This window comes from Helianthus annuus, chromosome 4, assembly GCF_002127325.2.
Source record: "Helianthus annuus cultivar XRQ/B chromosome 4, HanXRQr2.0-SUNRISE, whole genome shotgun sequence".
Lineage (NCBI taxonomy): Eukaryota > Viridiplantae > Streptophyta > Magnoliopsida > Asterales > Asteraceae > Helianthus > Helianthus annuus.
In genome coordinates this window covers 175,821,477-175,893,565 of record NC_035436.2, presented here as the reverse complement: position 1 = coordinate 175,893,565, position 72,089 = coordinate 175,821,477, and the positions used below count along the sequence as shown (strand labels likewise).

At 38.2% G+C, this 72,089-nt stretch overlaps 3 protein-coding genes across 4 annotated transcripts in view; 2 read left to right on the top strand and 1 right to left on the bottom strand.

The window, feature by feature from the left end:
- Nucleotides 1–1,031, top strand: part of LOC110933926 (probable indole-3-pyruvate monooxygenase YUCCA10) — a 1,433-nt gene extending 402 nt beyond the window's left edge. Inside the window, exons 1-4 of the mRNA XM_022177125.2 lie at nt 1–213; nt 328–561; nt 645–767; nt 855–1,031. The exon at nt 1–213 is cut by the window's left edge and continues 402 nt beyond it. Coding sequence (XP_022032817.1) covers nt 1–213; nt 328–561; nt 645–767; nt 855–1,031 — 747 coding nt within the window. The remainder of the gene's footprint in view (nt 214–327; nt 562–644; nt 768–854) is intronic.
- Nucleotides 1,032–32,497: 31,466 nt separating this feature from the next.
- LOC110933925 lies at nt 32,498–34,016 on the top strand. The gene is made up of 2 exons (XM_022177124.2): nt 32,498–32,985; nt 33,286–34,016. Exons 1-2 carry the CDS (start codon nt 32,499–32,501, stop codon nt 34,014–34,016), a joined length of 1,218 nt encoding a protein of 405 aa, XP_022032816.1. The 5' UTR covers nt 32,498.
- Nucleotides 34,017–36,131: 2,115 nt separating this feature from the next.
- On the bottom strand, nt 36,132–40,139 carry LOC110937333 (RNA-binding protein BRN1). 2 transcript variants are annotated; one of them, XM_022179736.2, is made up of 9 exons: nt 39,863–40,139; nt 39,589–39,671; nt 38,606–38,657; nt 38,376–38,501; nt 38,194–38,273; nt 37,907–38,089; nt 37,528–37,786; nt 36,627–36,770; nt 36,132–36,548 (listed from the first exon to the last, which is right to left on the bottom strand). In XM_022179736.2, the coding sequence occupies exons 1-9, from the start codon at nt 40,029–40,031 to the stop codon at nt 36,421–36,423; spliced, it is 1,224 nt and encodes a 407-aa protein (XP_022035428.1). In that variant the 5' UTR covers nt 40,032–40,139; the 3' UTR covers nt 36,132–36,420. The 2 variants fall into 2 exon arrangements, with proteins under 2 accessions (XP_022035428.1, XP_022035427.1); XM_022179735.2 differs by having other exon boundaries at nt 37,528–37,834; nt 39,863–40,138.
- Between the last annotated feature and the right edge of the window lie 31,950 nt (nt 40,140–72,089).

The window sequence follows — 72,089 nt, the reverse complement described above, 5'->3', positions numbered from 1 at the left end:
GTGGCAACCGGTGAAAACAGTGAAGGCTTTATTCCTAATGTTTATGGTTTAGATACCTTCAAAGGTTTGGTCATCCATTCCATTGAGTATGAAAATGGAAAGAAATTTGGAGACAAGGATGTGCTTGTTGTTGGTGCTGGAAATTCTGGCATGGAAATTGCATACGATTTATGCAATTGGGGTGCACAAACCACGGTCGTTGTTCGTAGCCCGGTAAGCAATAAGCGTTCCCCCGCGTGTTATTTGAATTTGAAAAAGTGGTGTATTAAATTTTGAAAAAATGTATTTGGTATATTTTAACATTCTGATTTTTTGTTGTTGTGACAGACACATGTGCTTACCAAGGATTTAGTGCAACTCGGGATGTATTTATTAAAATATATTCCGTGCACTTTTGTGGATAAGATGGTTTTAATGTTGAGTAAGTTGTTGTATGGAGATCTTGGTAGCTATGGAATACAAAGGCCACTTAAAGGACCATTCTTGCTTAAAAAAGAAACCGGGAGATCACCTGTTATTGATGTTGGGACAATTTCAAAGATTAGAACAGGAGACATTGAGGTAAACACCGTTATAATGTTTTGATATCAAATGACTTCTAAAGAACAATCACTGATTGCATAATTTTCTTTGTGTCTCTTAAGGTTATGCCTGCTATTAAAGATATACAAGGTGATAGAATTAATTTTACAAATGATCAAGAGAGGCAGTTTGATGCCATTGTCTTTGCTACTGGTTTTAAAAGCACCGTGCAAAAATGGCTCAAGGTAATTCAAGTTGCTACATTTTTGTTTCATAGATTAACCTCTAGTGTTCTTTAATTGTATGTTTTTTTGTCTACTTCTTCAATCCAGGATGATGGAGGTTTGTTTAACGAGAAAGGAATGCCAAAATACAAAAGTCCTAATCATTGGAAAGGAGAAAACGGCCTCTATTGTGTTGGATTTGCTAGTGCTGGATTATTTGGCATCTCTAATGATGCCAAGAATATCGCTAATGATATCTCCCGTATTATGGATAATGGGAACTAAGCTAGTATCAAGAAAAAAATGTAACAGTTTAGAGACTTTATTTATGTTCTAAATGCTTATTTCCTTTTATTTATGAATTAATATCATTTGATGTTTTTCCTTTTTATACTTTATTGATAGTAAAGTTTTTCCATACTTACATACAAGTACTGTATTTTGAATTTTTTTATCTAACTCAATGATCAATTATATTAACTAAGAAAACATTACCAATATCATATACAAATCATACTCACTTTAGTAATCTATTATTAGGGTTTAGGGATAGTTTTACATATACAAACATAGACACCTTCTTTTAACGTTCATAAAGGTATTACATATCTATTTACTAGGTTATATCCCATGTATTATGTATTATACAGATTTTATAGTGAAAATTGTTTGCTTGCATAACACAATAAAACAAGTTGGTATACTTGATAATCATATCACAAACTTACAATCTTTTGCTCAAAGTAATCAATACCCAACCTGTGTCTAAAGTGCTTAACAACTCCCATCATAATCATCAATTACTTAGAAAACTTCATAATTATTTTCACATTGTTAGCTAAATAAATAATGAATAATTCTCCTCATATACATCAAAGAATTTGCTGCATATTTGCGTAAAAATTATGCAAAAATATCATTATCACTATAAATCGAATATAAAAGAAAATTCACAAAAAAAAGCTTGTTTTTTGTAAGGTTTAATTTAAAAATATCATTATTTATGAATTAAAGATATATTTGAAGTAAGGGTGGATATTAAGATAATAAGTTTAAAATAAATGATGTTTCTATTCTTAATATTAAGCTAATTTAAAAATAATAGAAAATCAATTTTGATTCAAGAAGATTTTTTAGAAAGTTATGGTGTTGACACGTGAAATTATTTGGATTGTTTGTTAAAAGCGAGATAATTTAATATTGGGAATATATTATTCATATTTAATTAAGTAGAAATTACTATTTTTATTACTTCATCATGAATTAATAGCCTTCTTTAGTATATATATAGGGGATGGTTCAAATGAAAACCACTTTTATTGTGAAAACTCGAAAACTAACTAAAAAAAGCCTAAAAAACACACAAAAAAAATTTTCAATTTTTTTTATAAAAATCGCTAGTTTTTATATATAAAAAACTTTCTTTCAAAAAAAAAATTTGTGTAGTATTAAAAAACCTGCGAAATTTTGGTTTGCAAAAAAAAAAATAAAATAAAATTGTATGTTTTTTTGGCTTTTTTAATTAGTTTTCGAGTTTTCACAATAACTAGTGGTTTTCATTTGAACCTTCCCCTATATATATATATATATATATATATATATATATATATATATATATATATATATAGTGGAGGGTTCAAATGAGAAGAATTTTTTTGTAAGAAGGAAAAAAAAGAAGTTTCAACCAATAAGAATGCTTCATTTTACTTCATTTAATATTTGTATTTAATTTTAACTAGAATTGAGACCCGCCGCAATGCGGCAGGGATTCTTTAGTTATAAATAAGTAAATCTAGGACCCGTACGTTATGTTAAACTTGTCAAACGGGAAAAAAATAGACGATGTCCATCCACAACCGCACGTTGCGTCGTGTTAACTCGTAAAATTTAGAACGAAACGTAAAAACGTTAAATCAAAGACGCACGTTGCGATGTGTTAAGTCACAAAATTTAGAACCAAACATAAAGCGAAAAAATTGCGAAAAACGAAAACTATAAAGGACCAATGTTGAAAGTAAAAAAAGTTGTTAGGATAGATTGCCAAAGATAAAAAGTTTTGGGTTAAAAGTAAAAAAAAAAATAGTTTTGGGTTAAAAGTAAAAAAAATAGTTTTGGGTTAAAAGTAATTTGTGAAATACTTTTGGGTGAAATTTTGGAAAACCCCCAAAGCCAAGCTTACGACATCCATATGCATAACCATTTTTTCTTTGAAAACCCCCCAAAGCACACCACGCGTTGCGGCGGGGCGTAAAACGATGTCAAATAGTACTAACGTCACACAACCGTTATCGACCACCAACACTGACTCAACCTAGGATTTGCGTGTTGCGACGAACCTGTCAAACATGAAAAAATAGAGATAAAAACGTTGAACCACACATGTACGCTGCGCCGTGTTAACTTGCAAAATTTGAAATAAAACATAAAAAAAAAAGTTGAACCACACTCGTATGTTGCGTCGTATTAACTCGGAAAATTTAGAACTATACATAAAACGAAAATCTGCCAAAGATGAAAAGTATAAGTGAGAAAAGTTGTGGAGTTAAATTGCAAATAATAAAAAGTTTTGGGTTAAAGTTAAAAAAAATATCATGTAGGGTTAAAAGTGAAAAAGGTAGAAACCTTTGGATTAAAAATAAAAAATCAAGTTTTTTTTTTGAAAGACACCCAAAACCAAAAGTACAAGTCATCCAAGCACAAAGTAGTTGCTAATTTATATAGGTTTTAATATAAGGGTATATTGGTAAACGTAAATAAATCATTAATTTGTATTCTTCCCCTTTAATAACTAGCTAAATTAAATTTGTAACTCTTTTTCAAAATATATACTTTTTCCAAATTAAAAAAACAATTTAATTTAAAGTGTAGAATAAATTACTAGTTATGTAGGATAAATTACGAGTTATGTAGGATATATTTCGAGGTGTGTAGGATAAATTTCGACTGTGTAGGATAAAATTCTATAATGTGTAGGGTATATGTAGGAAAATTTTGATATGTGTAGGTTTTGTAGACTATATGTAGGATAATTAATGATCAGTTGACTAATTAATTAAAGAGAGAAAAATTAATGATATGATAATAAATGAAATAACATTTTACTAATATGCCCTTTCTTCTTTTCTTCTCAAATGAAGCTTCCCTTATATATATATATATATATATATATATATATATATATATATATATATATATATATATATATATATATATATATATATAGGGGAGGTTCATTTGAGAAGAATCTTCTTACAAGAAGAAAAAATAAATTAATCTAGACCATATATTTTTTTATCAATGGTTGTGAATCAAGATATCATTTTTGTCAACTTTTAATTAATGCTTTAATTACTAAGGGTAATGTAGACATTTTGATGTAGAATACTAATAAATATTTTAAAGAGTTACTCAATTCTTATTAATGCAACCATAAATTTCTCCTTCACCATCAATAATGTATTGGCTCCTACACAAATTTTATTAGAAGTTACAAAATTATTTAAAAATTTTGTGTCCTACACATATTTTATTATGAGTCGCAAAATTATTTAAAAGTGTTTGAGTCCTACACATTCTATATCCTACACCAAAATATTGTTTTAATGGTGTAGGAAACATTGAAAATGTAAGATCATGTGCATGATTATTTTTATTGTGTAAGGTGCACAACTATTTTATAAGATGGGCTCATTAAATGATTAGAGTTCATTAATTTGAATAACAAAAATAAATAATAGACTCATTAAATGATTTGTTTAAATTACCTTTGTATCATTTTTTTCTTTTTATTCTTAATTTTTAACTCTTCTCATTTGAACTCTCCACTATATATATATATATATATATATATATATATATATATATAGAGAGAGAGAGAGAGTAGGAGTTGTGTAGAAAGTCTATTTTTTTCTAGAAAGTCTAGGAAGCAATAATAATTGGACATGTTTCAAGGATGTATTTTAACTAGAAGGACAAACATGTAATTTCACATTTTAATTTTATATTTGGTAATTATCTGTGTCGCAACCCCCGTTCCCTATCCCGGGAGCGGGCGGCCGCGAGCCAGTTTTGGTGGTATCTTGTTATTGTCTAATTTGGCAGCGGAAATTTTCATCAGGACCGTAGTTAGGAAATATTTTATCAGAGTAAAATACCACATTTTATATAAATAACACATTGGGATAAAACCCAAGTTTTCATTACAAACTTAATTTATAGGAATAAATCCCATTTTATTTAAATAAAACGCCTTCTTTTATTTAGGTAACCTTTATAGCCACTATTCCAAGCCTTTAGTGCTGTCCAGCTGGCTTCTAATTGGCTTTCACATTGTGTTACCTGAAACGCGTTTTAAAAACATTTGTCAGTGGAAAATACTGGTGAGTGAATCCCAGTTTAAATCAAGAAACTTTAATTTATTTTAAACAGTATTGAGAGCGATTAGAATGTTTATATCTACACAATTACTCATTCAGTACTTGCCTCGACCGGATCTGTGGCTATGGTCATATCACACATTGGCTAACCCGTTGTCCAATTGTGAAGATTATCAAGTAATGTATACAAAACCCCATAATACCGGCAGTAATTGAAGAATTACAAAGACTCAATCACTGTTAAATTGCATTGTAAAACATTTAAGGTTTTGTAAAAACTGTTTACAAAAAGGAGATTACTCACATTGCTGTCTTAGGGTTTTCAGTAAGGATTTCCTGGGAATAATCTATAAATTACACAAATGCACGTGTGTTAGTATAATAACCCATTTTAACATTAGTAATACCCTCCCCGAGATGGCATTCCAACGACTACGTCGGGCAGAACCACGACAGCCGTTACGGAACCCTAGATCAATCGGGCAGAGTATCTAATACGTCTCTAGGGCGTATAATACTTACATCTTAGTAGAACCTCGCTATTTAGGGGGTATAATACCCGAGTATAATAAGCCTACTATCAAAAATTTGAGATTTGAGAATGATTGTGAGCGAATTCGACTGAGATCCGATGCGTTCTATTTATAGGGGCTGAAATCGACTTTCACGCGGCCCGCGTAAAGGTAAGCTCAGGCTTACGCGTCCCGCGTCAAACCTCGGTCAAGGAGTAGCTTGGCTGGGTCATCACATAGGTCTGTCGGGTGTTGGGCCACGTGGCCGCACCAGGCTTTGCCACATTCTGGGCTTCTCGCGGCCCGCGTTAAGTAATCGAATATCTTACGCGGCCCGCCTGAACTTAATGAAATCAACGAAATCAGGTCTAACCTTGATATCGCCTGCGTAAGGTTGGGGTGGGGTCCTACGCGGCCGGCCTCAACTTAATATTTCTTGTTTTTAAGTATTTTTAATTGTTATTTTGTATTTCGAGCTCGGTTTTCACATACGGGGTATATTTAAAGACATATATGAATATTTTAAATATTTTTAGGGTGTCGGAAAAATTACGGGGGTGTCGGTTTTCTTGAGGATTGTTACATCCTCCCCACCTTGTTTTAGAGCTCGTCCTCGAGATCTACTGGAACAAGTGCGGATATTTCTTTTACATTTCTGATTCAAGCTCCCATGTGTACTCAGGTCCTCTTTTGGAGTCCCACTTCATGTTGGTGCACTACATCTGTCGACTTCGTCTTGTATCGAGTCTTACATTGTATTGTAGAGATTAGGGCGCGTGTTAAGAGAAACTAGGAAATTATATGTGTTTAGTGAGCAGGTTTCGCTCATAGTGACATTTGCTAAAGGTTTCGCTTATTTGGACAAGTTAGGGTTCGCTCATGTGGTTATGATGGGGTTTCGCTTATGTGTCAAGTACATAAGAGCGAAACCTCAGCAACTATAAATAGGTGTTCGTTCGAGCGAAACCATATCGATTGCCTTGTATTCCACGCCGAAGTGCTGCCGGTGTGAAGATCGAGCTGTAAACGTTGTCAAATCAATAAAATCAGTAGATTAAGTGAAGAATCAGCTATTTCTACCTCCGTTTCTTGTTATTCCGCACCTGAAACGAAGTTGAACACCTCTGAACGACTCAATCGGGTCAGAACACGATCCTACAATTGGTATCAGAGCTCAGAAGGAGGAGTTCTGCAGAGATTAGCTGGATTTCATTATCATTTCTTACTTCTACACCTTCTTTCATCAGTTCAGAAAGTTTTACCCGTCGAAATTCGCTCAAAATTTCACAGATCATAGAAAATTGGACATTAACAAACCCTGGAAAGTTTCGGACCTAAATACGGACTAAAAATGAATCAAATTACCTTCGGACTAGGTTTCGCTTATTCGGACATTAGGAAGGGGTTTCGCTGATTTGTACACTTGGTTTCGCTCTTGTGTCACAAATTGAGGGGTTTCGCTCTTAGTGCACATTAGGTTTCGCTCCTGAGACTCATTGTTTGAGGTTTCGCTCATCTGAACTTAGAGGTTTCGCTCATAAGGATCTCTAGGGTTTCGCTTTTAGTGAACATTAGGTTTCGCTCCAGAGACTCATTGTTTGAGGTTTCGCTCATCTGAACTTAGAGGTTTCGCTCATAAGGATCTCTAGGGTTTCGCTTTTAGTGCACATTTGGGATTTCGCTTTTAGGTCATCAGGGGTTTCGCTTTTGTGTCATCCAGAAATTCTGATTTCGCTTATTTGTCACTTATCTTGAAAAACGTGCTAAGTCATCATGGATACCGAGTTCTATAATGCGTTTGCAACACCGTCTGGTCCATCTGCTATTGTTCAAGCTATGAGTATAGAAAATGAAACAGGAACCACCCAAAAGCCCCTTAAATTGATGAATATCGAAGAATATTATGGGTGGAAAGACAGATTCAAGAACTGGGTTCAGGCAAATCATCTTAGGTCTTGGGAATGCATACTGAAGAAATATGTGCTGCCTCGAACAGATTTACAGGTTCTTAAAGAGTTATCTGAATTCACGGATCAAGAACGGGTTATGTACAAAGCTGAAAAAATGATGATCAGTCTGTTGCAACAAGCTATCAAAGAAGACATATTCATATTGCTTCAGCACGACAAAACTGCAAAATCAATCTAGGATGCGCTTAAAGTCAAGTTTGAGGGTAGTGAGAATATGATAAAGAGCAAGAAGGCGTTGCTCAAGAAAGAGTATGATCTGTTCAGTAGCTTACCGGGTGAGGATACAAAGAAGCTGATCGAACGTTACTGCCACCTAGTGCGATCAATGTCGATGTTGAGTATTACCAAAGATCGTGAAGAGTGGGTAGACAAGTTAGCCGATGCGTTACCGCAGAAAGAGTGGGGAACGTATTTGATGATTCTGAAGAATACCGGTGTTTATGATGAGCTAACGATTTCTCAGTTTATCGAAAAGATCGAGAGTCAGGATCTGGAACAGCAGAAGATTGCTAGGATGAACAGTCCGAGTGGTCAACAGGACGTGAAGATGTACTACAAGGGTACCATTCCAGTTCCAGAAGCTGAGTGAAGTCCGAAAATTCAAACTGCATTCAGTGCTGGGGATTCAATGGAAAAGTCTGATCAAGGTTCAAACAAAATCAGCAGTGGATTCTCATCATTTCCAAGTGTCAATCCTAAAGAGTCAAATTCAAGCTTTCAGTCTCAAGGCACAAAGATAGGAAATGGTTACGTGATTCAGTGCAACATCGCTCTAAATCTTCCTGAAGGTCAAAGTTTTTCTGAGGAAACTGCAAAAGACCACATGGCTCTACTTGGTTCAGTATTGTTATCATATGAAGGTCTTGTAGCTGGTCGGATCGGAAATCCTATGCTCACCAAAGAGGATTATGATCAAATAGACGCTGAAGAAATGGAATTGATGGATATCAAATGGTGTCTAGCGAGTGTTCTTAGGCGTGCTGAAAAGTTCAAGACAATTACCGGGAGAAATGACTTTCTCGATGCTCATGTATCTACTTTAGGTTTTGATAAATCTAAAGTTACTTGTTTTCGATGCAGGGAGAAAGGCCATTTCAAACGAGAGTGCAAGAATAGGGAGGCTAGTGGTGCTCAGAATCCGTTCGGAAAAGATGACTACTACCGGAAAGCCATTTATCAGCAGGTTGGTCAATCACAAGATTCACAGACGGCTCATGGTAGAAAGATTGAGGATTCTAAAAGAGCATGTTTAGTAGACTTCAATTGGAGCAACTACATATCTCCTGAGAGCAAAGCCTGTTTAGTTGATCAAGATGATGAGAGACTACCTGAAGGCTTCAGCTGGGATATGTTTGTTGATGAAAAGGGAGAGTACAAAGCTTTTATCGCTAAGATTGTCAGAGAACCAGACATGTTTGCCACCTGGATGAAGTCTATTGGAGAGAAGGTGAAAAGTGTGGAGGAACAGTCTGTTGCATCTGATGAAAGCTTAGAAAGTGCTGATGAAGGTTTACAAAGTTCAGATGAGAGTGTTCAGAATGATGTTACTTCAGAAAAAGAAGTTGTATTTGATCAAACACCGTCTGATTCTGGTGTATCAGATGCTGATTCTGAAAAATTTGTACAGTTTGATCAATCACCAGTTGATAGCAGCAGTGACGATGAGGAAGAAAAACATATCAATATTGCTAAAACTCATCTTTCCCCTGAAAGTTTTCATTTCTATTTTGTAGATCGCATGGAAAAGTTGAAGGCAAAAAGAGCTGCAAAAGAGCACATGGAAATGAAGACTGAAAGTGTTGCTGAGGAGAATGATAAGACTGAGCAGGTGAGTGAAGAAAAGATGTCTGAAGAAGAAAAGGTGATTGAGACAGAAAAGGTGGTAGAAGTGGTGAAGACAATTGAGATTGAGAAGATTGTTGAAGTTGTAAAGCCTTGCGAGAAGTGTTTGGAAGCTTGCAAGGGATGTGCAGTAAAAGACGAGATAATAGCTGAGTATGAGAAGAAGAAGGAGTAGTTACTGTTCAATCTCAACTATGTGAAAGAATCTTATGATGTCTTGAACAAAACAGTAATTGGTCTCCAAAAGACAAATTCAGAAAGAGAACAAGCACTAACGATGATGAATGCAATCATGATGACAAAGCAGAAAGCTATTAACTTCTACATCGAAGAAAGTGCTAAGTGGAAGCAAGAGTTGGAGACCGAAAAGATTGAGAATGAGAGAATTAGACGTTTATTGCAAAGTTATTCTAGTTCGAATTATCTCATTGATCGTATTTACCCAACTGTTGCAGGAATGGAAGCTTTTCAAGACGAGAAGCCGAAGAAAAAGAAAAACAGTGGGAAGAAACCGACTGTTAGCTATAACAAGTGTCCGCCTCCGATTTGGGAAGGGTATTCTCCTAGAAAACCAAACGAGGAGCAACTTGCAAAAGCAGTCAATATAAAGCAAAAAACCGACACAACTGATGAATTACCAGAAAACATTGACGTAACGTTTACCTTGTCTGACACTGATCATGAGTCTGAGTTAATCAAAAAGGTGGTCGATCAGGTGTTGGATACTGATGAGGATGAGTCAAAGTCTGAGTCTGGAGGGTCAAATTCGTCAGTCAATAGTCCAAAATCGTCGGTCAAATGGTCTTACAGTAAAGAGTTTTTATTATCAAAAGCAAATTTGGATGATGAAACATTTGAAGTCGCATACACTTTAAATGATTCTAACAAATTATACTCTGACAAAGAGTTTCCAATAAGAAGTGTTCGTTTTGATATGATCAAAAAGGTTTTCAAAATGACAGAAATTAATATTTCTGAAATAAAAGATTTAAATCTTACTGGAAAACCTAAAAAGTACACTTCAAGAGTTCAACAACGTCTAAACAAGAAAAAGGGTTACAATTCTGGTTCGGGTTTTCAAAAGAAACCAAACCAAAATCGTAGTTACAAAAAGAAAGGACTTGGTTTTATTCCACCAGAAAATCATAAAAATGTGAAAAATTCTAAAACAAAAACAGAATTTGTTTCAGGTGGAAGTGCTGAGGAGGAACAGAAGAAACCGTTCTGGAGACAGTCAAATCAAGAGTTTCTTGCTAAAAAGAGAGAATGGAACTGAAGTGTGGCAACCAAAAGAAACTCGTACCTGTTACAGATGCAATGAAGTTGGTCATATTGCATGGAACTGTCAGAAAAACGCCAAAACAAAACAGGGAGTTTCTCATAAATTGAAAGAAAAGGTTGTTAATGTTGAACCACCAACCGACGGACTTAAAATTTTTGAAAATTCAACTTATGAGGTTGGTGAGTGTTCGAAAAAGAATTTTTACAAAAAGAAAGAGAAGGACAACCAAGTGTGGGTTGTTAAACAGGTTAATGTGAATGTCGGCGATGAATTTTGTTCCACAAAGCCAGAAGAGCCACAGGTTGAGGGAAAAATTTCAATGAATGATGATGAGTTTCCATCAATAAAATTTGAAGAGGTTAAAAAGAAAGTTGGTAAAATTGAAATCTCGAATCAGTTTTACAAAGAGAAAAAGAATTTGATGTTGAGAAAACATTCAACGGAAGTGTTAAAAAATATTTGGGAAAATGTTGAATGGGAAAGCAAAGGGGGTTAAAGATTTTTATGCAACTAAAAAGGCAACATACAACCCTACTACACAAGAATTGAAAGCCATCAAGTCTGAGAAGACTTTGATGGAAGTTTGTTTTCCTTGAAAGTTTTAGGACTACGCCGGAGATCCCAAGTTTATATCGTGGATCAGGAATCGGCATCATTCATGTTTTTTGATGAATTTGTATGTAAGTTTGTTGAAAATGTTTGAAATGTTACAGGATGAAGGACTACGCCGGAGCTTCCAGGTTGGTAAGTGCGAAGCAGGAATCGGCATCCTGATTGGTAAAATGTAGACGTAACATTCCTACAGTTGGTAATTGTTCAGATATACCTTCAAGTTGTATTGTTTGTGATTTTACAAGTGGTTATTCTTTACAATTGGTACAGAGGTTGCTTGAATGCAAAATGGTAAATCAGGGACATTAGTTTGTACTTGATTTACTAACATGATAATGACTGACAAAATGATGAACCATATCCCCGTAACCTTCAAATGGTTAACACAAATTCATTTTCCGGAAAAATCATTTTGATTAAAACAAACTTAAGTGTTTGAAATCTAAATGAGAAAATGGTTTGTGAAAGGGGGAGTTCTGATTGTTTATGCCTTAGTGGATGGCGAATTGGTGCAATCCGATGTCAGTTGTTAAATTTTTATACAGTTTGTTTTGTATTCAAGTGGGTCAAGAGCTTAGTTTGTTTTTCAAATTTTTCTCTAATGTGTTTGCATTTTAGGGGGAGTAAGAAAATTTAGGAAAATCCAAAAACATTAGAAAATTTGAAAAATACAAAAACATGATAAAATCTAAAAATTGAGGTTTTGTTGTGAAAAAAGGAAACGATAGTACATCAGTGGACTGTCACAACATGCTAAATATTTGTAAAGATAAAATGTAATAAACAATCTCACTGAGGATATGCCAGTAGGTTTTTACACATTTAGTAAATTGTGACGAGATATAAACATAAAAATTTCAAACTTGCTTGTTCTGTGGGTTTACAACGACTTGAATATATAGGTAACCCCTGAAATCTTGTTTGAAATGTCCCTTATTCTGAGATACGAGGTCTTTATGCTCAGTGATATCTGGGGTACTATCCCGGGACTTCTGCTGTATGGAAGTACTGACCTAGTCCCCGGATAATGCTTTCCGCAAATGCTTGAAACATAGCATCGCCCTCAGCAAGCTGATGAAACAATAAAATTGATAGTCGTTGCTGTTGTAATCAAAAGATCCTCTAAAGGGGACACACCAAAAGTCGAAGCCGTCATCTCTTTGTGTATACGGAAGTATCGACCTGAGCTCTCACGGCCCTCGCATCTAACCCCTGAACAGATATCATCTGTGGTATACTCACCTGTAAGACTGAATATTGGGATCTGGATACGGGAGTATATTCAAGTAGTGGGACACGCGAATAAGTTCAAGAGCTTAAAACATTAATATCGTATCTCGAAACAGTTGAAATTTGTGTGAAAATTTAAGTGGACAAACATACTGACAATCTAGGTGAATTGTTTAAAGCTTAAAATGTAATCAGCTTAATGGTGTTAGTGACATGTCTCATAAACTGATATGATCCTCTTACGCAAACTCACAAAAATATTGTTTGTACATATTTCAATTCTGCATTCTGTTGTTTCTACAATCGGTGTCAGTTTTTGTCTTTACAAGTTGTGTCATTTACTTTCTTTCAGAAAATCCAAAAAGATTTTGTGTGTGTGTTAGGATAAACTTTTGAAAAAGTCAAAAAGATTTTCGAAACTGATGTTGGAAAGCTGATTTTCAAAATTCCGAGTGCTAAACATGATGACATTGTTGTGAGGGGCAGTGTGTCTTAATTGTCAAAATATGTTTTAAAATCAACAAGTGGTTCATCATGTGTTTATGATCTGAGGAAGAGTGATTGTTGGTGTATGTTTTGAGAGGGAGTCATTTGTTTATTTCAGAGAGTTGGTGCATTCGTTTATACTTAAATTGTTAAACTTAGAAAATTTACTTCTGGGTTAAGATTGTGCAGGAATAGCCAAGTTTCGATTCTGGAAGTTGAAGACTCTGCAGATAGAGCTTGAGCCAGGTTTCGATCTTGGAACATGAAGAACCAGACAATGATCCTGATGCAGATGTTGCTGAAGAACAAAGAAATTCCAGCAAATCGAGAGGGGGAGTCTGAAGATATTCAAGCAGATATTGTTAAAAGAGGAGTCTGTTGATGAAGATAGAGAGAGAGAAAAGCCCAGAGACTGATCAAGACTGAAGATGTGAAGACACAGCATTGTCGTGACTCGATAGTCGACTCGTCAACATCTGAGGGGGAGTCTGTTGGTGCACTACATCTGTCGACTTCGTCTTGTATCGAGTCTTACATTGTATTGTAGAGATTAGGGCGCGTGTTACGAGAAAATAGGAAATTATATGTGTTTAGTGAGCAGGTTTCGCTCATAGTGACATTTGCTAGAGGTTTCGCTTATTTGGACAAGTTAGGGTTCGCTCATGTGGTTATGATGGGGTTTCGCTTATGTGTCAAGTACATAAGAGCAAAACCTCAGCAACTATAAATAGGTGTTCATTCGAGCGAAACCATATCGATTGCCTTGTATTCCACGCCGAAGTGCTGCCGGTGTGAAGATCGAGTTGTAAACGTTGTCAAGTCAATAAAATCAATAGATTAAGTGAAGAATCAGCTATTTCTACCTCCGTTTCTTGTTATTCCGCACCTGAAACGAAGTTGAACACCTCTGAACGACTCAATCGGGTCAGAACACGATCCTACACTTCACTTTGACCAGAACTAATCTCTTATGCTTGAGATTCTTAAATTTTCTATCTTCAATCTGTAGAGGCCTCTCTACAAACTTGAGTTGTTCATTTACCTCTATATCCGTAAGAGGTACTACAAGTGATTCATAAGCTAAGCACTTTTTGAGATTAGATACATGAAATACATCATGTATACCTGCCATTTCCTCTAGCAGTTGTAGCTGATAGGTTACAGGTCCTATTTTTCTAATAATCTCAAAAGGTCCAACATACCTGGGACTTAGCTTTCCTCGTTTGATGAATCTTACCACTCCTTTCCAAGGAGAGATTTTTAACAATACCTTGTCACCTACCTGGAATTCTAATGGCTTACGTCTGTTATCAGCGTAACTCTTTTGTCGATCACGTGCTGCTTTCAGTCGTTCCTTGACTTGAATGATCTTATCGGTTGTTTCCTGCACTATCTCAGGTCCAGATAGTTGCTTTTCTCCAATTTCTGCCCAACAGACTGGGGTTCTGCACTTCTGTCCATAAAGTGCTTCGAATGGTGCAGCATTGATACTTGTGTGATAACTATTATTATAAGAAAATTCTATTAAAGGTAAGTGATCATCCCAATTACCTCCGAAATCAATTACACAAGCTCTAAGCATGTCTTCCATTGTCTGAATTGTTCTTTCGCTTTGTCCGTCCGTTTGAGGATGGTAAACTGTGCTTAGATTCAACTTGGTTCTCATTGCTTTTTGGAAACTTGCCCAAAAATGAGAGGTAAAACGGCTATCCCTATCAGAAACAATTGATAAAGGTATTCCATGTAATGAAACAATTTCATTTACATATAATTTGGCTAAATGTTCCATACTGAAAGTTTCCTTCATTGGTAAGAAATGAGCTGACTTGGTTAGCCTATCTACAATCACCCAGATTATATCATTACCTTTTCTTGTTTTGGGTAACTTGGTAACAAAATCCATTGTTATTAATTCCCATTTCCAAACTGGCATTTCAAACTGTTGTAACAGACCTGAGGGTTTCTGGTTTTCAGCTTTGACTTGAGAACAAGTTAAACATTTAGAAACATATGCTACTATATCCTTTTTCATTCCTATCCACCAGAAATTTTTCCTTAAATCCTGGTACATTTTATCACTTCCTGGATGCATCGTATATTTAGACTTATGGGCTTCTTCTAATATGCGATGGCGTAAGTTTCCTAATTTAGGTATCCACATTCTCTTTTCATGGAATCTCCAAATTCCATCTGTTCCTTGTTCTAATTCTTTAATCATTCCTTTTAAATTTTCAGTATCATCCTTGATTACTGATTCTTGTGCTTTTCTAATCTGATCGTTTAAATCTACTTGTAGATTTAATTTGAGAGAACGTACCCTTTTTGGCTTTTCGTGATACTTTCGACTAAAGCATCTGCTACTACATTAGCTTTTCCTTCATGATATTGAATATCACAATCGTAATCACTAAGCAATTCCATCCAACGTCTTTGTCTCATATTCAACTCCTTTTGCCCGAAAACATACCTTAAACTCTTATGATCTGTGAATATGGTAAACTTACTACCATAAAGGTAATGTCTCCAAATCTTAAGGGCAAAAAATATGGCTCCTAGTTCTAAATCATGGGATGAATAATTCTCTTCGTGATTCTTAAGTTGTCTAGATGCATAAGCTATCACCTTTTGACGTTGCATTAACACACATCCATAACCTAACTTAGAAGCGTCACAATAGACTACAAAGTCTTCAGTTCCTTCTGGTAACGCTAGTATGGGTGCATGGGTTAATCTTTGCTTAAGGATTCTAAAGGCTTCTTCTTGTTTTGGTCCCCATTCAAACTTAATGGATTTACAGGTTAACTTGGTTAAGGGAATGGCTATTCAAGAAAAATCTCAAATAAATCTTCTATAATAACCGGCTAATCCTAAGAAACTTCTTACTTCGGTTGGCGACTCGGGGGGTTTTCCTTTGGGTAATTGCCTCGATTTTAATTGGATCCACATGAATTCCTTCATGATCGACTAAGTGTCCAAGAAATTGTACCTGTTCTAACCAAAACTCGCACTTGGAAAACTTAGCGTAAAGCTTTTCCTTTCTCAATAGACTTAAAAGTAAGTGCAAATGCTTTGCATGCTCTTCTTTACTTTTAGAGTAAATTAGAATATCATCTATGAAGACAATTATGAATTTATCCAAAGATGGCTTACATATTCGGTTCATCATGTCCATAAATGCGGCTGGGGCATTGGTTAAACCAAATGGCATGACAGTAAATTCATAATGACCATACCTTGTTCTGAATGCAGTTTTTGGAATGTCCTCTTCCTGTACCTTTAATTGATGATATCCTGATCTTAAATCGATCTTAGAGAAAAATCGAGCTCCTTGCAGTTGATCGAACAGATCATCGATTCTTGGTAGTGGATACCGATTCTTAATCGTGACCTTGTTCAATTCACGGTAGTCAATGCACATACGCATTGACCCGTCCTTCTTTTTGACAAACAGTATTGGTGATCCCCATGGCGATGAGCTTGGCTGTATAAATCCTTTCTCCAACAATTCGTCTAACTGTTTCTTTAGCTCCTGCATTTCAGCGGGTGCCAAATGGTAAGGTGCTTTGGCAATCGGTGCTGCTCCTGGTAGCAGGTGGATTCTGAATTCAACTTCCCTGTCTGACGGTAGTCCTGGCAGTTCTTCTGGAAAAACATCTGAAAACTGGGACACTACTAGAATGTCTTTTAGTTCTTTTCCTTTAGTGTTAGTGATTATAGAAATCAAATACACTATAGATCCTTTTCTTATATAACTTGCAGTTTTCATCACAGAGATGAATTTTGTGGATCTAGATGGCTTATCTCCTTTAATTGTGATCTTTTCACCCCTTGGTGAATTTACTTGAATTGACTTTTGATCACATAAAATATTAGCTTTATTGGTTGTTAACCAATCCATTCCTAACACGACATCAAATCCTGCCAGATTCATTGGGTAAAGTTTTGCAATAAATTTTTGATTAAAAATTTCTATTCTTGCTCCCTGCAAGATTTCAGAAATCCTAACGGTTTCTCCATTTGTTGTCTCTACTAGACATTCTTGTGGTAGTTTAGTTAATGATTGATTTAGAAGTTTGCAAAACGAAGTATTAATAAAACTTTGGTTTGCACCAGAGTCAAATAATACTTTAGCAAAAATATCATTAACTAAAAACGTACCAGCTATGACGTCCGGGATCATCTTGGCTTCATCTGCAGTCAGAACAAATGCTCTAGCATTTTTAGGATTCTTGTTGTTTGCAGCTGGAGCCAATTTCAGACAATTTGTCCTGATGTGTCCTTGTTCTCCACAATTGTAGCATATCCTGTTGTTGGCTTTCTTCCTGCAGTCTTCTTCCTTGTGACCTGATATTTTGCAGAAATTGCAATATATGGAGCATCTTCCAGAATGCTTCCTTTTGCAATACTTGCAATAAGTTGCAGATGTAGATCCTATATTTTTCCTACAGTTGAAATTTCCAGAACGGGATTCTTGGGTAAGCTTTTGGGTTAGGTTCCTCCTCTGGTCTTCTTCTCTAGTACGCACCAGTTCATCAGCCAAGGTATTAGCTAGTTCTACAGCTTCTTCTATGGTTTGGGGTCTAGCTGCCTTAACTACATGCCTAATTTCTCCAATTAATCCCCAGATGTAACGGGAGATTAATACCGGTTCAGGTTATGCAAGGGTTGGTACTATTCTAGCATATTCAAAGAATGTGGTAGTATATTCCTTACTATCTACCCCGGTCATTCTAAGGTTCAGAAACTTATTGGCTATCTGCTCCTTTTCATTGGGAGGGCAGAACTTCCTTTCTACCATATTTTTAAATTCCTCTCATTCCATGTTATAAACCTTATCACTTCCCCTTGACTGGAGGATAGTGTTCCACCATTCTAGGGCTGAGTTCTTAAACAGATTAGAAGCAAACATTATCTTATCCTCTTCAGCACACTTGCTTATTTTCAGAACAGCCTCAGTTTTCTCTATCCAGCGTAAAGCTGCAATGGGTCCTTCATTGCCCGAGAATTCTATTGGTTTGCAGGACCAGAATTCTTTGTAAGAACAACCATATGGCATGGTTCTTCTTCTTTTTGGGAATGGGCACCTGAAGTACGGGTCCATTGTTCACGTTGCGTTCTGGTTCAATTGGTCGCTTACTGCTATGCATACTTTTATTATTCGCATCTTAAACTGTTTGAATAATAAATGGCATTGCATCTATGATTCCTTGTGCCACTATGTGTTAAACGGCACTATTATCCATTTGGTTCCCATTGTTATTGTTGTTTGGATTCTCATTATTCAGATTATTGTTATTCGAGTGGTTGTCGTTCTGAATGTTATCATTCTGGTTTTCTTGATTCACTTCGTTGTCCATCTAAATTTTAAACATTTACCAAATATTAGTATCACCAATAATATTTGAATATAGCCAATCACATGTCACACACTTTTTGGTCAAAAGCGTCGATCATTGCGACTTACTCTATTCATATAGTATGCGTCTATTACACACCAGTACTGAAAAAAATTACAATACCGTCTGAAATTTAAAACTATACTACTAGTAATAGGCATCCGTAGTTTAGTTTTTTTTTTTTTAAACACATACACACATTTATTATTATATTATATTATTATTATTATTTCTACCGTTTCCACCATCACATTCATGAATATGGATTCATCCAAAAATCCATATTGCGTTCATCGTATTTCCATACGAGACGCTCTCCCACCTGTCGCATTCTCTCACTGCTTTCTAAAATTTCCTCACCGAATGTCCTAAGTTCTTGTACGTCTTCTACACTCATTGGGGGTGCAGGTTCTAGGACTGGGTTCGGAATCTGGGGTGCGGGTTCCTGGTATGGAGGTATAGGGGCCTGGTATGGGTAAGGATTTTCTAAGATCTCCCTAATGTATGCATCGTTATTAAAATAGGGATCTAGAGTATCTAACCCTGGGTAGGCTCCTAGGTTGGGCATTAGCACATCTTCGTGAATCGAGTAGTGTTGCACATAGTCCATAACATCATCCCACCAGGGGTCGTAATTTGGATCTAGTGGATTTGGTGCAAGTACCCTAGGTATCTCCTCCGGGTTGAAATCATGCATTTCTACTTGATTTCCAAGGTTTTCAATTTCCATGGGTTGATCAGGAATTTGAGGTTGTGGTTGGGGTGCTAGCATTTGCTCTAGGTTTGGGTCAGCTGCAGTGGTTGCTAAAATATTGATATTAGCTATACCCCTATTAAGATATCCTGGGCATATGCATCGGTTTCTCTCTTTGCTGCGGCTAGTGCTCTCTGGTCTTGTAACTTTTTCATACGCTTCCTACGCTCGTGTGCTCTACTACTGAACCATCCCCTCTTTTTCTGAGGAAATGGCTCTTCAGATTGAGCCTTAAATACGAATATTCCTTCTTCTGTATCAGCAGAGTAACCCGAGAGGGCAGGCTGAGAAGAGGAACCTTCGCTGCTAGGCGAACCAGACAATTGACGATACGCGTCAGATGGTCCTTAGTCGCTCATACTGTAAACTAACAAATAGTTAGATAACACATAACAAGAAAACACAATTATACACGTATTTCTGTTATTTATTTCCTAACACTTTGAATTTTGATGTCAGCGGAACACTTCTGTGGCTGAATCAGTGGCATAGCTCTGATACCACCTTCTGTCGCAACCCCCGTTCCCTATCCCGGGAGCGGGCGGCCGCGAGCCAGTTTCGGTGGTATCTTGTTATTGTCTAATTTGGCAGCGGAAATTTTCATCAGGACCGTAGTTAGGAAATATTTTATCAGAGTAAAATACCACATTTTATATAAATAACACATTGGGATAAAACCCAAGTTTTCATTACAAACTTAATTTATAGGAATAAATCCCATTTTATTTAAATAAAAAGCCTTCTTTTATTTAGGTAACCTTTATAGCCACTATTCCAAGCCTTTAGTGCTGTCCAGCTGGCTTCTAATTGGCTTTCACATTGTGTTACCTGAAACGCGTTTTAAAAACACTTGTCAGTGGAAAATACTGGTGAGTGAATCCCAGTTTAAATCAGGAAACTTTAATTTATTTTAAACAGTATTGAGAGTGATTACAATGTTTATATCTACACAATTACTCATTCAGTACTTGCCACTCGACCGGATCTGTGGCTATGGTCATATCACACATTGGCTAACCCGTTGTCCAATTGTGAAGATTATCAAGTAATGTATACAAAACCCCATAATACCGGCAGTAATTGAAGAATTACAAAGACTCAATCACTGTTAAATTGCATTGTAAAACATTTAAGGTTTTGTAAAAACTATTTACAAAAAGGAGATTACTCACATTGTTGTCTTAGGGTTTTTCAGTAAGGATTTCCTGGGAATAATCTATAAATTACACAAATGCACGTGTGTTAGTATAATAACTCATTTTAACATTAGTAATACCCTCCTCGAGACGGCATTCCAACGACTACGTCGGGCAGAACCACGACAACTGTTACGGAACCCTGGATCAATCGGGCAGAGTATCTAATACGTCTCCAGGGCGTATAATACTTACATCGTAGCAGAACCTCGCTATTTAGGGGGTATAATACCCGAGTATAATAAGCCTACTATCAGAAATTTGAGATTTGAGAATGATTGTGAGCGAATTCGACTGAGATCCGATGCGTTCTATTTATAGGGGCTGAAATCGACTTTCACGCGGCCTGTGTAAAGGTAAGTTCAGGCTTACGCGGCCCGCGTCAAACCTCGGTCAACGCGTAGCTTGGCTGGGTCATCACATAGGTCTGCCGGGTGTTGGGCCACGTGGCCGCACCGGGCTTTCCACATTCTGGGCTTCTCGCGGCCCACGTTAAGTAATCGAATATCTTACGCGGCCCGCCTGAACTTAATGAAATCAACGAAATCAGGTCTAACCTTGATACCACCCGCGTAAGGTTGGGGTGGGGTCCTACGCGGCCCGCCTAAACTTAATATTTCTTGTTTTTAATTGTTATTTTGTATTTCGAGCTTGGTTTTCACATACGGGGTTTATTTAAAGACATATATGAATATTTTAAATATTTTTAGGGTGTCTGAAAAATTACGGGGGTGTCAGTTTTCTTGAGGATTGTTACAATCTGCAGTAACTAATATTGCATGATCTTGTATGTAACCGATTATGTGCATGATTTTCGGGATTATGGTTGTTTTTGAATCCAAATCTCTTCCAAATATCACGAACTCAAAACACATATCTATATATAATAATTTCGATCCTTTTATTCTTCACCAGCATCATTCATATTCAATTATTTTTCAGAGTGAAAAATCATGGCTTCAAACACACTTGTTGATGGTAGAGATGGTAATTTCAGTTTTTTTTCTTTACTTTTGTAGTATTTTGTGTTGATTATTATCATTTATCTGCAAAACCGTCAGATTGTTCTTGGTGCTGTGTTTTAACAGCCAGAGAGGTTGAGGTTTTTGTGTTTAGTGATTCTTTAAGGTGACTCATGGTTTGTAATCTAAAGATCAATTTTTTTAAGATATTTCATGGTGTGTTTTAAATTCCACATTTGTCATTTATATGCCAAACCATCAGCTTGTTCTTGCTGTTGTGTTTTAACTCTTTCTGAGGAACCATCAGCCTGATATATGTAATGTGTTTTAACAGTTATTGAGGTTGAAGTCAATTTTTTTTATAGTTTCCTTTGAATGATGTGTTTTAAAAGTAATGTGTTTTAACAGTAATGTGTTTTAACAGATATTGAGGTTGAAGTCAATGTTTTTTTATAGTTTCATTGAATGGTGTGTTTTAACTTGCATTATGTTGTTTTTTCCCATGGTTATTAGTTTCTTAGCATTCAGGTTAGATTTTTTTGTTTTGGTGTGTTATATAAGTTCATTAGTTGGTTGCATGGTCAGTTGTGTTTTACAAATGTGTTTTATGCTCATTTTTTGTCATGTTTTGTAGATGCACCCAATTACCGATTACGTGGTGTTGAACAAGTTTCTCCAAACTCGAGAACAAAGAGATATATTCCAGATTCACCCTCTTCGTTGACGCCAGCAGAGGGCATGTTATTTGACACAGTTGATGTTGCGTATAACTTTTACAAAGCTTATGCAGAAGCTGGAGGTTGGACTGTTAGGAAGGGCACACAGCACGAGAACCATGGTATTGTTATAAACAAGTTTTTTTTTGTTCAAAGGAGGGTCAAAAAGAGTTTCGACCAGTCGATACTTTAGCCGAACAGCCGTCTGATAGGTGGGTACGTAGGGTACCATCCAAAAGGACCGGATGCCAAGCTGCGATCAGAATAAAGCTTACCGATGCCAAGAAGTATTTACTGTATCATTTCACAGAGGCGCACAACCATGATTTTGTGCACGAAGAAGATTTACATCTTCTCAAGGAAAACAAGGGTATTAATCGTGCGCACGAAGAGATGATAAACAAGATGTCAAATCTCAACATTGGTCCTGTTCGTGCATTTAACATTATGAAGGAAGTGTATGGTGGGTTCGACAAAGTCGGTGCGACCAAAGTCGATTTCAAAAATTTCAAGAAAGAATTAAATCTGTTTATCGGAGAGTTTGATGCTGAAATGTTTGTCAAGCGATTAATGAGGAAAAAGGAGTTTTTACCGAACTTCTCTTGCGCATATGAAACGACAGACGAAGGTGTGTTGAAGTGCATTTTTTGGGCCGACGAGGATATAAAGAGGAATTATTATATGTTTGGAGACGTTATATCATTTGATGCTACCTACAAGCGGAACAAGTAATGACGAGATTAATTTTTTATATATTCATTGTGTTTTAAACCCTACTGTGTTATAAATTCATTATCATCTTTTGTCATCGTTGATTATTTGTTTGCAGGTATAACATGATGTTTGTCCCTTTCACTGGGATTGATAATCACAATAGGAACGTAACACTTGGTGCTGCAATTTTCGGTTCTGAAACGGTAGAGACATATAGCTGTTTACTTAAGGCGATCAAGAACGCATATGGGTACGCACCTCTTGTAATCGACACTGACCAAGACCCTGCGATGAAAAGGGCTATAGCGGATGTTTGGCCCGAGTCGAGGCATCGGTTATGTATGTGGCACATCATGGATAAACTCACTACAAAGGTCTGTTTTTTCTATGACAGGGTTTTCTTTTTTTACATGTGTATTTTTTACTGTGTTTTAATTTTTGTTTTTTAACATACATGCTAAAATATTCCTTTAGGTCGGGGCTGCCATGTGTTCAAATACAGATTTCAGGAAAAGATTGTCTACAGTTGTTTGGACTGATTCTCTATTGCCCGAAGCGTTTGAGACTGAATGGGCAGCTATTTTAAATGATTTCGGTTTAACCGACCATGAATGGCTGACGTATATATACGGGCTATGTGAATCATGGATTCCAGCTTACTATCACGAAGAAGAAATGTCTGGTCTTATGCGGACATCATCTAGGTCCGAAAGCGAGAATCACTTTTTTGGCAAGATTAGCAATCCAAAGTGCACGTTGGTTGAATTTCTTAGCCACTTCGACACAGCTATTGAAGCGTAAAGAAACGAGCATCGAAAAAACGATCATGACACTCGATACACCAACCCTGGAGAGTGGAGTGGTTTTGTTCTCGAGAAGCAAGCAGTTCAGATATATACCAGAACTATATTTTTTGATGTTCAACTCGAGATTCAACATGCTATTCATCGTTGTACTAGTGTCATAGATCACGTTGGTGATTTCATTAAGTTTTTTATAAAGGATCTCGATCAGCCATGTTCTTCGTTCTTCGAGGTGATAATGTGTTTTAGGTTATGTATACATTATTTTTGTTTTTTTTAATTATCCATCTTTTATATGAACTGTGTTTTATGGATATTCAATGTTACAGGTTATGATACGCGAGGAGGATGTTACTGTTAAGTGTAACTGCAATAGGTTTGAGCAGTTTGGATTGTTGTGAAGTCACATTTTTTGTGTGTTACGGATTCTTGATGTAAGGGAGTTTCCGAAACAATATATATTGAGGCGTTGGACGCGTGAAACTGTTCCAAATAGTTCCCCCGTGTCTATTCTTACGGATGGTGGAGATCCAGATCATAGTGAGGAGGTTAACCGTTGTGTTCATGAGATTTGTCACGCAACTGAGTATGTTGTGAACAAGTTGATTTCAAAATTTGATCAGTTGTGTAATTTTCGTGATCATATCAAGCAGTTTATGTCAGTCGCTGATGAAGCTCAGATAAATGCACCTCCCAAGACACGACGTAATCGATTTGCTGAATTGCTGGGAGTTGCTCCAGAGAGCACGGCCACTATCCGTGTTCCAGTTGGTACCAGGTTCAAGGGTTGTGGTTCTCATAAACGCCTCAAATCTCAAAAGGAGCGAGCCATAAGTCAGTCTGGAAGTAAACGTCGTCAATATTCATTATGTAAAAAATATGGTCATAACAGAGTAACGTGTTGGAAATACACCGTGGCTGTGCCTGAGGCAGGTGCGTCGCGGAATGCTGAAAGTAATGATGCTACAATTGGTGAAGGAGGTGCTGCTACAGTTGTTGAAGGTGATGGTCCTGGATCAAACGATGCTGATCATGTGTTTTACACATCTGGAAACGATGCAGATATGGATGATGAAGACATAGCAGAGTAGGATCTTTTTTATCAAAATTTTAAGTCTTTTGCTGAACTATTTATTTTTCTGTTTTATTTTTCTCGTGTGTTTGTTTTGGATTTTTTTTTTGTTGATTTTAAGACTTGTTGGGTTGGACATTTATGTTCTTGTTGCTTTGTGTTTTAGTATTAACTTTGTTTTTTAAATAGCCTCTGGTGTTTTATATGACGCTTGATTTGTTCGTGGTTTTGGTATACAATTTAATTTGTAAAGCTATTAAAATGTGTTTTAACTTTGTTTAAGTATAGAGACTTGATGAAAAAGAAAGGCTGGTTTCCAGATCACAGTATTTTCATAATATATATAGGCTGTGTTTGAAGAGTTCATACATTAATACAAACTGTATGTCTTATGTAGATCCAAACAAAGTAACATTATCGACATAAATTCACATTGTTAAAGAGTTTCAAACTGTTATAGTTGACATTTTTATCGACAGGAAACAAAAAAAAAACACTGAACACACTGAACATATTCTAATATATAAAATTCCAAAATATAACACCACCAACAAAATGTTAAAACTGTTTTTGTAAAACATCACATATTACTTCAACAAACCACCGCCAACGAAGTGTTTTAAGTTGAAAACATCCCATTTTAAGTTACTTCTCCAATCTTTCATTGATTGCGTCGAAGGCTTTTGCTTCTAGCCTCTTTTTTTCATCGACCAGCAACTTTTTATATTTAGCAACTTCAGCTTCAACAAAACCTTTGTACTCGTTTGCGTCACTTAGGAGCATCTTCGTAATGTACTTATGCCTGAGATCATCAATTTCTTTGTGCTGCTTGTATGTAATCTCACCCGCATCAGTGCACTCATTTGAGAATCCGCATTCCCAACCTTTTCCAGCTACGCCCTTTTATGTTTCCATATGGCGCATCAGGAAAACGCCACAATCGATTACATTATGTTTTGTACGCCATGGCATCTCCAATCGTAGCGGCTCAACTTTACCGATCGCCCCTCGCCCCGCCCGCTGGATGCCCATTTTTTTCCAAATACACTGATAAAGCATCACGCTGCATGATAAACAATTTAATCAGAGATGTGTTTTAAACTAAATTCATGTAAATGCACAGATTGTGGCATAGGTTTGTTTACGTATACCCGTTATTAACAAGGGGAATAATTTAAAATTCTGATGAAGTGTGTTTTAAGTTCATACTATTGTTATTATGTAGTGGCACATTACACTGTGTTTTAAAGTATTATAGTGCTAATAACGTATCATTTAGTGTCAATTGTGTTTTAACATCAAACTTTAAAATTTTGATGAAGTGTGTTTTAAGTTAATAATATTTGTTATTATGTAGTGTCACATTACCCTGTGTTTTAAAGTATTAATAGTGCTGATAACGTCTTATTCAGTATCAGTTGTGTTTTAACATCAAACTTTATACATATAGAACTTTATGCACTATCTCAAACTTTTTGCAGGTTGTTAATTGTGTTTTAACAAATATGTAATCAATTGGCATGCATTTGTATAACAAAGGACGTTTGTAGTTTATATATAGAGGGGCGTACCAATTTTTCCGACCGTTTGTTGTATTTGTCTTGCATCGACACATCCTTAGCGCTGTTGTCCAAAACCTCTACCTTCATGTCCCTTAAATTAAAACATACGCAATAGAAATGATCGTCGTGTAAGACTGGTACAAAGATGAGCGACTTGTTAGGTATCTTTTTCACATCAGTAGAAATTAAGACTGGTTCCATGTTTTCTGCGAATGATTTTGACCTCGATTTTGCACTTTTTTGTAGTCGTCTTCATTCTGCATTTTAAAGTGATTATGTTAAACAATATTACAAAAGTAGTAAACTTATATTACAAGGTCATTATGATCAGCCTTACCAACATATTTACTGAAAAGAACAGGCGTGCGATGCTCCCCTTTTGCTTGAATTTTTCTTCACAATTCAACAAATCCGCCCATGCGCTTATTACCAATATGTGCAATTCCATTCCCGGCATTAATGATTCTAGCGGAGATCTCATAACCGGCACTCCTCTCTTAGTTCTAAACACAACATCCCTAATGTATATAAACAAGTTTTAAACAATGTGTTATAATAATTTCAGACGAATCACTTTCAAACATTGTGTCTTAACATATTTTGTAGAAACATTCGTATTATAAATGACATTTTTATAACATACCACATTGAACCCCAGGCTGAAAACATGTATGAGCTGACTGAGACCTCAGCATTTTCAAGCTTTGCCCTAATCTCTACTGCTTGCTTCACGTATGGAGACATTAGAGCATCGGTCAACTCTGTTTGTCTTTGCGGTCTTACTTCCCGCTTTCCAAGGTCCAACTCGTGTATAAGCTGCCCACGTCTAATCGAATATTCATATTCCTCCTGTGTTTTTTGGGAGATCGGTGTGACGACGAGTGCGGGCTGCTCCATTACGGCAAGCTGAGTCGTCGGTGTGCTTGTCTTGTCAACCGTCTTACATATCTCTTCTACCAATGAAGGTATCCACTGCGACAACTGTGACATATCCACATTCTCCTTATTTGCCTCTTTTTCTGGTGTTTTATCCGTAGGAGTTTGTGGTTGTCCAGTTGTCATACATGTAGATCCAACCTTTTTCAGCTTCTCAGTCCACAATGTGTGTTTCTCTTTTATTTTCTTACTTTCGGGGTACAATTGGGAACCTTCCGTAAAAATGTCGTTTATCCATTTCACACAGTCGTCAAATTGATTGAAGAACACTTCCAACATTCCCACATGCACCTGATTTACATCAACCACACTTTACACATTATCATTGTGTTATTTCCCATTCTGCAATGTGTTTTATCAGTCTCACACTTCATAAGGATGTGTATCAAAGGTTCATTGTTTTATTACCCAATCTGCAATGTGTTTTACCAGTCTGAAAATGTGTTTTTGGCATTCTGATTGTGTTATAAGGTGTTGCATGTGCCACATTTCAAAAAAATGTGTTTTAAGTAATTTCTTATTTGTATTTAAATGTTTTCACTTATACATTATATTTGTGTTTAATAGAATAAATTGAAAAACTATAAGAGTACCTCGTCGCTTTGGGTCGCTTGTGGTGTCGATCCATATTGAGATACCATAGGTGACTTAATCCCCGGCTGACTTTGTTGTGTTTACCCCCACTCGCCGGTTTCAATGCAGTATTTCTCTATATCGGATGTATCCGCAACAGGCACTGTTTCTGGGCCAACATCTACGTTCATGCATTTTTCAAACTCTGCATTGAAACCCGCATTAACGGGAATTTCTTCGACAACAGGCGCAGTTTTCGAGCCACCTTCAACATCAGATTTCTTCTCCCCAACCTGATCGGTTTTCGCCCGTTCTTTTTCAATTTGATTTTTTTTTTCGGTACCTCTGAGACCGTAGGTTTACCATGCGTTTTACTGGCCTGCTTCACAACAGACTTTTTGTTTTTAACCGGATCAGATTTGCTAATGTGTTTTACATTCTTGGATACATCTTTCTTATATGCTTTCACTTCTTTTGCTTGAACTTCTTCATCAGACTTTTTTGCAAACGGATAGCTTTGTTCCGGATGCAAGTCATATGCCTCCACTAACATTTGATCAAACCTGACCGAGTCCAACTTTATGTTGACTCCGTCGATATCGTCCTCAGTGCTATCTTCGATGAGATGAGCTGCTCTTGGCTCATCTTCCTCGTATTTCTTTTGGTCACGTATCAACACTGCCTATAAATAGGAAGAACAAACTGATGTCAGATGTGTTTTAAGGGTTTTATATACATCATATTGTGTTTTAACAGTTCTAATGCTATTTAACAACACCTTGAATGTGTGTTGATGGTTTTTCCTATGCCACATTACATCACATTGTGTTTTTTACAACATGTTGTGATTATATTGGAGCTGAACAAAAACTTTGCAAGTTGAAACTATCTTAATGTGTTTTACTAGCAAACAGATGTGTTTTAATGCACAATCATAGTGTGTGATTAGAAAATTATATATGCATTCAGAACATATCACTAGCAAAGGCATTGGTCCAAGAAGGGGTTCCTTTGGTGTCCATGTTTCCACCGTTCGATCCAGACACCTGATCATGTACTCACACCAGTTAAAACTTCTGATATCCTTCCCTCGATGCAAGGTTGATAGAAACTTCATATTAATTGATGAATTCGTAGTTGTCTCTCCTAGCAGTGTGTTGTAGAACAACAAAAAGTTTAACACAAAGATTCTCCCGCTCGCTTTTTGGCCCTGCATGTATGTTTTGAATTGACAGGCGTCAAACGTGCAGGAGCGGTTTCGAATTGTCCTTTCCATTCCGCCACAACCTCGTGGAAATCTTCCCTTGCTCTCTCAACCTCCTTTATTTCTTCATTCCCTCTTGGCACGCCGAACACATCGTTCACCAATTCCTCCGTTATTTGAATGTGGTGGCTACCGCAATTCAAGACCCGTGTTTTAGTGTCGTAGTTATTTACCAACCACCAACCCAGAGTTGAGGGAATCGGACCCATTTTAAACCCAAGTATTGACCCGAAACCTATGTTTCTGACAGCTTCCCGTTGATTTTCGTTCAAAGATTCCATCAACTCCCTCATGTGCTTAAGAGCTAATCGCAAGGTTAGTTTCCCATCTGAAAGTGGTATGTAATTTTTTACCGTTGTTGACATCTTGCGTGTTTTTGAGTCTTTGCTTGACCTAGCAACTGTGGGTCGTTGTGGTTTTTCAACAACTTGTGGGCTAGCACCCGACCTCGTTTTTCTCCAAGGTGGGTTGTCAAAATCATCATCTGAATCTTCTATTGTGGTACCTGACAAAACACCAACACATGAAGCCGATCAGTAAGTCAGTCTTTTTAGTAATTAAAATTAGTTCATAATTTCAATTTACCATGTGCCACTTCTTTAGGCTTATTGACTGTTGGTATAACCGCAGCCTTTTTTTGTTTCGATTGAATTCTAGCCTTTTTGTCCTTCCGCTTCTTACCGGTTTCGCTACCGTTCTTGCTCGCGTCGGCTGAAAGAAAACTCATAAAAGTTGATGTTAGTATTATGCATTGTGTTTTACCACAACAAACATATGGTTTGACGTTTGTTCATCTAACTTACATATGGGCATTTCACGATTTTCGAGGGGTTCCAACTGTAAATCGACATTTTTATCCATTACGTTCGAAAACAAATTTGCAATGTCAGACAGAAGGGTGCCAGCAGGTGGTTGTTGTGCGCAGTCTACTTTGTTGTCTACCGTTTTTTTGTAGTTTTGTTAACAGGTTCAACTGTTAGTAACAAAAAAAAACACAACTGGTCAGACAGCTAACTATACAAGTAACCCCCCACACTTTCCGCCACAACTAACCGCACCTTGTAAAGGTAATGCTTCTTCTGTGCCTGATTCATCCAGCATAATTGGTTTTTCAGGTTTGTTTACGGGTTTTTTTGAAAGCCATTTTCCTTTTATTCTCTCACTCTTTCTCCGTTTTACTGAAAACAGTTGTTTAGGCTTTATAAAACACAATTCCCAATCCCATATTTCCCCTTATAAATCACAGTTCATTAGGCTTTCCAAAGTTAACACATCAAGCATAATTGTAAAACACACAGGTACCAGTTCATGAAACATAGTAAATCACATTTATGAGAAAACCCAGTAGCAATCAAAGTTTTTAAAACACAGTCCACAAACCCAACTTACTCATCTATAAAACCTAGACAAACTGACCTTAAAACCCATCTGCCGGAAAACACATTTGAGGGAAAACCCATTAACAAACAGAGTTTTTATAACACAATCCACAACCCCAAATTTCTACTCTATAAAACCTACATAACCTGACCATAAAACACATTTGTGGGAAAACCCATTAACAAAAAAAGTTTTTAAAACACAATCGACACACCCAAATTACTACTCTATAAAACATCCACAAACAGACCATAAAGCACATTACCAAATACAACCAATAAAAACACAGTCATCGACAATACACGGTAATCCTACAAACATTTGTTATTCAAAACACGCACCTACGGTTCCGGCGACTTCAACTTTCCTTTCGGCGACTTTAAATCTGCTTCCATCCATCTTGTTTAAAGTCTCCTGTTTTTTGAATCTCTTCCCTGCAAACATGAAATACTTCAACGTAGAACACGAATGAACCCTAATCGCCTCGTAAAACACGGAACACAATGACCTCTAGATCTTACGTATATAGAACTTGGAAAATCTCTTATCTTCATCCATGATTTTAGGTATATTTGGTATGATTTTAGGGGGTTTTCGTTGTGGGTTTAGAGAGAGAAAGAGAGAGGGGGGGAAATTCGCGTGTAATAAGGAGATGTGATATCCTGACAGTTAATTTTGATTGATTTAAAACACTGTTATTGACGAAATTGCCCCTACTCATTTAAAACAATCTATTAAATATAGTTAAATATTACAAGATTGCCATTGATTTAATCTCCACCCTTAAACACACCAATCGGATGGACCAGATCGCTTCCTAGACTTTCTAGGAAAAACACACTTTCCGCAGGAACCCTACTCTATATATGTATACACATACATACACATATGAATACTAATTCTTGATGAATGGTGGCATAAAAATATAAAATAAATAAACAATTATTAAAGAGTAGTGTCTTAATTTGTTTTTAGTTTCATTTGAGTGTTAAATTCTTGAAAATATATTAAACCAAATATTTTTATTTTAGTTCAGTAATAATCAAGTTATATATTTTGGGTTCAGTTATAAATAAGTTTTATATTTAATTGATTTTTTTCTTTATCGTGACGAATCAAATCGATACCATACGAGCATCAGAAGTATTGGTATTTGTTTTTATGCTTTTCTCGATGTTTCTTTCGGTTTCGTGACGAACCGATTCGATTCCGACCCAATAATATTAGTACTGGTAAAACTGTTACCAGTTGTATTCACTTATGTCTTCGTTTTTGTTTCTTACGATTTCTATATCGAGTACCCGTATAATACCAGTTTTCTAATGAATCGAACCGATATCCACCGAAAACCCGCCGGAAAGCGCGAGGAAAACAACTAGTAATCATTAACTTGAGAATCAGTTTTTCAAGTACGTGCGAAGACAACTTACCACAACATAGAGGTGCACAAAATCGGTTTTTTAGCCTAAACCAGGTTGGATTGAAACCGGGTTAAGTCAAAGAAAGTCAATCCAGTTTTGGTGAAACCGGTTCGTGTTCCAACCCGATATTGAGGAGTGAAGGATCTCATGTTTGACTGGTTTGGAACTAGGTTTTAACCGATTTGGGTTTGGTTTGAGTTGTTTCAAGCCGGTTTGAAGTATATGGTTACAAACCGAAACCCTATGATTCAATCCGAGTTAAAAATAAGGCTCGGTTTGGTTTCTTAATTGTTTTTCAACCTTACGGAAAAAAAAAGAAGAACAAATATAATCCAAAGAAGCGAAAGAAGAATAAATATAATCCAAATAAGCGAAAATTTCCTGGAAAGCATTGCTGATAAGGTTGAACGTAGTGGGGCGGTATAGCCTCTTATAGCGCCATTATCGCGCCGGACACACCACCCCCCTGGCGCTATGGCCCAAAATTTTTTTGAAGCGCTATACTCATCGCGGCGTGAAGAAGATGCAATTTGAATTTTTGACCGTTTACCAACGGTCATTTTAATAAAAAAAAAATTCATTTTATTTTTAAACCTTTCCTTTAAATCATTCTCCTCTCTTGTTTTTTTACCACACACACTCAAACATTCTCATATCTTCCATATTTTTTTAGAATTCTTGATATTTTATACAATGAATCCATTCAACCGGAGCTTCATTCCTCCCCGATCTAGTGCGGACCCAAACCAAAGTGGTAATCCTACTCGCCCCGTGGCGCCGGTTCCCACTAGACCCAACCCTTTCGGCTCCGGTTTTCTCGATTACAATCAACAAAGTCCCGGGTTCATGAATCTTTTGAACCAACCGCTATCATGGGACCCTAATCTCTACGGGTGGAACCCAAATCAAAACACGGATGGGATGGGGTCGTCTCAAGCGTTTGGGTCGGATCAAGCTTTCGGCTCCCCACTACACGAACCCGATGTTGTTCCGGAGACGCAACCCGAGGTACCGGATACGCAACCGGAGACGCAAAAAGGAAAAGGAAAAGCAAAACGGGCACATAAAAAGAAAGTGGAAACCAACACCCGAGCGAAAAAAAATGTGATAACGTGGGAGCCCGAAGAGGAGTATGCGTTAACCCGCGCTTTCATCGATGTTTCGGAGGACCCGGTCATATGTATGTTTATTTTTTTTTCTGTTTTTAAATTTATTTTCTGTTTTTTTTATTTTCGGTATTTTGTTTTTTATTTTCTGTTTTGTTTTTTTATTTTCTGTTTTGTGTTTTTTTTCCGTTTTATATTTTATTTTCTGTTTTATATTTTATTTTCTGTTTTGTTTTGTTTTTTATTATTTTCTGTTTTTTATTTTTTTTCTGTTTTTTATTATTTTCTGTTTTTTTATTTTTTTCTGTTTTTTATTATTTTCAGTTTTTATTTTTTAAATTTTGAACTAACATTTTATATTGTTTTGTTTGTAGCAAACAATCAAAGTAAAACCGTATTTTGGAACCGCATACGAGAACTCTTTTTCGAGCTCATGGGTAGAGGAGAGGAATACCGCCTACCGGACTCTATATTGGGGAAGTGGACCGATATAAACAAGAAGTGCACAAACTTTCAAACCGTGTACCAACGCTTGTATTCCGGATGGAAAAGTGGAAGTAGCGATGAAGACATTACGCAAGAGGCATTGGTCGAGTATACGAACGCTAATGGCCATTTCCCGTACATGAAGTGTTGGCAAATCCTTCGCCATAGCCCCAAATGGGCCGTCGTAACTACTCCAAGTGGTCGTTCGGGAAATACACGGCCATCAAAGAGGTCCAAAACAAACGAGTCGGGTGAACCCGAAACGCCAACCTCCGACGCTCGAAACATCGGCTTGAACGAGGATATTCCGGATGACGAGCCGGCGGAGGAGCTACCAAGACCGCCCGGAAGAAAAAGTCGGGCGAAAAAACCCGAGTCGTCGTCGATGTCTATGGGAACGGATATGAGTAACGCATTTTCGGAGATAAACAAGCGGCTTCAAGACATACACGAACTCGGTAACAAACGTTTGGAGGAGAACCGCGAAGTTACGGAGATTATGCGGGATCGACAATGGGCTCACGACTTTGAGTTCTACTCCAAACCGCATGACCACTTAACGGGAAAAGCTTTGAAAATGGCGTTGGCACAAAAGGAGCGGATTGAAAAAAAAATATAATCTTTGATTGTGTAATTTTTTTTATGCTAGTTTAATGTTTTTTTTTCTAGTTTCATGTTTTTTTTTCTAGTTTCATGTTTTTTTTAATTTTATTGTACTTTTTTTATTTAATTAAATGAATTTTATTTTTAAAAAAGTTACAAATGAATTAAAAAAATAAAAATTAAAAAATGAGTAATGATTACACAGGGGCTTTATGACTACGGCCTCAAATTGCATAACGCCCCATAAAGCCCCGGGGTGACGTGGCATGCCACATGTCGCATAACGCCCCTAAAAGGGCTTTATGACTACACATTGCCTAAGTAAAAAAATGGCAATCATTGGTCAATTTTGGGTCGTCTTTGTAATTTTCTACAATGCTACCCTTTCATTTGACAAGGGATAGGTTTAAGTTAAACATTCAACACCATTTAACAATTTAAAGAACCATGTTGCCCTATAGAAGTGATATGAGTTCAAAACTCCAAATTCTAACCAAGTACAAAGTTAAATGGTATTTAGGTGTAAAAATTTATTGTTCAAAAAAAATAAGTTTTCTTGAGTTCGAGTAATTGATTATTTTTAGACAAATACATGAGCCTAATCGATATAAACCAAGACCTTATGAGAAAAAAACCCAGAGCATTAGAACGATAAGAGGACATGTATTTGGGTATGGAACCGCATATAAGATTAGTTATAAAGCTTTTTACGGGCTTGAGACGGTTGTGGTATTAGGTGATACATGTAATGACCCGAAGTGCAATTTAGCGATTATAGATGGCTCTGGTTTATACGTGTCTGTTACCGGAACTTGAATCACCACCACCACGACAGTAGAGGTAAGGTGGTGGTTGTGGCAACAATGGTTGGAGGTGACGATGTTGCAGGGGTGGGTGATGTATACCGACATGATTGCTTTAGGGGTTCTTGCAATAGCAAAACAAGAGTGAAATCACTTCAAAACAAGAGTAATAGCACTTTTTAATATAGCTCTGCACATAAACCAAATGTAGAGCCCTGAAACTAAACATTTTTGTGCTTAATTTGTAAAAGAGCTCAACTGCTTCATTAGTACTCTACCATCAAACCATGTTAAACAAGTTACCATCATGAAATCCAGATCATACGCTTTGAATCTTTGATACCATAACAAACATAACCATTAGAGGCCGCAAATTGCGGGTCGGACGATTCGGTAATGGGTGAAAACGGGTGCCGGTCAGGTTGCCCCGCAAGGCTGCAAGCACTTCTTTGTTTATATTTTAAAAACCTTTTTTTTTTCTAAATAACCAAGGCATTAAATAGATATACAAAACTAGATCATCACAAAAATAATCTAAACATCTACTAGGAACAGAAACAAAGGTCATATACTTTAATGGTGGACAAATTGCAAAAAAAAAAAAACAAACAAACAAAAACAAATATAGTAACTGGAATAACAAAAAAAATATCAAAGATGAACTAGAATGCAGTTCTAATGTTTCCTAAGACCATATTGTACAGAACTGATGAAGGCAGGTAATGTCGAATAATAAAAAACAATACCTATTGTGCTTTTGGCTTAATAACCTGATATCACTGTGTACCGGTTCTCCTGCTTAAGCAAAGAAACAACTGCAATCTCATTCCGATACAGGTGTAACCAGCCTATTGGTTGATGTAATGACATGGCTACCTTGGTCCTTGAACCCAATCAAAATGGAAAGAATGTGGTCATGTTATCTCTGTGAGCCAGCTAGATAAAGAATAATTTCCAAGAAAATAACAATTTGCAGAAAAATAACAGAAAGCACATGTGGGGAAGAATGCATCCAATGTTTCTGGCCTGTGTACAAAAAAGGAACAGTATGAAAAAAAAACCCCTCAGCAACTACCTTACAGCTTGCTATTAAATAATATGAGTGAATACAAACAGTCAGCACAGATTATAAATTAAATACATCTGATAAACATAATTAAATATGCAACATGACACTGCATGTTGTGAACATAAAATAGTTTTAGTCGGATACCTGAAAACGATCCGGATGTGGGAAGATATTTTTGACACCAATAGAAATGAAAGAGCAAGTCAGATAACTTTAGAGAACAAGAAAACAAGATCCACAAAGGTAATCAATCAGCAGGTAGAGGAATCTGAATTAAATTTTTACATAAACTTTTGAAAAGCTAAACTAAACAAGATGTTTAAGAGAAAAGAATGAATATATTGGAAGTCAATGACTAAATGAATTAATATGTTACACAATTACAAAGGCACACAATAAACAAAGTATTACAAGTGTCAGGGCTTTGGCTACAAGTGGGTCCCAGATCCACTCCATAGCAGTTCAGTTCAACCGCAGAAACTCGTATATGCAAATTACAAATAGAGAGTTCTGCAGCCTTCCATAGCTAGCTTACCATCGTCATCAAATCAGTAAGCTTTATTTTGTTTGTTGTCTCTTTTAAGTTGAACCTTCAACTTCTTACCACCTAACTGATACCCATTCATTGTATTTATTGCAGATTGTGCAGCAGCTGGGGAGTCGTAACTAACAAACCCTGCTAACATTCGACTAATTAGAGGCAGAATTGTTACAATTGTTGGAATTGGAATGAAATACATAATGAAGTTCATACCGAAGCACTTGCTAACACCAGTTGCCTTATCGACGAAAACCTTGGAGCTTAAAACCCTTCCAAACCCTTGAAATGCCTTTGCAAGATCTTCATCCCCGAAATCTTGAGGGATGTGATAAATGAACAGATTAGCGCCAGGTGGACCTGCACTGAAAAAGACTGCTTAAACATTCGACGATAACTGAAGTTAAAAACTCAGTGGGTTGGTAATGGGTCAAACGAGTTCATGTCAAATTGGGTTACTTTTGGAACACGTCAAAGCGACTCGGTTTAACCCGAAAACACTTCTGTTCAAACTGTTGGTACGGTTAGGACTTAGGTATTTTGAGTGAGTCGCTAATGGGTTCATGTCAAAATGGGTAAATAAGCAGAGATAGAAAGAACCTGCTAATTTTGTTTAAAAGTTAATTGCATTTTACATCCTGTAAGTTTGAACCAAATTGCAGGCGTTGTCCTTTAACTAGCGTAATTACACTAGATGTCCTTTATGTCGTTGTTTCTCATCGGGCGGTGTCCACTCACAAGAAGCATAATGGTTATTTTCATTTATAAACTAAAACCAAATTAAATAAAAATAATATATGCTAACAACAAAATAAGTGAAAATGACCATTATGCCCTCATGTGAGTAGCACGTGTTATGAGTTAACAGAAAAAATTAACTGGGTTAAGGCAGAAGGACAGTGCCTGATGAGAAACCATAACATAAAGGACAACCAGTCTAATTTCGTTAGTTAAAGAACAGTTCCTGCAATTTGGCTCAAACTTAAAGGACGTAAAAATGCAATTTACTCTTTGTTTAATTTAAGCCCTTTGACCCGTTAAAGAAACACCATGAACACACTGACAGTCAACTAGTCAAGGGAAAGAAGTGATCTACAAAAAAAAAAAAATTAACAACCTTCGACATGGTCTGGGACACTTCCACTGACAGTTGAAGAAGTTGCGGGATGGTTATTTGCAGCTTCTGGTGGTACTGGGCTAGACGGGCCACTAAAAGGCCTGATTCCGCCAGAAAACGCCAAAGGATATTGAAGCCTGGGAACGGTTGGATAAGCAGAGCCCATATAACCGGCTGGTGGAACCGCATAGTTTCTTGGAGAGCCTGCTCGTAATGCATTTGCTTGAGTTGGGCTCAGGTTGGTAAAAGCGGGCTGATTCTGCACCGGGGGAAGGCGATACTGCATGAGCCCATAAGTTCCAGTAGCCTACTTACAAAATCAACTCTTATTCATATAGTAACTTCAATGCCAAATGGAAATGACAATGATAAAACAAACCTGATACCCATAACCATTATATGGTGACATGTATCCCATTGGAAGTGCTCCAAATAAAGACGGATGTTGACTCGGGTCAACATTTGCCAAAGTAGAAGCCAGTGATTGAGCCTTCTGAGCTTTTCTAGCTTGTCTTTCCTTTTCGGTGTCTGCCCATTTAACAACCAAAGGGACAGTTGAACCCTAATACAAGAAAAACAACAAGATTCCATTAAGGGAAAACAAATGCAAAATTATTAATATAAAGCAAAACTAGCGTGTGCGTGTGTGTGTATATATATATAAACCTCCATCTTGTGTTTTCCATTAAGGCCCTCTATAGCAGCAACAGCTTGTTCTTTTGTCTCGTACTTCACAAAAGCACAGCCTGCCATAGTGATGATTCTAAAACATGAAATAACGCCCCAAAAATAGATAACAAACTATTTTGCAGTTTGCTGAATCGATGACCAGAAAATATCATATGCACCTTTACTTGTTTGTTGAGAACCTCTGAGAATTTGTAGGTCTTTTAGGGTTCCATATTGTGAAAATAATGCTGACACTTCACTCTCGGAAACATTCTTGGGAAGCATACCAATAAAAAGCTTGTGTTCTTGGGCAAAATGTCACGGGAAATAAAAAACGCTAATCAGATAATGCTCATGTCCGTTATCAAACACCAATTTTCAATTAAATAAATGACATAGTGTGACATACCCAGTCGTTCCAACTCGCCATCAGCATACTTCACTTGCAATGGACTAGATGCCTGGTGATATAACAAAGAACATGTAACATTAATTCAAAAAGTGGAAAATCATGTCTACAGGGTGAGTTCATATTGGCTTTAACTCACTAGTGTAACAAACATCAAAAACCTTAAAACCCCATGAGAAGTAATGAAATAATACCCTAGAACGAGGATAAACAGTAGGGTAGTTATTGGCATTTTCAAATTCCAAAATCATAATCGACTCTTTTACCAGCAGCAATAAGGAGAGGTGATGGTGGTTAATAAGTAGTGCCCAAGCCCTTTATTTATTTGCACTTATTATACTACTTTATGTTTGATAAAACGCCATTACTTTAATAAATATCATATTGTACTACTAACAGTAATCATAATATATCTTTTAAAATAATTGAAGCCGTGCCTTGCAAGAGAGATAATGAGTGTCTCAAATCAAGGATGATGTCCAGTAAAGCAAGTTGCTACATTATGCCCTATTTTTCCTACAAGAACTTTACTTAACTTTATGATACTGTTTCTTTTATACTAACAAGCATAAACAATTCTTATACAATTTGTACAGTACCTCTTAAGCAATTTTGACTTGATTCAGCATGTATTTTAACAAAAATGTTGACTATTAGTTCAAAAAATTTATAACAAAACAGTGAGCAAACAGGTACCATATAAGGTTATATACTTATACATGTTTAAAAACACAAAACTTTGCAATTTAACAGAACATTCTAAAAATCCTAAAAATAGAAAATGTTACAATTTCAATGTAAACCCCAAACATAGAAAACTTAGTAAGTTTGATGTAAGTTTGATGTGATGGAGATGTTACACCACATTTCTTCCTAATCCAACTTTATATCCACCAATGCACTATACAAAACCTCTAAACCAAATTCTAACAAAAATAAACCCAACAAGAAATACGAAAACCAAAGATCTGAACAACAATTACCCCGGTCAAAGTCTTCTTATTATGAAACGCATCCACAGCCTTGTCAGCTTCCTCTCTATTCGGACATATAACAAAACAACAACCTGATAACAGCAAGTAATTACAATTAGGGTTTCAAGAAAACAAGATCTCAACGAGTCAACACGAATCTCGATAGCCACAAATACAAATTGAAAACAACAACGTGAATCACGCATTGTGATCCGGAAGTGATAGTGGCGGAAAACGCGTAATGAGGAACAATTTAATGAGGAAAAAGTGTAACCGATTTAACCTCGAGAAGCTCGCGTTGCTTTGTCTTTGATGATGTTGACTTCGTCGACAAGTGCGAATTCTTTGAACATTGCTATGAGTTGTGGCTCCGTCATGTGTTTAGGAACTTGACCGACGAAGAGCTTCACGCAGTCGTCACTGTGTTTTCGCAGCATGTGAGGTTCCGCCATTAATGCCGTCGCTCGGTGATCTCGAACTTTCTCTCTCTATACTTTCTCTCTCTATAAACTTCTCTCTCTAAACTTTGGTCTTCGCTGGTTGGAGTCCTGTTTAGAAAATGGGTAAAACTTTCAAGGAAAGATATATTTATATGTAATTGACCCCTATACTGTAGGAACGGTGATATTTAGCCCCTGTACTATGTGGTTATGTATATTCACCCCCTGGGTGTATTGGAGAGTGGAGATCATCCTATCCAATTACCCTTATTTTAGATTTTGGTAACAAAAGAAGTCCTAAGGTCATAAGGACATATAATTAACTTTAACATGTGGAAACCCAAAATAAATTTTTCGTAAATGATTTTTGACATATGTATGCTCATGTGTATAATCCGATTCTTTTTGGTAAATGATTTTTGACACACATATATGCTCATGTGTATAATTCAAGTCAGTGAGTTTGAGTTAATTTTATTTATTTAATTAGATATTATATATAGGGTTTGTTTGTTTTGTCTTGTATAGATTTGAAGGACATGTTTATAATCGATCTACATTCACCCAAGCTGTCCTACAAATTGATTGTTGGCCCAATTTGATTTTAATCCCACTAAAAAATTGAATTACAACCCACGTGGCTTGTAATTCTCTACATATGAAATTCCTTATATTTCTTGAATGTTTTAAAACTCAAACTAATTAATTCCTCCTAACACAATTCAGCTCATCTTCTGCTCATCGGAGTGAGACGAAGAAAGATTGCTCATCACACATAACGCTAATTGTGACAATATAATTAAAAATAGATTGATTTCATTCGTAACAAAATGTTACAATACATGGAACTTGAAATACAATATGTTCAATACAAGAAAAACAATACAACAAACAAGTACAAAAATTTATACAACATATTAAAAACTAAAACGTCTATACGTGTATCTAGGCATCATCACTACTTCAGTTTCATAGCATCGTCATCATCAACCTATAACATGTTAAAAAGTATAGTTCAATACAAATATGTATTGGCGAGTATACAGGTTTTCATACATAGCATAAAAGGATAAGTTTTAAACAATTCCACATGGCAAGCTATTGAAACAAGATAAACAATAAAATCGGCATGTGTTTAACTAATCAAACCAATGATGAAACGCAATAAGCTCTTAACATAACCCAAAGTTTACAGGCGGTGCGTTAATCTTATAGCGCTATATATGTCAAGGATAGGCCCGTACGAAGTTAATGATAAGTCAAACACAAAACGTATAACCCCAAGTTTAAAGTATCAAGTAATCAAGTAGGCATGCTGCATGCATGTACAAGGAATGTTTGTGCTTTTAAGAATCAAGTTTAAGTGTAAGTTTTACAGATTAACATGTTACACCCCAAAAAGGTGGTAAACGAAAAGGGGCTTCAAGTATACTCACAAAATTGTTAATTCTTCCGATTTTCCAAGTGTTGACGAGTGAATGAGTTTAGGAGGTTGAATGTATACGGTTTGGAGTTCAAGGTATGTGTAGAGTTGGAATTCAGAATTTAAAAGTATATGGAAAGTAAATATATGAGAAAATAACCATCTAGCACATAACACTCGTTTTTGACACTATGAAGCCCATGTGGGTTTGAATGTTTTCATGGGTTAAAATACCCATTAGAATCTTAACGAGTACTATGTTCTTAGATGGTGTAACCTATCATTTTGACAAGTAACCATTAGGTTATCATCAAAAGTTTGGTTACTATATAGTATTATATATTCTATATAGTATATATATAAGTTCTAGTCCATTATCATACAAGAATGTCATAGATGTCGTGCATGAGGTAGGAAGATAAATCTTCCATTTAGGAACCTCTTGTGTTTCACCAATACACAAGTTGTCATAAGACAACAAGGATGGTCGTGAACTTACATTAGTGAATTGAAATACATACTATCTAACTAAGAAAACATCAAGTAATGTGTGGATTTGTAGGTAGGATAGCCCATACTATCCAAATAATCACACAACTTCAAGTGTAGGACTTGTTCATCATTTGTAGGTTAAAACCTTATTAAAACAGAAAGTTTTTGAGGATTAAACCTCTGGATTTACATGTTACAACCTTGTTTTTAAGCACACATAATCATAGTCTTGATTAGTGGCATAAGGACATAGGAATATATGAAGAAAACATGAGTTTTCTTCCAAAACATGAAGATAAAATGAGCAGAAATTTAGGTGCACTTTGGACCTCAAAAATGGTGAGGTTTCACCTTATTTTACCCAAGAAAACTTGTGAGAACCTTCCTAGAGGTTATCCACGTGTTATAGATGAAGAAACAAGAAGAAAATTGAAGTGGAAGTGAGTTAAAACTCACTTTTTATGGCTGGAACTTTCAAAAACATGGCTGAAACTCAGCTGAGTTTGGGAGGGTTTTTGAAGTGTTTGGAGGCTTGTAAAAGTGGAATAAGGAGTAGGGAAGTGCTTATTATATAGGGATGGGATTAGGGTTTCAATGGGTTGGGCTTTGGAAATGTTTAGAAGGGGTTAAACCTTGAAACAAGCCCACAAAACCAACCCAATAAGGGCTGATTTGCAATAATAGGGTCTGCCATATATTTTTTTTATTTTTTTAAACATTATAATGTGCCATTTTGTTGTTTAAGTTATGCAATAATATGTAACAATGTTTTCCTTAACTCGTAATAAGGTATAACTTGGAATAAAACATGATTTAACTAGGTAAAAAATGTGATGTACAAGTATGTAATATGTTTGTAAGTGACAAGTATATGTCACATATTAGATGATTAATCATTGTGTAAATAAGCATATTATTAGGGGTTTTTAATTATCAACAATTTAAGGACAAGCATGGACATGTATCGTAAATAAGTATCGTATGTGTATGAATTACGAATAAGGATTCGATGTACATTGAATTCGAACGTATGAGCATGTATGAATATGTAGAATGTGAATTTAAAGAAATACGAATTTTATTTATGATCCAAGTCTCGGATTTTACAACGAAAAGACGATTACAAGAATACAAGATTTCCAAAAATAACGTTACAAGGCGAGCTTTCTAATTATGAAAAGTATGAAAAAGCAGGGTGTTACACACATGATGGGTATAACGGTAATTTCTCCTCCCCCTTTTACTAACACCTATTAAAACAATTGAATACCCAATTACACCACAAAACCCCTAAATTGTTTATAGACCCATCATCTTCTCCAAGAAAACCCCCAATCTGCGATTGGAATTGATGTCAAAACGGTCTTGCTTCGTTCATCAAACATGAAGATTCTGGATTTTGGTGATGAACTGATGTCAAATCGGTCTTGCTTTACTTCCACAATTGGGCTTGCAACAATAAGAAAAGGAAGGATGATCACGGGTTTAGCTACAATGCGGCGGATTTGGATTTGGACCATCGTAGCAGCCGAATTTGCCGAACGTATACCGGTGAGACTTTAGAAAAACCACCGGCCATTTCCCTATTTTTTGCTCTCTCACTCTATTTTTTGCTCTCTCTCTCTCTCTCTCTCTCTCTCTCTCTCTCTCTCTCTCTCTCACTCCCATTTCTCTTTTTAACCTTCTAACCTCCCACTCTTTCAATGCAGGGGAAACAAAGAGACAAGTGTTTAATTAAGATTAATTCAATTTGGCATAATTCAATTGCATTCAAATCCGTTGTGCCACTGATGATGATGCATCGTTTGGGTTATGTTAAATTAAAGAAGGGTAATGATAGATGTCGATCAGGTTTTTTGAGGGGCAATAAAGGAAAGGATTTTTAGTGTATGAGTATGGGGTGTATGTGTGTAACACCTCGTAATTTCTTTATTTCCATGTTTTTAGAAATACGTGTTCGTTTTTCTATTTTTGGAATCAGAGTCGAAATCGGATCGAAAAACTGACTAGAAAAGACAACCGAAGCGTTTTTAACACAATTGACGAACGTACGCGTCAAAATCGACTTCCAACATACATTTTATGTATTTTTCAACTTTAAATAAAATATTATGCTATTTTATGAAGTTCAAGTGCAAAGACGGACCGTAGTAACATATTAGGGCCACGCAAGAGACTGAACACACTAACGGGCTTTAGGCCCAACTCACACTTAACCTAACTATATAATCTCCTTATTCCCTCATATCTCACAAAAAACCCTAGCCCCCCCCCCCCTCATCACTCCCCCTGTTCTCTTAAGACTCCGGTCACCGGAGCCGGTTTCCAACCGGAACTCCGGCGACATTTCTCCGGTGAAGACTCAAAAACCAGTTGATACGGACTGGCCAGAGCAGAACTTCAGATGATCCGACAAGAGACCTGCAAGATCACAAGAGACAAGCACGCCGTTAGCCTCGTCACAGGGAGGGGGGCCTCTCTGTGACCAAGCTCGGGCGTGAGAATAAGTATTTGTGAGGAGGAAATAAGTCAGGGAGAGAGAGAGTAGCGATTACCCCTTGCTGGAAGCTTTGGCGGGGTATTTATAGCTTTTGGGTGTGCTGACGTGGCGAGTTAGTTAGGGTCAGACCAGTCGCTATCATGACGGTTATGGAGGTGGGGCCTAGTTAGTTACACCGGATCATTGTAGCGTTCGGTTCGTTTCGTGGTGCTAGGCCCGGTCCGATCTGTTTGTAGCAATGATTCGGTCCGGTTAGGGACGTATCCTCATCAAGTCCCCCTAGTTCGTAATGTTTGTTTAGCAAAAATATCGAACTATTTGTCGAAGTGTTCTGGAGTCCACAATCTTTTGCTTGGCGGTTTTAAAATTTTGAAATTTGGGCGGTGATCTAAGATTGGTGACTGTCAGTCGTTTTAAACTTCCCGCCCGATGTGACGGTTGGTGTGCGTCAGTTATCCTGACGTGTCGTCGTCTGATTGGGGGCTTTGAGGCGGTTTCATATCCCTATAAAAAGGGAAGAGGTGATTTCTGATTTTACTTTTTACTTTATACTTTTATCCTTCACCTTCCTCTCTTCCTTTCTTCATCTTTGTGGCGAGAAAAAACATCGATCTGCTTATTCAGGTTAGTAAGTTCTTGCTTTCTGTTATGGCGAATAAAAGCAATCTTTCTGGTTGCTTTAATGTCTTGACTCAGAAGGGGTTGGACTGGTATGTGGAGAGTTATGCGATTCCTAAATCGCTAAACCCTATTCTTCCGCAAAAAGATACGCCTATCTACCCTTTTGTCCCGGGGAAAATTGGGATTTACACCCGTTTTTTCGACTACTGTAACTGCCGTCTGCCTCTGACGAAGTTCTTGGTTGAGGTTCTACTTTTTCATGAAGTACACTTGACTCAAGTGAATCCTTTTGGCCTTGCCAAGATCAGTCACTTTGAGCTGGCTTGTCGTAGCTTAGGGTCCGAGCCAGATTTGGATGTGTTCCGGGCTTTCTACAAGTTGAACCGGTCCGGAAATTGGTACACTTTTGAAGTTAGGGACAAGAGTTCTTGCTGCTATACATGGATCACTACGAGCATAAAGGACTGGAAAGATCACTTTTTTCTAGTTGATGATCGGTGCGTTCCGGAATTCATGGTGTGGCGGATAAAAAAGTCGAAACTCCCGCCTCCTCTTCCTGAAGATTTTTCATATAACGAGAAGCTATACGCCGATTTGATAAAGGAGGCCGGACGTATACAGAAATATCCGGAACACATCCTCGTCATGGGTCGGATCAGTACGATGTGGGCCGAGCCGGAGTGGTATCCTACCCTTCGGTGGAACAAAGAGGGTTAGTTGTATAGAGTCTCTTATACATTTATGTGTTACTTATTCATATTCGAGCCCCTTTCTTTTTTTTTTTTTTTTTTTTTTTAGGTTGGTAGATATTACTTATCATTTGCCTTCTTGTGCAGTTATGGGTTTGAAGGAGGCGCTGCGGTTGAAGTCCTTCGACTCGAAGGAGCTGGATGTCCGTGCTACTAAGACGCCGAAGGGTGATACTCCGTATCTGCAACTCGTGCAGCAAAATCTTTATCCGATTCGTGAGCCGGAGGCTCCTGGTGGTCAAGGTGCTTCAGGTTCGGCCCCTATTGTGTCGCCAGCTGTTCAAGCTCAGGCGATGGTTGCGGCGGATGATGCTGGGGGTCGGAAAGCTGGTTCATCGATGACGAAGGGTTCCGGTTCTAAAATTATTATCGAGGATGAGGGGGTTCATCTTTCTGTCGGAGATTCTGAGACGCATGCTAGTGGGGAGAAAGGAGACAATGACCGGAATGCAGATGAGGACGTCGGGGGAGATGGTGAAGACGAAGGTGAACAACCTCAGATTGCTTTGAAGAGGAAACGGGCTGCTCCCACTAAAACAGACCCGAAAGCCAAGCAGCCGAAAAGGACGAAGGCAGACTTCAAAACAGTTACACTCGACGATGACGACCAGGTTACCGAATTCTCTACCGCTGGAGGTGTACTAGCGAACTTGGATGCTCATCTCCATGAGGGCCGCACCCCACGGGATCATCCGTTGCAAACTCCTGTGAGCCCGTTGTCTTTTGGTCAGGGGGGGGTTAAGGTTGTTACGGACTTGCGTACGTCCGACCCCAAGAAGACTGTGCTTTCTCCTTCGGGTAAGTTTACTACGGGAGTTGCGTCTAATGTGTCTAGGCCAAGCTCTTCGCCGCTTGATGGTGGGGACAGTGCTTCTTCGTCCCCTCTATGGTATGACACTGAGGCTGTGTTCTTGTCTCGGGAATTAGGTTCGGGAGATTTTGAAGGTGCGGATGCGGCTCATGCTTTGGAGAAGTATGTGCCGGAATGGTCGCTGGTAAACAAAGATAGGATCGTGGACGCTCTTTCGGCCAAGATGTCTTTGTTTCATTTGGGAACTCCTGCAGAACACTCCTACTACCGCAAGATGAGCGGACCGGAGCTTGGAAACACCTTGATGTTGAATCAAGCTCAGTCGAACTCTCTGGTGGTGGAGACGTATAAACGTTGGGTCGAGTCGGAGTCATTGTGCCATAAGCTTAAACGTGAGGTTGCTCATTTGAAAGGCGAGGGTGATGTTCGATCTAAAACGAAGCAGGAGCTAGTTTCCTTGCGATCTCAAGTTGACCGACTGAAAGGGCAGGTATCGGAAGCCAAAGAAGTTACCAAGTCTTCTCAAGCTTCGGCCGCTGCGGCCCATGAGGCTCGTGACAAAGCCCTTCAAGATTTGGAGACTTCTAAGTCAAAACTTGCTGATTTGGAGAAAAAATTAACCGGAGCAGAGATGAAGCATGCCGCCGAGCTGAAAGAGATGCAGACGTCTCACGATCAGCTTCTGGCTGATTATCATCGCTTGGTTGATGGTACGTTTGCAACCTTCTCGTCTTCCCCCCTTTTTTTATATATTATTGTTATTGATCCTTTGGAGCATCGTCTCTTTGCAGCTAAAGACGAGATAGAGAGATCTCGTGACAGGGAGATCGAGTCGCATAAGACAACGATTGATGAGGCAAGAGGGATGTTGATTCGGTGCGAGCATGATATGATTGAGGCATATGCGCAACTATCAGAGCTCAAACTCACGAAGCACTGGTTTTTGACCGAGGGGGTTGCATGGGTTGTGAAGTTGGTGCATCAAAGCCCTGAATTGGAGAAGGTGGTTGCTGACCTGGTCAACAGCGTCAACGCGGTTGGGGCGAATGAAGGGATAAAACAGGGTTTTAAAGCCGCGCAGGATCTGGTTGGTTCCGCGGAGGAGGTTCCAGGTTACGATGTCGGAGCTCAGAGTGCCCTGGATGCTGCGGTGAAAGCTTTTGATGAGCTTAATATCTCTGTTCTTGACAAGGTGGCTGATTTGATAGACGAGCCCCTACCTGTTATCCAACAAAGAAGCAAGCTTCCCATTGTTGGGGATGATGATAATATAGTTCAAGTTTAATGTTTTTGTTTCTTTGTAATTGCACAATGTGTTCTGTTGGTATGCTTTGCTTGAAACAATTTTGATTGTACAATGAACGACTATTTTTGTGTTAAGTCATTTTTATTTTAACTTAGTTACTTAGCATCGGTTTGCGTCCAAACCTTTGCCGTATACTTTTAATCTTGGCGATCGCACCGGATGAAGTGCTTTGCCTGCTCAATAGATTTTAATTCTCTTGAACTATTTGAGCCTTCTCGATCAGCGCGAGGCATGGGTCGTGGCCCGTTCGTGCACGTTTAGAAATTTTGTTCGAACTTATATGTATGTTATCTTTATATTTATAAAGAAGTAGATCGCTTTATTTACTAGTCCGGGGAAAAAACATCCCGATTACAAAGGAAAATAAAAAGTTATCGGGGTAATACCCTCCCGATTTACATATTGGAATCTGGAAGTACTAAAAGCATAAATTAGCGATCTTTCTCAGCCGTAGCTGGCTGTTTACATGAAACACTTTTTTAAGTGTACCCCATTCCATGTTCGAGGCACTGGGGTTCCGTCAAGCTTCTCTAGCACATACGAGCCCTTCTCGCTGGCTTCCTTGACTCGGTATGGCCCTTCCCATTTTGGGGTTAGTTTGCCGGGGGTTTCGGTGCGACTTGCATCGTTGTTTCGGAGCACATAATCTCCGATTTTGAACTTGTAAATTTTAGCCCGAGCATTGTAATACTTTTCGATCTTTTTCTTATACCGAGCCCCTTTGATTGCCGCTATGTTTCGGCGTTCCTCCAGCAGGTCAAGGTTGGACCGAAGTTCGCATTCGTTTTCTTCCCAATTCTTGCATCTTTGGTTTGGGAGCCCGATTTCGGCCGGAATTACTGCTTCGGTACCGTAGGTCAAGCTAAACGGTGTTTCACCGTTGCTGGTTTTGTGCAGTGTTCGGTGTGCCCATAGAACGTTTGGCAGTTCGTCCGCCCAACCTTTTCCTTCCTGACCCAGCCTTCTTTTTATGCCGTCGACGATGCGTCGATTGATCTGTTCAACCTGCCCGTTGCCCTGGGGGTGGGCAACCGAGGAAAAAACTTGATTGATTTTTAACCTTTCACACCATCGCTTGAAGGGATTTTCTGCAAACTGTTTTGCGTTGTCACTTATGATGTAGAGCGGTAGACCGAATCGGCACACTATTTGCTCCCAGAAAAATCGCGTCACATTGTAGCCGGAGATGGTTGTGAACGGTCGGGCTTCTACCCACTTGGTGAAATAATCCACCGCGACCAACAGATATTGTGCGCTTCCGCTTGATCTTGGGAAAGGTCCGACGATGTCAACTCCCCATTTTTGAAAAGGCCATGCGGCGGTTACCGGTATCATTTCATTTTTAGCCCGGAGGCTGGTTGGCGCGTGCCTTTGACATTCGTCACATTGCTGGAGCTCTTTCACGGCGCTTTCATGCATTCCGGGCCAGTAATACCCTGCGTTTTTTATCTTTGCTACGATCATTTTGGGCCCGGCGTGGATACCGCAGATGCCATAGTGTATTTCCCGTATGATGTAACTAGCTTGCTCCGGATCCAGACACTTTAGCAATGGTCCGAGGAAGGTCTTTCGGTATAATCCTCCTTCCTGCATCTGATACTGGAGGGAATTGATCTGAACCTTTCTTGCTTCCGCTTTGTCAGTTAGCAAAACATCATACACCAAATAATTAATTATCGGCGTCATCCATGTTTGTGGTGGAACTTCAACTTGCATTACTTGCGGAGCTGCGATTGACGGTGTAGCTAAAACTTCCACTCTCACTTCTTTGGCCAGGTGGCTGAATGATACCGATGCCAATTTGCTTAATGCGTCCGCTTTTTTGTTTTTGCTTCGGGGGACATGTTCGACCCTACATGCTTCGAACAAAGCCATTGCTTGCCTTACTTGTTCGAGATACTCGATCATGTTTGGTTCCCTCGCCTCGTATTCTCCATTTACCTGATTTGCTACAAGCAGTGAGTCTACATGGGCTACGACATTCTTGGCTCCGACTTTCTGTGCTAGGCGTAGGCCGGCCAGGAGAGCTTCATACTCAGCCTCGTTGTTGGAACTTTTGAATTCTAGTCGGAGCGCATACGTTACATCTGTTCCGTCTGGATCGGTGAGAATTAGACCCGCTCCTGATCCTTCGGCACTAGAGGCACCGTCGGTATATAAAGACCATGGCCTCTCCGGAGCTTTGCCTGCCTCTTCAGTTTCTTTCTCTTCCGGTATTTCGACCAAAAAATCAGCTATCACCTGTCCTTTCAACGGACCTTTAGTTCGGAAGGTAATATTGAATGCGCCTAACTCAATCGCCCATTTCGCCATTCGGCCTGAGACTTCGGGTCGTCGGAGAACGTGTTGGATCCTTTGGTCCGTTCGTACCTCGATTGGGTGGGCCTGAAAATATCGGCGAAGCCTTCTTGAAGCATGGACTAAGGCCAAGGCTAGTTTTTCCAAATTTGAATATCTTGTTTCGTAGTCCTTTAACGTTCGGCTTACATAATAAATGGGGATTTGTTTTCCAGTTCGATGGGCAACTAATACCGCGCTTATGGCTCCGAACGATGCAGCTAAATATACCGTTAATACTTCGTCTTCTTCCGGTACGGTGAGGGTTGGTAGGGTGCCCAAACATTCTTTAAGTTCTTCGAAAGCTCGTGCGGCCTCTCTCGTCCATTTAAACTCCGATCTAAAGCTCTTTCTGAGAACGTCCATGAACGGGAGCGATCGGTCTGCAGCTTTTGACAAAAACCGATGGAGAGCGGCCAATCGTCCATTTAAGGACTGAATTTCTTTAATTGATGTCGGGGGCTTCATTGTAAGGACAGCGTCAATCTTGTCGGGGTTGGCTCGTAAGCCTTTTGACCCGACCATGACCCCGAGAAACTTGCCTTCTTCTACCCCGAATGTACATTTCTTCGGATTCAGCTTCATGTTAATGCTTCGGAGCCGAGTAAATGTTTCGAGTATATCTTTTAGCATGGCGGCCTCATCATGGCTTTTTATCACGATGTCATCGACGTACACCTCCACGTTTCGTTCGATCTGGTCCTTAAAAGCTTTGTTCATCAGGCGCTGGTACGTAGCACCGGCGTTTTTCAAACCGAACGGCATCTTTTTAAAACAAAACACTCCTTCATTGGTGACGAAGGCCGTCTTATCCTCGTCTTCGACCGCCATTTGTATTTGGTGATAGCCTTTGTAAGCGTCCAAAAAACATTTTAGCCTGAATGTTGCAACGGAGTCAATCTTCTCATCGATCTCTGGGAGAGGGAAACAATTTTTCGGGCACGCATTGTTTAGATCGGTGAAATCGATGCACATTCTCCATGAGTTATCTTTTTTCCGTACCATCACGGGGTTTGATACCCATGTTTGATACCGAACCTCCCGAATGATCCCCGCGTCTAGGAGGCTTTTAACATCTTTTGCTATGGCTTTGGCTCGATCCGGTGCCATGTGTCTCTTTCTTTGTGCTATTGGTTTGACTGAATCTTTTACATTCAGGTGATGTTGTGCCATCGATCTGGGGACTCCTTGTATATCAGAATACTGCCACGCAAAGACATCTATCGAGTTGCTTAGCAATTCCCATAAAAGTTTCTTTGTTCGTTTTGGGAGTTGAGCGCCGATAGCCACTTGTTGTTCGGGGAAATCTGGGTTGATTGCCCATAACTCCGTAGGTACTTCAGACTTCTTAGAGCTTGTTTCGGCCGTATGTCTTACTTCGGCGACCAATGAATTCGACTCTGAACAGATGGTTGCAACTCCGACTTCGGTAGGGAACTTAATAGCTCCGTGTATTGTCGAACTGATTGCTCCAAGAGCTCGTAATCCGGGGCGTCCAAGTATTATGTTGTGAGAAGAATGAGTTCGAACAACAAGGAAAGTTAGTGGCACCGTCCGGCTTTTGCTACCGTCTTTGAATGTGGTTGGAAGAGTAATCTGCCCTATCGGACGGACTACTTCTCCTGAAAAGCTTATCAATGGGGTAGATACTTCGATTAGCTTCCTTTTTGTTTGGGGATTCAGCTGTTGGAAACACTGGATATACATGATCTCAAAGGCGCTTCCTCCATCTACGTAAATACGTCGAACCAGGTGTCCGGCGACAACAGCTGAAATTATGATCAGTCCGTCCCGAGCGTCTTCGGGATCGACCGGAGGAAAATACGTCGGCTGACGCATCCATGCTGCCATATGTTGGTTCGATCGTTTAATTCCTCTCGGTTCTGCTGACCGGATCATATTGATTCCCGGTTCGGTGTTCGGATTGTCCACTACTGTTGCTGGCTTCTTTCCATCTTTTACTTCCTTTACAAGATGTGAGAGTTTACCGGATCGAACGACCTTTTCGATTTCTTGCTTTAAAGCCCAACATTCATCAGTTGTATGGCCTTTGTCGCGGTGATATTCACAATATTTCTTGGAGTGCTTATCTGAGGTAGGCCGTTGCTTTGATGGAGTGGGGAATCGAGTGTTTTCCGTGCTGAGGATTTCGCTCGGCGATTTTGATAATTCAGAGAAACTGTTGAATCGTACGTTTCCTGTTCGGAAACTGCTTCGATCGGATTTTTGATACGGACCACGGTTTCTGTTCCAGTTATTGCTCCTATCTTTTGGTGGCGATGCGTTCCGTCTCCATGACGTGGTTCGGGCTTTGGAGCTCCTGGCAGTCGCGTCGTTCGGTTGGCCGCAAGCACTCTTCCCTCGAACAAAAGCTCGAGCCCGTTCCATGAGCGTCTCCATGGTCTTTGGGAGATCTTCGTGAAGTTTTTCCACCAATTGATTGTTCCGTACACCATGACAGAAACCCGACACTCGGAGCTGATCTACTGCTCCACTTATCTGCATACTTTCTCGGTTGAAACGGTCTATAAAATCTTCTACGGACTCTCCGTCGCGGCGCTTGATGTGGTGTACCTCAGTAATATCTTTTTTGCAGCGACGCTGCTGACAAAAGTTTTGCAAGAATATACGTCGGAAGTCCTCGAAGTGATCGATCGACCCCTCTGGCAACCCATCGAACCAAACTCTAGCCGATCCGGTGAGAGTTTGGGCGAACATAAGACACCAAGCCGGCATTGGCCATTGCTCGACCTTAGCTGCTCCGGCAAACGCGAACATGTGGTCGTCCGGGTCGGACGTACCGTCGTAAAATTTTAACGTGGGAGGCATCTTCAGCTTAGCTGGGAGTGGAGCATTGACAATCCGTAGCGTGAACTTCGACTGCGACGTCATAGACGTGGGATGATATGGCATGAGCAGCTCTTGGTCTTGGGGATTTAAACCCAGAGATCCCTGGAGAAACAGGTCGTTTAGACCGTTATTCATCGGAGCACTCGTTACGGATGAGAATTGTGTAACATGTGGTATAGAAGTGGGGATCATAGAACTTACCAGAGATCCAGAAGCAAAAGGACCGACGGAGACAGGGTTTCCCCCTGAGTAGGCATTGGTAAACAAGTTTGTTCGGAGACTTTGCAGCATCTCATCTCTCTGCTGTTGCTGCTGTAACTGTCGCAACAGATCAGCGTTCCTTAAGAGGAAAGCGTTGTCGAAACTCGGTAGTGGCGTGACAACTGGAGTGGTAACGGACAGTGTGGTGACAGAACTTCCACCTACAACAGTTGCAGCTGGAGGAGCCGATGTGGAGCCTATCGAGGCTGCTGGGGCGATAACTGCTGCTGAAGCGATTGTGGAATTAGCATTTCCTTCCCATATATCATTGTAAGATGGGAAAGGACTGGTGGAGACTACTGCTGGTAATTCTGCCATTACTTCGAAAAAATGAGAACAACGAAACGAATTATGTGAATTCGAGGGGATGGCGCCACTGAAGACTCAAAAACCAGTTGATACGGACTGGCCAGAGCAGAACTTCAGATGATCCGACAAGAGACCTGCAAGATCACAAGAGACAAGCACGCCGTTAGCCTCGTCACAGGGAGGGGGGCCTCTCTGTGACCAAGCTCGGGCGTGAGAATAAGTATTTGTGAGGAGGAAATAAGTCAGGGAGAGAGAGAGTAGCGATTACCCCTTGCTGAAAGCTTTGGCGGGGTATTTATAGCTTTTGGGTGTGCTGACGTGGCGAGTTAGTTAGGGTCGGACCAGTCGCTATCATGACGGTTATGGAGGTGGGGCCTAGTTAGTTACACCGGATCATTGTAGCGTTCGGTTTGTTTCGTGGTGCTAGGCCCGGTCCGATCTGTTTGTAGCAATGATTCGGTCCGGTTAGGGACGTATCCTCATCATCCGGCAAACACCAATCCACCACAACCCCTCCTTCTACTTCCTTACCCCTCATCCCACAACCTCACCTCCTCCCTCAATTAACGGACGGTCACCACCGTCTGGTGGTGGCGTACAGTGGCACACTGCGGCAGCGGTATCGAAGAGAGAGAGAGCGAGATGAGAGAGAGAGAGAAACAGGCGGCGGTGACGGCGACCGTGCCGGTCGACGACAACGATGGGTTCATTCGAGTTCGGTTTAACCCGATTCCAGTTCGGGTCTCGTTTTGGCTTTGTTTGGAGCTGGAGATGACGAAATTTACGACGAGGATCACCTTTGCTCGCCGTCAGAGTGCCACCGAAAAACAATCTCAAAATCGCATCACTGTTTCGGTATAATATCCCACAACTCAGTTGTTTCGTTTCTTTGTATTTTGAGTTACATATGTCGACATCACTGGTGGTTTCGGGTTGGGTTTAAAACGTGATCACCTCGCGTCGTTTCGGTATTTCGTTGCGTTACTTTGTCGATTCATTTTGCTTTTGTACATAAAACCAAAGCTGGAAATTAACGAAAACAAATTATAAAGAGGATTTAAGTTATTCAGTTTTTGTTTCGTTCATGTTTCTATTGTTTATGTTTTGTTTTGGCAAAAGAAAGAAATAAAAATCCAATAGATTGTTTGCGTTCAAAAGAAAAAAAAAGGGAAAACGAAAACAGTGTATTATTTATGTACTATGATTTATGTACCTTTTACTTATTAGTCTTTACCTTGAACAAAGAAAACAGAAACAATTGGGGTGGTTTCCCTTTCATTCGACTGGGATAGTTGAACAAAGGAGTCCAACTGCTTTGGGGGTTCAAATGATTCAAAATAATAACTTTTCTTAACTAATGTTATGGACCAGTTAGTTGGCGTTTGTGAATTAAACGAGAGGGTGCGGGTTCGACCCCGCCCCCCTTACATCGTCGCTTTGTTTTTTTAAATTTCTTTTATTAATCAGTAAATATGGAACAGTTCAGTTAGTGTATAATTATAGTTAAAACCACTATCCTAGCGGCTTAGACACGTAGCCCAACTGGTCGGGCTACGTGCACGTAATCGGGAGGTCTCAAGTTTGATCCGTTTTGGGGGCATTTACGACCCGGTTTTGGATGTTTTTTTGGGACTTTATTTTAATCATTTTCCTTATTTTTTTATAATAAAACCCTTATTTAAATATGAATATTATTAAATAATATGTTTTACTTTTAAATTCCTTTTTCTGAAAACGTAATCAACATAAATATGTATAATGTTCATTCTAATTTTTTTTTCTTTTATAACAAAACCTATAACGTAAATAAATTGTCAATTTTATAACTATAAAGATTATAGTGATATAAAATATAAGATGCAAATTATTAATTTATAAACGATAAAAATTAGGATTATTTATTCAAATAATAACGAGTTCGTTATGTGTTAATTCTAAATATCTAGGTTAGTCGCTCTTGTTCGTTCTCTTGGATTTTACCCAATCTTACTCGTACATTACAAGAAATCACAACGCAATCAATGTGAGCATACTCGACCCTTTTTACGCTTTAAAGCATTTTTGGGTGCAACATGTATCAACTAACAAAACCCACTTTATACAATCAAACATATTCGAGCACTCAATCCATCGAACACGTTATTTGATATGCTTGGGTTGTTTATGCATGTTAGTTCCAACTTTCATATCCACGCTAATTGTTATGCTTAGGTTGTTTATGCATGTTAGTTTCAACTTGTATCTCCATGCTATTTGTTACGCTTAGGTTGTTCATGTATGCTAGATTCAACTTGAATGTAAATTGTCACGTTGGATTGAGATAAACTTTTATGCTTATACTTATATTCAAACTTGTATGCCTGCCAATACTTTTTGTATTGATCTATGCTTTTAATAAATGTTGCAGGATTCTGAAGATGCAAGGAATCGAGTAGGATTGCCTAGAAACGCACTTAAACTTTAATACTTGTTGTATCGTATTTTATTTTCAAACATGTTGTATTTTGTTTCCAAACCTTGTATTAAACCGTTATTAATGAAATGAAATTTTAGTTCTTTTATGCTTGTCGTTATTCAAATTTGTTAAATTATAGTTCAAGCAATGTAAAAAGTAATTATTAAATACTTGACACAAATAGCGTTATGAAGTCTCTTGCAATCTAGTTTTCGTCTCACTCCGATGTTTCCGCCATTGATCGAGGTGTGACAGATTGGTATCAGAGCCACAACTATAGGGAATTAGCTAGAATTGCCATGTTCGGCCTAGTCTATAGTCTAAGTACCATAACTCGACCATTTCTGATTCTTGCTTAATATGTAATTCTTCCTATTTGCTTCTACCTCTCCTTTTGTCTAAATATACAATGTGTCTTTTCTAAGACATTTTACATAATACATACTTGAAGACACTCATATTCCGCAATCGAAATGACTCATCAAAATAGGGGTGATTCCCGCCTTTGGTGACGAATTTCAATCCATCCATCATGTTATTTTGCACGAAATTTACCATCAAGTCAGGAGTGACATCCATATCTTGATGGGAATTTCTACTTCATATTCTAGTGGATCCCTGTTAACGACTCGAGATTATATCTTGTTTCGTTCAACAAACCACGTTTTGGGGACGAAATTGTCAAGCTAGGATTGATATCCACACCTTGATGACTGGTTCCATTCTTTGATTTTTCAATCTCGCCAAAGTTTCGTATTTTCGATAAAATTAGGGACATGTATTAACCGGAAGGGTAAAATACCTTTAATCGCCTGTCGATGAGAGTATTTTACCTGTTAGGCCAAAGCATGTCTCCCTAATTCGAAAGGACTTACGAGTCACTTTGGAATAGTCAAAGTTTCTAAACCCGAAACGTTCCAATATTTTATCAAACCTCTCATTTATGCTATCTCAATTTCTATGTGATTTAATACTTGTTATCTCGTTCATTTCAAAACCAATGTTATACTAGAATCGATTTATCATTCAACCATCCAATACATATATACTAATAGTTACACTTGATTCGGGATTACTGGAAAATTCTTATGTGATAAACTTGTCATTAACTTTGATCAAAGCCACAACTTAACATGTATGGTGCTTGTGTAGCGCTATAGGAGTAGCGCCCACCCGTATTCCTGAGGTCATGTTGTAGGATCGTGTTGTGACCCAAACGAGTCAATCAAAAGAGCTCTCGTCTGTTTTAGAGGCGGAATCTAAGAAACAGACTTGTAAAACAGCTGAATTCACTTTAAATTGCCTTGTATATTGATTTAGAGCAGTTTACAATCAAACGGCACTTCGGCAGCACTTCGGTTTCGGAAACATGAACAGTTACAACTGATTTCGCATGAACTACTATTTATATACCACATAATTCCGCGCGAAGCAGTTCTCAAACGGAATTAGATTCCAAACGGAATTTAATTCCGCATGGAAATACCACAAAACACTTTCATGCGGAATTAAGACATTCAAACGGAATTACACCATTTCATGCGAAATTACCTCTAATCCTAAATTCTCGAACTGCATGCCCTGATCTAACATTATAAGAATAAGACTCGATACAAGGCGAAGTTGACAGACGCATGCACCAACAGACTCCCCCTCGAATGTTGACGAGTCTTCAGTGTCGAGTCTTCAACATCTTCAGTCTTTATCAGTCTTTGAGCTTTCAGAAACTCTATCTGGCTCTTGCCTCACTCTAACTTTCTATCACAAATCTCTCTCTCAGATGATGCTTTATCAATCTTTGATCATCTCCAGAATCAAAATCCTAGCACTTGCATCTTCAGACTCTCTCTTTCTAACAGACTCCCCCTCAAGTTGTACTGGGATCGTAGTCTGGCTTTTACAGGATCAGGATCGCAACCTAGCTCTCTTCTCAATCAGAATTCAGGTTATCCAGCACATCCCTTACCTAAAACATAAGTTTCATAAAATTTGAACTATAACAAAAATTTAAAACCACATGTAGATGACACACTCCAGAATGATTTATCATTTTAAGAATTCTGATGATCACTTGCAAAAAAATAACTTTTCAAACTAACTCTTCCCAAACCTGTTCGTCATGTTCAGCACTTAGAATTTTGAAAATCAGCTTTTCATCATCAGTTGTCAAAAATCTTTTTGAATTTTTCAAAATTTATGCTAAAACACATTAAAAATCTTTTTGGATTTTTCTAAAAGAAATGCATAAATAGAAAATTTACAGACACTATTTTTGTGAGTTTGTGTAAGAGGATCATACCAGTTTATGAGACATATCACTAACACTGTTAAGCTTTAGACATTTTAAGCTCTAAACAATTCACTTAGATTGTTAGTATACTGATCCACTTAAATTTTCACACAAAGCTCAACTGTTTTGAGATACGAGATTAGTGTCTTAAGCACTTAAACTTATTCGTGTGTCCCACTACTTGAATATACTCCCGTATCCAGATCCCAATATTTAGCCTTACAGGTGAGTATACCTAGATGATATCTGTAAGGGGTTAGATGCGAAACCGTGAGAGCTCAGGTCAGAACTTCCATTCAGCAGAGAGATGATGGCTCGACTTTTGGTGTGTCCCCTTTAGAGGATCTTTTTCTTCAACAGCACATGATTAGCATTTTTCAATGTTTCATCATTTTTTATGCTGAGGGCGATGCTAATATTTCAAGCAAGCAGAAAGTATTATACGGGGACTAGGCCATTGCTTCCGCAAAATCAGAAGTCCCGGGATAATACCCCAGTTATCACTGAGTATAAAGACCTATTATCTCAGAAAGAGGGAAGATTTCGGGGGTTACCCATATATTCAAGAAATGTTCCCCACGAGATAAGTAAGTATGATATTTAGGTTTATATCTCGAAAATAATTTACTGAATGTGCAAAAACCTACTGACACATCCGCAGTGAGATCATTTATCACATTTTAACTCTCCAATTCTTTAGCGTGTTGTGATAGTCCACTGATGTACTGTCATTTCCTCTTCTATACAACAAAACTCATTTTTGAATTTTATCATGTTTTTGTCTTTTTCGAATTATCTAATGTTTGAAGAAATATGAAAACAAAACTGTACAAACAAAGTGATAACAGATTTTCAAGCTTCAAATCGTCATCCACTTGGCATAAACAATCAGAACTCCCCCTTCAACAAACTATTTTCCCATTAAGATTTCAAAACACTTAAGTTTGTTTTAATCAAAATGGTTTTTCCGGAAAATTAGTTTTGAATTAACCACTTGTAGGTTTGGGGAAAACTCATCACATTGTCCATTTTTAACCTTTTGTATGAAGATTACAACAAGTTCAACTTAATGACCTTGATGAATCATTAGAAAGAACAAACCTCTGAACCACTTGGAAGACGAAATATCACCAAAGTGAATTTCTCATGAAATGTGCCGATTCATGCTCCACGCTTACCAACCTGGGAGCTCCGGCAAGTCAGGATTTTAATCAAACATAATGTCTACCCAAGCCTGACCAGCCTTGGGTGATTTTGGTACACATCTATCCCACCAACATTTTGATTTGTAAAACTCTTTGGCATCTTTTACCTTTCTGTCAACCATCTTACCAAAAATATGCTTGACTTTTCCATTGAAAGCCTTCTCAACATCAAATTCTTCTTTACCAGTGAAGAATTGATTTGAGATCTCAACCTTTCCAACTTTCGACTTCAGATTTTCCTTTGACAATGGAGGAAAATTTTCATCGTTTACCTCTGGAACGGAATTATCATTCTTCTTCTCAACAAATGACTCCTCTGATTTCATGGAATTAGATTCATTGTCAGAACTACTCTCAGATTTAACAACCCATTTTTGCTTGTTCATATCACCTTTTCTTTTGTAAAAACGTTTTGAACTTTCACCTTTTTTAGAAATAGAATTTTCAAACATTTTATTCTTTTGCAAAGTTTGTTCTGTCTTATCAACAAATTTCCTTCTCGAATCAAAGTTAGAAGAAACTCCCTGTTCTTTGTAGTTGGACTTGGGACAATTCCAAGCTATATGCCCAACTTCTTGGCATTTGAAACAAGTTCTTCTGTCAACTCTTTTAGCAAACTTTCTCACATTCTTCTTCACTTCAGCAAGAAACTCCTGGTTTGACTGTTTCCATAAAGGTTTCTTCTGTTCATCCTCTGAACTTCCACCTGCAACAAATTTTGTTTTGGTTTAAGATTTTTCTCATTTTTATAATCTTCTGGAGAAATGAAACCAAGACCTTTCTTTTTGTAATTACCATTATGGTTTGGTTTCTTTTGAAAACCATAACCACAACCGTAACCCATTTTCCTGTTAATTCTTTGTTTAATTCTTGAAGTGTAAGGTTTAGGTTTTTCATCAAGATTTAAATCTTTTATTTCAGAAATATTCATTTCTGTTAATTTGAAAACCTGTTTGATGAATTCAGTCTTAACACTTCTTATTGGAAATTCTTCATCAGAAAATAATTTGTCTGAATTATTCAAGGTATATGCAACCTTAAACATTTCATCATTCAAATTATTCTTTGATAACAAGAATTCTTTATTGTAAACCCTCTTGACTAGCGAACTCGGACTCTTTTCTGACGAACTCGAACTCTCAGATTTAAACTCCGACTTTGACTCTCCATCCATATCCAACACCTGATCGACAACTTTCTTTACTAACTCAGACTCATGATCAGTGTCAGACGCTGTGAATGTGACATCAATGTTGTCTGGTAACTCATCAATGGTTTCAGACTTTAACTTTATCTTCACTGCCTTTTTTAGACGCTCCTCATTAGGATTCCTGGGGGAATAACTCTCATAGATTGGAGGCGGACACTTGTTATACTTGACACTGTGTTTCTTACCAGTATCAGTATCTTCAGTATCTTCAGTCTTTTCTTCCTTGAATGCTTCAAGACCTGCAATAGTAGGATATACACGATCAATCAAATAATCACATGTTGCATAACTCAACAGTAACCTTTTGATTCTTCACTCTCAATCTTTTCAAGTTCCACTTCTTTCTTCAACTGTGCACAATCTTCAATATACTCATTAATGACTTTCTGCTTTGTCATTAATGTTAAGTTCATCTTTGTCATAGCAGCTTCAATTTCTGAGTTTGTCTTTTTCAAACCATTTACTGTGTTGTTCAGGACATCATACGATTCCTTTACGTACTTCACATCAGACAGTAAATCTTCTTTAATCTTCTCTAATTCAGCAATCTTCTTATCTTTCTCATCGCAATTCTTGCAAGATTCTGAACATTTCTCACAAGGTTTAGTAACCTCAACTATCTTTACAACCTCGACAATCTTATCGACTTCAACGAGTTTCTCAACTTCAACAACTTTTTCTATTTCAATGATCTTTTCCACAATTTTCTCAACCTCGACTAATTTTTCTACTTCAACTATTTTTTCTATCACTTTCTCCACTTCAACGATTTTCTCAAGTATTTTCTCAGTCACTGGTTCAACATTTGTTTCTCCAGCTTCTGTATTTGCCTTTTCATCAGCCAACATTTTTGCTGCTTCCAGTTCTCTCTTCAATAGGGCAATCTTCTTCTGATTCAGTATCTCCATTTTATCTGCAAAAAACAAATTAAAACTATTAGGATCTATACCTTTCCTAGCTTTGTTAAGATATTCTTCTTCATCATCGGTATCAAAATCACTTCCTAGATCTAGAAAAATCGATATTCCTTTCGAACTAGATTTATCTTTTTCTTCTTCAAAAACTCGGGCAACAAGAGCTGAACCAGGTATGTATTTGTCCCAACTAAATCCCTCTGCAACTTTTTCATCATCTTGATGAATAAGTAAAGCTTTCTTTTCTCCTTCTTCAATAGCACGAGCATGTGCAGTTTGCGGTTGTTGAGCAATCTGATGGAAAATTGATCTCTGATAATAATTGTTCTTTTCTTGATTCTCGGTTGCTTCTTGGTTTTTACACTCTCGTTTAAAGTGTCCTTTTCCTTTGCAACGAAAACAGGTAACCTTTGACTTGTCAAATCCTAACAGAGAAGTAGCCAAACCCCGAAACTCATCTCTACCAGTAATTTGTTGAAACTTTTATGCCCTTCTACACGCACTAGCCAAACACCATTTCACATCCATCAATTCAAGTTCCTCAGCATCTATTTGATCATAATCTTCTTTTGTAAGCATCGGATTTCCAATCTTGCCAGCAATCAAATTTTCATAAGATTCCAACATAGCAACAAGTGATGCCATATGTTGCTTGGCTATTTCTGGAGACAAATTCTGACCATTTTAAATGTTCAAAGTAACATTGCATTGAAGATTTGTAGAACTTTGTTGTTGAGGACTTGATGTTTTGCTGTTTGGATCAAAACTTGAAAATGATGAAGAATATCCACCACTTTGAGTTGCAGTGCTAATATTCGGACTAGATGATCCATCGGCACTAAAACCAGTTTGGATCTTTGGACTGGGAGTAGTAACTTCAAACTTGTTTCCCCGATAATATAAACTGACATCTTGTTGAGCATTTGGATTCTTCATAATTGTTGTTTTCTAGATATCCAACTCGTGCTCTTCAATCTTCTGAATAAACTGTGCCAGATTCATATTTTTAGATTTTCTTGTGTGTTTTAAGATCAACAAATACGTTCCCCACTTGTTCTGTGGTAACGCATCAGCAAGTTTATCCACCCACTCATCATCATCTTTTGTTATCTCCAATCTTCCCATTTCTAAAACTAGATGACAATATTTGTCGATGGTTGTTTTTGTTGATTCACCTTCAAAGGCTGTAAACGTATCAAATGATTTCTTCAACAATGCCTTCTTGTTTTTGAATATGTCAACACTACCTTTGAACTTTTGAATCAATGCATTCCAAATTGACCTTTGCAGTACCCGAATGCTGAAGTAGCACAAAAAATATCTTCTTTAACTGCTTGCTGAAGAATGCTGATCATCATCTTTTCACTTGTGTATTTCAACTTATCACCATCAGTAAAATCACTAAATGCTTTTTCAAGCCCACGTTCGTTTTTCGGTTTTTCGTAATCTTTTTCTAGAGCACACCATGCATCAAACTTGTATGCTTGCACCCAGTTCTCAAACCGACTCTGCCACCCTTTAAAATCTTCGATATACATCAGCTTTGGCGGTTTTTGGTAAGTTCCCGTCTTGTTCTCACTGTACAATGTTTCAGCAGCAGTAACTGGAGCAACGGGTGTCGCAAACGCATTGTAAAATTCTTCAGTCATGATTCGGTAACACGTTTATCAAGACAATCACTTTTCAAACGAAATTACCATTTCAAACGGAATTACAATCAAACGGAACTAATAATTCCACGCGGAATTACTTCACACGGAATAAGACTTTGACACGGAATTAACTGTTTCACGCGAAATTAAGTAATTTCGTGTGAAAATAATAAACGAAATTACTGATTCAAACGTGATTAGTTAATCTCGTGCAGAATTAAGTGATATCGTTTGAAAACAAGCAATGATTCCGTACGGAATTAGGATGACGTCAGCTTTTACGAACTGATTTTCAAGCGGAATTACCAAGTTTATCAGATTTAGATTGAATTATGGTCCAATTTTCTCAAGGCTTTGTTAAAATACTGTTTTGTTTATGATATGTGAAATTTAGATCATTTCGACCGTTAAATCTTGTTCAATTAAGAAAAGAAGGTGAAGAAGATAGAAATCTTGATGAAATCAAGCTGAAAACTGCAGAACTCCTCCTCCTGAGCTCTGATACCACTTGTAGGATCGTGTTGTGACCCAAACGAGTCAATCAGAAGAGCTCTCGTCTGTTTCAGAGGCGGAATCTAAGAAACAGACTTGTAAAACAGCTGAATTCACTTTAAATTGCCTTGTATATTGATTTAGAGCAGTTTACAATCAAACGGCACTTCGGCAGCACTTCGGTACCAAAAACATGAATAGTTACAACTGATTTCACATGAACTACTATTTATAGACCACATAATTCCGCATGAAGCAGTTCTCAAACGGAATTAGATTCCAAACAGAATTTAATTCCGCACGGAAATACCACAAAACACTTACATGCGGAATTAAGACATTCAAACGGAATTACACCATTTCATGCGAAATTACCTCTAATCCTAAATTCTCGAACTACGTGCCCTGATCTAACATTATAAGAATAAGACTCGATACAAGACGAAGTTGACAGACGCATGCACCAACACATGTTAAGACATGTTGCGGTACACGATGGATTGACAATTAGTCATTAATTTTGATCAGGCCACAACTTAACATGTATAGTGCTTGTGTAGTTGAGGCGTGTCGGTGTGTATATATTTTAGGTGTATATTTTAATCCCTTTCACACTTTTTAGCCAAGTTTTAAATTTATAAAACACGATATTTACTAACACTAAACACACATATGAGCAAGTGCACCCATCGTGAGCGTAGTATAGTGTTGGTAAGATACCGAGGTCGTCCAAGGACACAAGAGCTTTTAGTACCGGTTTATCCTCAACGTCTAATCAAATCAAAATGTTAGAAAAAGGTTTTTAAACTAGAAAAATAAAACTAACTAAAATGCTGAAAATAAAAATAAAAATAAAAACAGATAGACAAGATGAATCACTTGGATCCGACTCGTGTGTAGTGTAACCTTTGATTATTTTCGCACTTTTCCACTTGTTTAAGAGATTATCTTAGTTATTGTAGTAGGCCCCTCTTTTGAAGGTGACGTTACCCTCAACCCAGTAGTTTGAGTCAGCAAGGATACAATCCTAAAGGGTCGGATTATTGAAAGATAATTAATTAAGTTATTAATGCATAATGTGGTAGGCCCCTCTTTTGAAGGTGACGTTACCCTCGGCTAAGTAGTCTGAGTCAGTAGGGATACAGTCCTAAGTAGCTGGGTTAAAGTTTTAATAGTAGTTTAACTTATGAGGGGATCAAAGAGTTTGGACCCCCGCTATCCAATACCAGTGGGTATTGAAGCAGGTCCTACTAAATTTGACCCAGGTCCTTTGCAGGATCTATACACTGAATAATGGTAAGACTCTTACTAAACCGTTCCCTTAACCCCCGACCAGGTAGCCAACATACCTCCATATAGACCGTGGAGATATGAATGGTGAAAATCTTTAATTTTATATAGACAGTAAAATAATGCCAAAACACCACGGACAAACGATAAGGAAGAATCACCTTCAACATAAGAAATTAGTAATTAAAGTCATTAATACATAACCAATTAAAAAGTGCAAAATATTAAAAATAAAAAGTATTACACTAAACACTTGTCTTCACTAAGTGATGTAAGAGACTTAGGCAAACATGGCCTTTGATTGTCAAGAACTCTTACGATCAATCTTGGATCCCAAGACGACTCACACACTCTATGATGGACAATGGATGATGGTGGTGGATGATGGTGTTGTGATGGTGGTGGGTGGTGGGTGAAGTGTGAGAGAGGTGGTGTGCCAAGGGATGAGTTTCAAGAGCTCCAAGCACTCCTATTTATAGGCTGAACAGAAGCTCGGGCACGGACACGTGTCCATTGGGCACAGCCCCGTGTCCATCCTACTCTCTTTCTTCATTAAATGCAGTTTGTCTGCATTAGTTGACCACGCCCCCGTGTCCGCTGGGCACGACCCCGTGTGCAGAAGCATATCTGTACTATCAAGATTTGCCTCGATTCCGCGAATCTTATAGTTGACCACGGCCCCCTGTCCGCTGAGCACGATCCCGTGGTGGGCGATGGAAGCTTCTACAACTTTGTCTTTTCTGCTGACACCTGGGCACGCCACCGTGCTCATTGAGCACGGGGCGTGTTCAGTATTCTGTCTTCTTGTTTTGCTTGGGAAGATGTTGTCGGGAGGTTGGGCATGCCACGTTTGCTCCTTTTCTTGTATTTATGTTAGATTTAGCTGCCTTTTTGCTTCTTGTGTTTATTTGAGCTCATTTAATCCTCAAAATACAAAAGGAAGACAAAAGCACACTTTTTCCAACATTAGTACTAAAAAAGGGTTAATTATGCCACAATTGATGTAATTTATATGTTGCATTTTGTGCACATCAAATACCCCCACACTTGAATCTTTGCTTGTCCTCAAGCAAAACTCTTTATAATGTGGCTTTTTCACTCCCAAATGGAATGGGTAGAAGAGAAGGTTTTTGGGCTTGTCATAGAGTGTCGGGATTTCCAAGATTCTTTATTAAGTTTTATTTTTATTTATTTACAATCCTATTCGTCATGATTTATTAAAAACGTTTCATAAGATAAATTACTTATTTGGGCATAACATGCCTTTTTAAAATTCCATTTATATACAAGTTCACATACCTCACGGGGGATCACTCAACACTTGGCCGAAAGTGTAAGTTTTTTTAGTGGATCACTCGAGAGCGGCATGGAACTTACTCCTACCATAAGCTTGCCAAGCAATCAATCCTCCTCCTTTTTAACTATATACCTTTGTAAATATCAAGAGGACTTTTTGGGTGAAGGGTTAGGCTTGGGCTAAAGGTGGGTGGTTGGGTTAGTGGTTAGTAAAAGGGCGAAAAGCGTAAAAAGCATCGGTTTTCGAAAGACTTTTTATTTTTGACAATTTATTTTATTTTGATGAACCATTTCTTTCAAACAAAGTTATTTTTGATGAACTTGTTTGTTTATTTGGTTTCATCATTCATTTGTTTTTTTTGTAAGTCATAAGAAAAACCGAGCTTTGTTACTAAAAGAAAGGGTTAAAATGAAAAAGGGTTTTGGTGGGTAAAAAGGGTGTTTGTTTTTGGGTTAAGAAATGAAAAGGTTTAGGCTCAAAGGGGTTAACTAGGGGGATTTTGGGTAGGTGGTAAAAAAAATGAAAAATAATGGTGTAGAAAGAAAAAGGGTTAGTCCTAATGCCTCCATCATTTACTTACTCGGGTTTAAGTTGGTAAGGACCGGGAATGCATTGTTGTGGCAAGTTCTAGAGTCGTAAGAACCAAGTGGCTATTCACACAAGAAACGAAAAATGAGCATTTAGTGTAAAGATATGTATTTGTATGCTCAATAAAGGCTCAAAACTCACTTTTGTGGGAATGGGTTTTTATGTGATCAAGTATATATATAATCAAATTTTAACTAAGCTTATCATGCTGTTTCATAATTTTCTTATGTTGGTTCTTTTTATCACGACGCTGTCGGTTGTAAATTTGTAAAAATATAACCTTGTTAGAACTTGAAATTCCCAAATTAAACCTAGACAAGTAAAAAGAAATTGAAAATTTTTGAAAAAATTTGGGGTGATTAGCGGTTCCAATAGAGTTTTGTGTAAGGCTTGTTAATTAGGACTTGTAAAATTCAAGGTTTTAGCATCCCCCCACACTTAAATTACACATTGTCCTCAATGTGTCCCAAAAATAAGTTTTTAGCTTGATTGAATGTGTAAAAGGGTGTTAAAAGCAAAATTTTGTGTTACTGGGCGCCTGGACACGACCCCGTGGTGTCCGGGCACGACCCCGTGTTCAGGTGCCAGTAACAAGTTTTAGTAAAAAGAAACAGAAGCCTGGACACGGGGGCGTGTTTAGTGAGCACGCCCCGTGTCCAGTTACCTGAACTGGGCATTTTCTGCAGTCTGTGCAGCACGGGGCCATGTTGGGTGGACACGGCCCGTGCCAAACTTGCTGTAATGAAGAAATTTTGTCGGGAAGCTCTGTTTTCGTGCATGGGGTGATGTTTCTCGTTTCCCTTGTCACCCTTCACCATCCCGAGTGTGTTTTACCCATTAAAACATCATCCAAACACCAAATTAACTAAAACCATCATTCATTAAACCATATAGAGAATTACATAATATTCCTAGAAAATTAAAATAAAGAAGAGATAAGAGTTAAACTAGATAGGTCAAGTAGTACATAAAATTATCATAGGGAGTTCTACTTTTACATTAAGAGCCAAAATTCCGGAAATAACTTTCCGGTATCGAGAAGTGTAGTAGGACTCTCGGCCGAGGGTTATTTCCTAGATGTCGTTAAAGCCATTCTTCTATCTCTCTTGGGAGGAAGAAGGCGGCTTCATTTTCCTCAACATCTTGTGGAGAAGGGGAAGCACCAATCGGGACCCCTTGTAATATATCGCGAGGAGGTCCCGGGTGTATGGCGTACCACTCGGCTGGTATGATGACTTTAGGCACCACGTTCCATGCCCTTTGGGTTATTATTGGTACCAAAGGAGGAGAAGCGAGAATGTTCAACCTCTGGTGCAAGAGGTTGACCTCCCTGAGACACTCTTCCAGTCCCACCGTTAAGTGATTGATACGGTCGACCAATGCTTCTTCCACTCCCGTCATTTCATCAATAGCCTCTCTTAAGGCGTAAACATAGTTTACAAGAGAGTCTTTCGTTGTTGCCGACCTCCTCCCCTGTCGGTTGTTCCTTGAGTGCGATGAAGATGTTCCGCTTGTTCTGCTCGCCATTCTGGGAAAATAGACCGAAAAGATTTCAATTTTTATGAAACAGTACCTCGGACACGGCCCCGTGTTCAATGAACACGGCCCCGTGTCCAGTTGCCTGCAGGTTTTTAAAGTAAGGAATCTTGGAGTTTTAAATTATTTTCTTAGTTTGTAGGTTAATTTTAAGCATAAATAATTCAAAACAAAGTTGTATAACTTATTTTAAGCAAGATTCCTTGAATAATAACCTTACAAACATCACAATAAAGCTTGGAATTATAAAGTTTCCAAGCTTTAATGGAGGTATTGAGTGAAAATTGAAGAAGAAGGCAGTGTACAAAAGTGGAAAAGACAAGATGGTTGTTGAGAACCTTCTTTTAGAACATACCTAGGATGGTATGAGTGAAGATCCCAGAAATCTTTGTCTTTGGAGTGGTCCAAATGAGCAGGAATCTTGCTGCATTTATAGAAAATGACAGCACGCTGCACACGGCCCCGTGTCAGCTGGACACGGCCCCGTGTGCAGACAGAATCCTGACACATTTTGTCCGTATTCTGATAAAATCAGAAGAGAATCTTTTTGGTGGACACGATGGCGTGTTGACCTGGGCACGGCCCCGTGTCTGGAAGCTGTCATATGGAGTTTTATTTAATTCTAAGGAACTTATCCGAATCAGGTGGTTCCTTACTGGACGGAACAACCCCAAAGTGCCTAATATACCTTAATTGCTCTAGATTAAGACGAGAACGCAAGAGGTTGTCGGTGAGGGTGATTTGTTGGTGCACTACGTCTGTCGACTACGTCTTATATCGAGTCTAGTGTTGTATAGGTTAGATATGGCACGAAATCCTAGAAACATGTGATTGAATAGGTTTCGCTTATGTGTCAGTGTCTAGGTTTCGCTTATGTGTCAATTGTTCTAGTTTCGCTTATATGTCATTAGGATAGTTCCGCTTATGTGGTAAATGATGTAGTTCCGCTTATACGTACATGTACGTATAAGCGAAACCTGTGAAACTATATATAGGAGATCATTTCAAGCGAAACTGGGTGTGTGTGTTGAAGGTGTTTTCTTCCGGTTAGCCACGAAGTGCTGTCAAAGTCTGTAAACGCTATAAAGATCGATACAACAGCAATTATAAGTGAATCCGGCTGAAATCGCACCAAATCATTAGTTTCCGCCTCTTGATTTGGATAGGAATTCTTCTGATCGACTCAAACAGGGCCGAACACGATCCTACAAGTGGTATCAGAGCTCAGGAGGAGGAGTTCTTGCCATTTTAGCTGGATTTCATCATCATTTCTTGTTTCTACACCTTCTTTCATCAATTCAGAAAATTTTATCTGTCGAAATTGTCTCAAAATTTCACAGAGTGTGTGGAATTGAATATTAACAAACCCTGGAAAGTTTCAGACCAAAATACGGACAAAAAATGGATGAAATGATCTTCGAACTTAGTTCCGCTTTTACGAACACTTGATAGTTTCGTTTATTTGGACAGTTAGTTTCGCTTCAGTGTCACCTAAGTTGATAGTTCCGCTCCAAAATGCATCAGTAGTTCCGCTTTTGTGTTCATCACAGGTCCGCTTCAAAGTCACTTAGTTGTAGTTCCGCTCAAGAGATCCGCTTGAACAGACATCAGGTAGATCCGCTTGAACAGACAACTTGTAGTTTCGCTCGAAAGGTCTGCTTATAGGGACTTGATTGTTGAGGGTTCGCTCAAGAGATCCGCTTGTAGTTACACTTTGGAGGTTCCGTTCTTTCGACCAAATCAAAGGTTTCGCTTTTAGAACAATTTGAAGGTTCCACTTTTCTGAACAAGTTGAGGATTCGCTTTTCTGTCACATCTTCAGAGATCCGCTTATTTGAACAATTTGCCTAAACTTGGAAATTTTGTGAACTTTGGAAAATTGAACAATGGACACTGAATTCTATAATGCCTTTGCTAGCCCAATCTCTATTACTCAGAATGCTTTGATTGATAATGAAACCGGAACGTCTCAGAAACCACCTAAACTCATGGATATTGATGATTATAACGTGTGGTCTGAACGATTTGGAAACTGGGTCGAGGCTTATCACCTAGATGCGTGGGAACACACTGAAGAGCCATATGTTAGACCCACGACAAATGGTGTGCAATTAACAATTCGAGAAATGAGTACGGAAAATAAAAAGAAATATCGAGATGAGAAATTGATGGTGAGTCTGCTTCAGTAAGCGATAAAAGAAGATATATTGATATTGCTTCAACATGATGGAACTGCTTATTCAATCTGGACAGAATTGGAAGCAAAATTTGTTGGAAGTGATGATATGCTTAAAAATAAGATGTCTCTCATGAAGAAAGAATTCGATTTATTCCGTGGTTTGAAAACTGAAAACACCAAGCAGATAATTGATAGATATTGTAACTTGGTGAGAAATATGATAAAACTTGGAATTAAGAAAGATACTGATAAATTGATTGAAAAACTTGCAGATGCGCTACCACATGAAACATGGGGAACGTTTCTGATGATGTTGAGATCCAACCGAAAAGATTACAAGAATATAACACTGGGAGATTTCATCAAACACCTGGAAGCTCAAGAGATGGAGCAAAGGAAGATTGCCAGGATGAAGAATTATGATGGAGAACAGGATATCAGCTTGTACTACAAGAGTGGTGCTACTGGATCAACAAATCATTCTCCGAAAATCGAAACTGCTTTCAGTGTTAAAGATTCTTCTGAAAAGAAATCATCCCAGGGATCTAGCAGCTCAAGATTTTCATCATTCGATCCAAACATTTCTGTAACAAAGAATGGAAGAAAACTTCAGTGCAATATTGTTCTTAGTCTTGAAAATGATCAAGATTACACTGAAGAGATTGCTAAAAATCAAATGTCTTTGTTGGGAATGGTTCTTGAGTCTTATAGTAGTTTTGTGGCCGGAAAGATCGGTAATCCAATGCTCACGAAAGAGGATTACGATCAAATTGATGCTGAGGAAATGGAATTGATGGACATTAAATGGTGCATGGCTAGTGTGATGAGACGAGATGAGAAGTTTAAACAAATTACGGGAAGAGATGATTTCCGTGATGCAAATGTTTCAACTTTAGGCTTTGATAAATCTAAAGTTACGTGTTTTCGTTGCAGGGAAAAGGGGCATTTCAAGAGGGAGTGCAAAAATCGTGAAGCTACTGGTGCCCAGAATCCTTTTGGAAACAACGATTATCACAAAAAGGCGATTTATCATCAAGTCACACCACTAGCACAGCATCAGGCACAAACTGCTCATGGGAGAGATGGAATTGATAGTTCAAAAAGAGCATGTCTAAGCAAATATGAAAATTTTTCATGGGATAAATATATTCCAACAAACAGCAAAGTGTGTTTGGCAGAACAAGATGATGAAAAGTTGGCTGAAGGTTTCTGTTGGGACGATTTTTGCCCAGATAAAGATCTCATAACCAAAGAGATGTCCAAAAACACTTCAAATGTTAATGCTTTCATTGCTAATGCCTAT

What these genes read in the sequence shown, in the direction of transcription:
- LOC110933925 (XM_022177124.2), top strand. Translation starts at nt 32,499, where the DNA reads ATGAATCCATTCAACCGGAGCTTCATTCCTCCCCGATCTAGTGCGGAC. An exon ending in TTCGGAGGACCCGGTCATAT is followed by an intron (nt 32,986 to 33,285) that starts GTATGTTTATTT and finishes TTTTGTTTGTAG; the next exon opens with CAAACAATCAAAGTAAAACC.
- LOC110937333 (XM_022179735.2), bottom strand. Translation starts at nt 40,031, where the DNA reads ATGGCGGAACCTCACATGCTGCGAAAACACAGTGACGACTGCGTGAAG. An exon ending in TGGCGAGTTGGAACGACTGG is followed by an intron (nt 38,502 to 38,605) that starts GTATGTCACACT and finishes ATTTTGCCCAAG; the next exon opens with AACACAAGCTTTTTATTGGT. An exon ending in TTCTCAACAAACAAGTAAAG is followed by an intron (nt 38,274 to 38,375) that starts GTGCATATGATA and finishes TCACTATGGCAG; the next exon opens with GCTGTGCTTTTGTGAAGTAC.